This window comes from Apium graveolens, chromosome 9 (genome assembly GCF_009905375.1).
Source record: "Apium graveolens cultivar Ventura chromosome 9, ASM990537v1, whole genome shotgun sequence".
NCBI classification, from domain to species: domain Eukaryota; kingdom Viridiplantae; phylum Streptophyta; class Magnoliopsida; order Apiales; family Apiaceae; genus Apium; species Apium graveolens.
Genome location: NC_133655.1, coordinates 232,081,181 through 232,153,269, shown reverse-complemented (window position 1 = coordinate 232,153,269; position 72,089 = coordinate 232,081,181). Strand labels below are relative to the sequence as shown.

Sequence of the window (72,089 nt, the reverse complement as noted above, 5' to 3'; positions counted from 1 at the left end):
GTACCTAGAAAAATTCTAAGTCAGGTCTCTGTGGCGACACATTCTGTGGCGACACAGAGTACAGTACTTAGAAAAATTCTAAGTCAGATCTCTGTGGCGACACAGAGTACAGTACTTAGAAAAATTCTAAGTTAGATCTCTGTGGCGACACATTCTGTGGCGACACAGAGTATAGTACTTAGAAAAATTTCTAAGTCACAATCCTTTGCTACTGATTTATTTTGAACATCTTTTAAATATTGAGTTATTAAAAAGAATGTTAAAACAATAAATCACAATTATTTTTCACTACTTCTACAAATATTATCATTAAATTAATAACACTATATTTTTGTGAAAAATGATACTGCTGCAATATATTTAATTTTAATGTCAATGAACCCCTTTAAATATTAATTATCTAAAGTCTACTGAGATCAAATTAAATAGATTTATCAATATGAATGTGCTCAGCCATATATATTTTGTATGTAAGCACAAAAATGATTAAATTACGAGAAATAATTAATGGCATGTAAATTCAGATGTCCTTAATATATAGAATTTAAACAACAAGTAAATTTAACCAGGCCAAATTGCAGTTATTGACTTCTAAAATTAATTAGAGATATTTAACATCCCAAGTTCACTAACCAACTTAGAGAAAGTGTTTTCATCAAGTGGTTTGGTGATGTCTGCAATTTGATCCTCTGTGGGTACAAAGTGTAACTCCACAGTGCCATTTGTGACATGCTCTCTGATAAAGTGATACCTGATATCAATGTGCTTTGTCCTTGAGTGCTGAACCGGATTGTTTGAGATTGCTATTACACTTGTATTGTCACAGAATATTGGAATCTTTGATACCAATAGACCATAATCACGGAGTTGGTTCCTCATCCACAAGATTTAAGCACAACAGCTTCCAACAACTATGTATTCAGCTTCAGCAGTTGATGTGGATACTGAGTGCTGCTTCTTGCTATACCAGGATACCAATCTTCTTCCAAGAAACTGACAGCTTCCTGATGTACTTTTCCGGTCAATCTTACAGCCTGCACAATCTGAATCTGTATAGCCAACTAGGTCAAAACTTGTACCTTTAGGGTACCAAATTCCAAGATTTGGAGTTCCTTTAAGGTACCTAAATATTCTTTTAACAACTATTAAATGAGATTCTTTTGGTTCAGCTTGAAATCTAGCACATAAGCATGTTGCAAACATTATGTCTGTTCTACTTGCTGTGAGATAGAGTAATGAGCCTATTATACCTCTATAGCTTGTGATGTCAACTTTCTTACCAGTTTTGTCCTGATCAAGCTTGGAGGCTGTTGGCATGGGAGTCTTTGCTGGAGTTGAATCTTCCAGATTATACTTCTTAAGAAGTTCTCTGATGTACTTAGATTGACAAATAAATATCCCATCTTTCCTTTGACTCACTTGTAATCCAAGAAAGTAGTTCAACTCTCCCATCATACTCATCTCGTACTTACTCTGCATTAGCTTAGAGAATCCCTTGCAAAGATCATCATTAGTAGAACCAAATATAATATCATCAATATATACTTGAACTAATATCATATCAGATTTATGCACTTTGTGAAATAGAGTTTTATCTATGACACCTCTAGTGAAACCATTTTCAAGTAAAAACTCAGAGAAAGTGTCATACCATGTCTTCGGAGCTTGCTTAAGACCGTAGAGAGCTTTGAATAGAAAGTATACAAAATCAGCCAGATTTGGATCTTCAAAACCAGGTGGTTGTTCCACATACACCTCTTCTTCTAGCTCTCCATTCAGGAATGCACTCTTCACGTCCATTTAATAAACTTTGAATTCTGAATGTGCTGCGAATGCTAGAAACATCCTGATTGCCTCAAGTCTAGCTACTGGTGCATAGGTTTCATCATAATCAATACCCTTTTCTTGAGAATAACCTTTAGTTACCAGTCTGGCTTTGTTCCTCGTTACAATGCCATCTTTATCTAGCTTGTTCCTGAATACCCATTTAGTGCCTATCACTGACTTGTTCTTTGGTCGGGGTACCAGCTTTCACACTTTCTGCCTCTCAAACTGATTGAGTTCTTCTTGCATTGCAATAACCCAATCTAGATCTTCTAGTGCCTCATCCACTTTTTTTAGGTTCCATTTCTGAAAGAAATCCTGAGAAGTGGCATACATTCTGAGTGGCATGTCTAGTTCTTACTCCTTTGTCAGGATCACCAATGATCAATTCAAAGGGATGGTCTCTGTTCCAAACTCTTTGACGAGGCAGATAAGATCTTGATGTTTCCCCTTACTCAGCCTGATGTTGAGTGTGAACTGTAGATCCTCTTCCTGCTCCCTCTGAGTTGCTGTCACCATGACTGGATGATTCTGATCTGTTTGTAACGGTTCTTGATGGAGTTTATGTATGATTATTATGATCATTATTTCCACCATCACCATCACTTGATCCTGAATCAGCATTGCCCTGAACTGCAGACCCAGTTCCAGCAATCTCGGGTTCTATTATATCCAAAGGATCATCTGATAGATTCTCAAATTCCAGAGATTCAGAATCCTTATCTCTCTGCAGGCTTGCCAACTTGGTGTCGTCAAATGTTACATTAAGGCTTTCAATCACCTTCTGATCAGAAATCATATAAACCCTGTAAGCTTTAGATTCCAGAGAGTAGCCAAGAAATATACCTTCTTCTGCTTTAGCATCAAACTTTCCTAGATGTTCATTTCCTTCCTTTAGCACAAAACATTTGGCACCAAATACGTGAAAGTATTTCAGTGTAGGTTTCTTGTCAGCCATAATCTCATAAGGAGTCTTGTCATGATCTTTGTTGATCAGGGTACAATTTTGAGTGTAACACGTTGTGTTAACAACTTCAGCCCATAATTAGGTGGGAAGTTTTGATTCACTTAGCATAGTCCTTGCTGCTTTAACCAAGGTACGATTTTTCCTTTCTACTACCCCGTTTTGTTGAGGAGTTCTTGGGGCTGAATATTGTCTCGAAATACCTTTCTCCGTACAAAATTCATTTAGAAATGTATTCTTTAATTTTGTCCCATTATCTGATCTGATAATTCTAATAGGTAATTTCGCTTCCAACTCAATCTTCTTTATATGATCCACTATTAGCTGAGGTGCTTCATCCTTGGATTGTAAAAACAACACCCAAGTGTACTTGGAGAAATCATCGACCATTACTAAAGCATATCTTTTCCTTGATAGTGACAATACGTTCACTGGACCAAATAAGTCCATGTGAATCAACTGAAGAGGTTCAGTTATACTTGTCATTTCCTTGCTTCTGTGTGAGGCTTTCTTTGATTTCCCTTTTTCACATGCTTCACAGAGTCCTTCTTGACAGAATTCCATTTGTGGTAGTCCTCTCACTAGTTCTCTCTTGATTAGAGAGTTCATTATCTTGAAGTTTAAGTGCGAGAGCTTCTTGTGCCATAACCAACTTAAATCTGATGAAGCTTTGCTGTAGAAACATCTGCTTACTCCATCACAGGTAGACTTCAAGTCAGCTATGTACAGATTACCTTTCCTTACTCCCTGTAAAGCAAGCTTCTCATCTTTCCTGTGGGAGATCAAACATCTTTCTGTTCTGAAATCAACATTGTATCCCCTGTCACAGAATTGACTTATACTCAAGAGATTATGCTTTAATCCTTCCACAAGAGAGATCCTCAATAATGACATTTCCAATTTTTAAATTGCCATATCTCTTAGTAAATCCTTTGATGTCATCTCCAAAGGTAACTATAGGGCCAGCTTCCTCAACCACACCTGTGAGCAGGGACTTTTCTCCTGTTATGTGTCTAGAACACCCACTATCCAGAATCCACATGATCTTTTCTTTTCTTACCTTACCCTGCAAACACAGATTGATTAAGAAGACTTTGGTACCCAAGCTTTCTCGGGTCCTGAAGGTTTAGGGGTAGAAACAGAATCAATAATTGAACCTTTAACAGGCTTAACTTTCACTATGGCTGGCTCATTCTCAGTGTCAGTCTCAACAGAGTTGTCAGACTTAGAGATAAGAGTAACAGTCTTGTCTTGTGTGTGTTTATTACTCATGCTTATCTTAGTGTCGATACAAGTGCTAGCAGTTGCATGAAAAGCTTTAAAATAATCAGACATGGTAACAAATGCACATGGCATACATCCAACTATACCACAAGGTTCATGAAAACTAGGCATGTTAGGCATGGCAGGCATACTAGAAGTTGCAATAGATTCTACTTTACCTTTAGTGCATGCATGTGTAAGATGTGCAGCAGAATTGCAATTATTACAAAGCTTCCTAGATGCAGATGAGGAAGATGCAAAATCGGATTTCTTGTTAACACCTACCTTGCCATTCCTGTTCTTTTTAGTCATAACCTTAGCACTCTTACCAGTCTTAGGATTAAATATAGGTTCTGGTTTCTTAAGAGTTTCAGGTTCCTTTCTATCCACCTTAGTACCTAGGTCAGCTATGGATTTAGCTTTCGTAGCTGGAGCCTTAGGAGTCTTAGGGGATTCCTCTATCTTCTCTCTATCTTCAGCAATCAATTTCTCATTGATCAGCAAACTTACTTCATCCAACGGTTCTGAAACAGACTCAGTGAATAAGGGAGATACAGCATCCTTAATAACATATGGAACCTTTTCTGAGACAAACATGTTTATCTCTGATGTGCCACTATGTTTCTTACTGTTCAGCTTAGAATAGTCAAGTCCTATTGAAGTCTTAGATTTAAATTTTTGACTATCTATTATCTCCTTCCGAGTCAGAGCTGCATTCTTAAACGCCTATAATTTCTTTTCTAAGTCAGCAATTTGGGTTCTAAGAATGGCCTCTATGTCTGCATTGCACTTAACCTTATTCTCTATATATTCATTCTTTTGCTTAAGGTCTTCTAGTCCAACTACAAGCAATTCTAGTTCTTCATTCCTAGAGGTTAAACTCTCAGATTTAAGAACTAACTTATCATTTTCCATTTTATATGCAAGCATGCTAGTATGAATATTATACAATTCTAAAGTAAGTTCATGCACAGTAGATTTGTATTCAGATACAGACATTTCTATAGTGGTAAGTTCAGGAACCTGAGATGATCGTGGTGATTCCTCTGCAGAGTCTTCCATGAGAGCCAGATTTACATGCTCTTCCTCTTCATCCGAATCAGTATCATCCCAGCTTTTTCCTTCAGCAATGTAGGCTCTTCCTTTTTCCTTTACAACATAAGCATTCAGCTTCTGTTTCAGATTTTCATTCTTCCTTTTCAGATCTTCATAAGTTTCCTTCTTTTCATAGGAATCATTAGATTTTGCTGTCTTGGGCTTTCTGCAATCAGATGCAAAATGCCCTAACTCATTACAGCTGCATCTGGTTTTGCTCTTGTCAAACCAGCTTGACTTGTAGCCTCCTCTGGAGCTTGACCCTGATGAGTAGCTTCATTTCTGAAATCTTCCTGATGAACCCCTTGGTTTGTAGTTGGGCTTTCTTCTGAATCTAAAATGACTAAACTTTGCAGCCATGTAAGCCATATATTTGTCCTCCAACTGCTCAAGTTCCTCTTGAGTATTGAACTCACTTTCATCTTCTGGCTCACCATGAGTAATTTCAGGTACAACAATTTCTTTAATTATTGAGGAGGGTGTAACCTTGTTTTCTTGAGATTCTGGTTCATGAGCTACAAGTGCAGTGGTTTTTGCAAGTGTCGTACTCTTACTGTCAACAGAACCAGGTCCATAGATAATGGCTTTTTGCTCTTGCTCCAGCTCATGTGTTCTTAACTTACCATAGATCACATCCAGGGACATAGTGATAAAATCTGATCTTTCCCTGATTGAAGTGTTCTTTTGTTTCAGGTGAACTGGGAGCGTCAGCATAAACTTTCTGTTAGACTCTCGTATGGGGTAGACTTTCCCTTGCAGCTTTAATTCACTTAACAGTCTTGTATATCTCCCGAAGAGTGAAGACAGTGCTTCTCCGGGTTGAAGTTTGAATGTCTCATACTGAGTCGTCAGAATATCCATCATGTTTTCTTTGACTTCCTCTGTTCCTTCCATCAAAAGCTCAATGGTCTCCCACATATCTTTTGTACTATTACTTCCTAGAAGCTGATGGCTCATATCATTATCGTTCGATTCCACAATAATGAGTTGAAGACTTGTGTCCAGATTTATCAACTCCTTATCGGTTTCCGTGTATTTAGACGGATCCCTGGGAGAAGATGTGAAAGGAATTCTTATACAAGTTGCAGTTGTGGATTCAGCAATTACTTCCATCGGAACATAAGGTCCATTCAGTAGTATCCCAATGTAAAGTGGATTCGAAGCTTTCATAAACAACATCGTCTTTTTCTTCCATAGGTTGTAATTATCTCTGTCAAATGGAGGAACCTTTATGCTTCCAATTCTTTGTTTTTCATTTTCTTGGCGGAATTAAATTATTTAAAATTCAAAAAATTTTAAGAAATGAGAATTTTTAAAAATTAAAAAATTCAAGAATTTTTCAAGAACTTGTTTCTTTTTCCGGATCTTGATTTGTATGTCAATCAACAAGCTCTGATACCAATTGTTAGTCCCAAAGTATCGTAGAAGGGGGGGGGTTGAATACGATACCTACAATTTTTTTCGATTCATTTTAAGTTCTTCGTTAAAAGTACGAAATCAAAAACAATACAAAGCAATTCGAGGAATATATTGTTTTATTAATATAAATCTTGAGGTTGCTACAATCTAGTCAAAGTATTGATTAGCTACAATAAGTTCAGCAGCATAACATTCTGTTTACAAGGATAATAAATTCAAGCTTTAATGGAGCTCTCGTAAACTGTCTGTGTTTGCTGAAGAAGATAACTAACTGAATTGAATTACATTCACTTCAGTTTTGTAGTCTTTAAAAATTAAATGAACAGCTGGCCAATTCATGTCCACACAAATCATTTAACTTTGCTGCATTTAACTCAATAAACAACATCTTTGTGGCGACATCTCTATGGCGACAAGCCTTCTCTTCTGTATCAAACCATTCTTCAATGTATCAATCACTTTTCTTCTGTTAATTGAATCAAAATTCTTTCTTAAATGCTGATGTTTGGTGCATTGGTCCGGTTCACAAACAACTAGCCTTGAAAGGATCCTGACTCAATTTGTCTTATGATTCTGAGTTGATACATACTGATGTTTATCCACTGCTTCTTTCACTGAACCCTTGATTTGTAACACTTGAAGTCAATACATGCAGCTGATACTTAAAGCCTCTTGATGTCTTATTCTTCATGGCTGCTTGAACATAGTAATGAACTTCTTCCCATGATCTGTAGGAGAGCTTAATGAATCAATCACATCATTTGGTTCTTTGTGTTTATCCTATCTTCATCTGAAGGGTTCCTGTGCTTCACAGTTTAATAAAGTTTATTTGTTTCTGTTTTCATGTTGAGTTATAAATCCTCGATTACATGTTACATTACATTATGCTTTACAAACTGACCACCCTGAATTAATTTCAGAATTAAATTGTACATTTATTAAATAAATCAAAACTGATGATTTTGAATTTAAATAAAATTGTAATAGCGTATACATTATCTCTCACATTATATCAACTTTAATGTTTTAATTTTAATACATTATCAGTTACAAGTTACTTATCTAATGTCCAGGTTCATTGAATCTGACTCATCACACTTGTAAAGTGACTCAGCCCAATTCAGAACCGAACCCATCCCAACAGTGATAACTCAGCCCAAACTGATAAATAAATTCTAATTAAAAATTAAATCACAAATAAATAAAATCCTCGCCCAGGTCGCTGTTAGGGCGAAAACACGCGCTAAAATTACACGCAAGTATACGCTTTCGCAAGTAATATAGAATACTTTCTAGTTCGTTCCCACATAGACTCTTTTAGTTAACTTAAGATTATGAACGTATGAAACAATGGTATGGCTATCATTCAATGCTAAGACAATAACAAGTTGAGATATTTATAACTAAGTTTAAACTAACATGCAATTAACTAAGAGATTAAAAGGTTGATTTAACTATTTGAGAAAAAAATGAGATTCTAACTTCATTAAATACTTCATTCAAAGTCATTGTTCTTAACCTTAGCAAGCAATGGTGAAGACAACTAATCAGATAACATGAAACTAGTAAATGCCAACTTTCGTTGTACGGATACCCTACTACTAGACATCCATAAAAGAGATAGAAGCTGAATAGACACCAATTATGTTGAGACCCTATATGTCGAATTTGACAACATAAAGGTTTAATGAACAAGTTATCTATCGTAATTACATAGGGCAAGTAAGAAATTTAAAATTACCTACGAATCATGCATAATAAATACATGAACCTATGCTAGTATGGCAAGTTCTAAATCTCTATATTCAATGTCACTTAAATAAAGATTAACAAACTATCTTATAAGTTCGCGATGCTCATAAGACGAATACGCATAACCAATACTAGGATATCATACAATCACCACACACTTAGGTATCAAAAAAATTAACTATAAAAATTCATAAGTAAATCCGTTAGAACCCCATGATAACGATTAGTTCATAACTGAACTCATCATCACCATGGGTTCCAGTGAAAGCATGGTAAATAAACTAAGTCTTTATAAACTGAATAATAGTCAAAAGTACGTTGACAAGAGTATTAGGTTCAAACAACAAAGAAAATAAGCATCCAAGATTACAACTTAGGAAAATAATCACAAGTAAAAACTAGATGTTCTTCTCATTCGTTGTGTTGTGCTATTAGGTCTTCTTGCTGCTCTCTCCTTGCTCTCATATTTGAAAAACATCTTTTAAGAGTCTTTAAATACCAGCCCAATTAGAGCAGAAGTCTAGAAAATCAGTCTTCTATTAGAATCAGGATTCTAAAAAATCGACCTAGCGCAGCCGCCCTGAGATCCCGTGCGGCCGCCTTGGGTTTCTGTTAAACGAGCGTGACCGTCCTAAAGACTGGCGCGGCCGCCCCGAGCTTCTGGAAAAACTGGTTTTTTCTGTTTTTTGACTTTACTTGCTGGTTTCTTTCGCGCAATCGACCGAGACTCCATCCTAACACTCTTTTAACATAGGAACAATGCAATGAGCATTCCTTCTTCCAAATATACCCTGAAATGCAAAATACTACAAAAACACAATAAAACACAAATAAATTGAGTACAAAACACCAATTCGATCCTTTACGAAGCGTTCTAAGAGGATATAAATGCCACTTATCACACCCCCAAACTTGAATCGATATTTGTCCTCAAGCATAACAGACTCAAAAATAAGAAATAAAAATGCATGAATGCAACTAACATGAATGCAATGATCCCCTCTGAATAACTCTACCAATCAATAAGCAACATCTCAAAAAATGCAAATATTCGCACAAAGTTCAATCAAATCCCACAAATCAACTCACAAACAAAAAACGCGCGTGTGTGCAATTGCTTAACAGATATACTCTCAAAACTAGATCAATAATCATAACTCATCTCTCTTCAAGACAATCACAAGTTATAAACAGAATAAATGATAAACTCAAAATGACTGACAATACTTCATTTTATCATCTTTATACAAGGATTCATGCTTTTATTGATAACACATAACAAAACACAAACATGTTTATTTGATCGTGCAATGAGCGAGGTCCACAAAAGATTTGTGCAATAATACCCATGTAGCGAGCATTAGGTTAGCGGATCCCAGACTATAAAAGCCTTATGTCACTAGGCACAAAGTCTCCTAGAACTTAATAACTCAAGTATTAAAGAGCCCACTTGTGATCAATTATGCATAATACATATTTTTTTTTCTTTTTCTTTTCTCTTTTTTCTTTTTTCTTTTTTCTTTTTTCTTTTTTCCTTTTTTTATATTTTTTTTCCTTTTTTTCACAATTTCTGAACGAGTGTGTTTCTCTCCATCTTGCTCAACCCTAGACTACTCATATAAGTATGAGCCGACTACTAGCCATTTGACGCCTCGTTACAACTAGCATCGAAATCCAAGTTTTTCTCCAATTTTTAAAAATCCATATTATTTTGTCACTAAGAGAATAGCATAAATTCTAGACATAAACAAGTGATTAAGCCTCGACAAACAAACAATTCATGATCATGATATAGCACTCAAGCAACCTATAAGACTTAATGGAAATTTTCTTATTTCTAGCATGCTAATCAATTCGTTAGGACTTAACATTCCTCTATACGACACCACTACACTCGAATCAACATCACAAATTAATCGGAAAAATAAACTAAGGGATCATGATATAATACCAATGCAACTATATGCAACATACTAACATGATAACAAATGCGCAAACAAAAACAAAATAAATAACTACATGACAAATATGCAAACTATATGACCTAACTATCATGAATATGCATCTATATGGACTCACACACAAATATTCCTTAATGACCACCCCAAACTTAAAAATTTCACTGTCCTCGGTGAAGGTAATAGAAAGGAATCAAGGCATACCAACTCGAAAGAAGAATTATCATCACCCTCCACGGGCGGAGTATCAGAAGGCGGGTACACATAATTCTCTCCAAAAAATGGCCATTGAATGTCTACCCCTGTGCCTCTAAAAGCTGTACCCAATGCCTGTGTAAGATCCTGCGCAAACCTGCTATGCGACTCATACATCGCATCCATCCACCTCGTCAAATGCCTATACTACGTCGAGCCTAAACCGGCACTATCCTCTGCCTCCTACTGCTACTACAAAGAACTAGCCTCACCCATTTGATGTCTCCTCGTTGCTCTGTATGCCTAAGTTGAACCACCAACATACGTCTGATCGGCTGGCTGGCCACCCAACAAATGATCATAGGTGTACCCAAGTTCTTTCTCGTCAGCCTTCCCACCATACCACTCCTGCATGCTCAAGATCGTAGAACTGTCGATGGAGGCACTCGGTAATTGAAGTTGCTCGTGTGCGGGCCAATGAACTCCCACCACAACACAAAGCTTGGTCACAATCGAGGCATAAGGGATAGACCCCGTAGTGCTTCCACGCAAAAACCGCAAAATACCCCGATGAATAACAGAACAAAGATCCACATAATCTCCCTGCAAAATCCCCCATAACAACTTCGCACGATCCATAGTCATATCATGCATATGAGAAGAAGGCATGGTATTCGCACAAATTAAAGCATTCTGAGCACGAGCAAACCTGTTCATGCATGAAGCAGGGAAATTGAGATACTCGTTCGATCCCCTCTTCAACTTCCAATGTGTATTCGGGATACACAGAGTAGCCACAATCAAATCCAAATCAAAGTCCCCCCCCCCCCGTCTTATTAACCCACTCCTCCTGAGTAGGCTGTCTCTAAGGTTGGTTGATAACCCTGCGAATAGCCTCCGGGCTGTAGTCCACCGTCAACTCGCGCACCACCGAATACCCATTCTTATCAGCTTTTGCGTTTGCATAGAACTCGCGAACGGCTCATAGGCACAGCCGCGGGTGCCTCATAAAATGAAACCCATCCCATCTCCAAGATCATCTCGAGAAGCTTACCATCCTTACCCGAAGGTAGGAAACCCCTCTCCTTCCTATCTGCTTAGTCAACAACCTTGCGTACTCCGCTTCAGCCTCCGGAATAATAAATCGAGGCCTCGTACCCCCAACACTCGAAGAATCGGTATTGGCGGGGTTAGTGCTGTTGCTTACTTGAGTTTGGGCTCTCTTTGGTGCCATTGGAATTGATAAAGTGAGATAAGAGAGGTGTGTAAAGAGATTTTAGGTTTGAGAGAATAAAAGTAAGGTGGAGATGGATGTATGTAAGTGTATGTATATATAGAGAATTATAATTAGGGTTAAAATAGAAGTGGGATATGATTGTGGGTTAGTAGGGATAATGGGTAGAGTTTAGAATTGATTAGGAGTAGGAATTAGGGTAGTGGAAAGAGCAAAATTTGGCTGGGGTATTGTACTTGTTTCGAGTTTTCGGATTTTTATTTTATTTTTTACTTAGGGGTTTAGCGCGGCCGCCCCGCTTGGGAGCGCGGGCGTGCCATGTTTCTGTTGATTCAACTTCTGTTGTTTTAGCGCGGCCGCCCCGCTTCCCAGCACGGGCACACCGTGCTCTTGTAAAAAATCCCCTGACGTAGAATTTTGAGATCAAGTTGATAATAAAACGGCTCTAACCACCTCACGGTTTTCCATATCTCCATAGTAATGCTTCAAACGCTGTCCATTCACCTTAATGCTTGGCCTGGATCATTCTCAAAAATCTCCACCGCTTCATGTGAAAACACAGTTTTGACAACAAACGGCCCTGACCATCTCGACTTCAATTTTCCAAGAAAAAGATGGAGATGAGAGTTGAACAAAAGAACTTGTTACCCTGGCACAAATGATTTGAGAACTACACCCCTATCGTGCCACCTCTTGACTTTTTTCTTGTACATTTTATTGTTCTCATACGCTTGAAGTCGAAACTTATCAAGTTCATTGAATTGAAGCATCCTTTTCTTACCAGCTGCATCCATATCAAGGTTCAATTTCTTCAAAGCCCAATATGCCTTGTGCTCTAGCTCCACAGGAAAATGACATCTTTTACCATAAACCAATTGAAACGGTGACATGCCTAGCGGAGTCTTGAATGATGTTCGATAAGCCCAAACAGCTTCATCTAGCTTCAAAAACCAATCCTTTCTCGATGGGCATACAACTTTCTCCAGAATTTGCTTGATCTCTATGTTATATACCTCAGTTTGACCATTAGTCTGAGGATGATAGGTTGTAGCAATGCGATGATTCATATTATATCTCTGCATCATAGCAGTAAACTTACGATTGCAGAAATGCGATCCCCCGTCACTGATTATGACTCTTGGAGTTCCAAATCTTGTGAATATCTGCTTGTGATGAAAATTAAGCACTACCTTCGCATCATTCGTTGGCAAAGCCTTAACTTCGACCCATTTTGACACATAATCGACCGCCAATAAGATATATTGATTATTACAAGATGAGACAAATGGCCCAATGAAGTCAATTCCCCAAACATCGAAGACCTCAACCTCGAGAAGCACATTAAGAGGCATCTCATCCTTCTTTGACATATTACCGACACGCTGGCATCGATCACACTTTAAAATGAACTGATACGCATTCTTAAACAGTGTAGGCCAGAAGAATCATGCTTGAAGGATACGAGTTGTTGTCTTTTCTCCACCATAGTGGCCTCCAAAAATAATTGAATGACAGTCTCACAAGATGCCCCCCGTCTCGCTGTACAAAATACATCTCTTGATGATTTGATCCGCTCCTTATCGAAACAAAAATGACTCATCCCACATGTACCACTTCACCTCGTGAAGAAACTTCTTCCTTTGAGAAGCTCTGGAGGCATAATGTTGCTCACAAGATAGTTCACAATGTCTGCGAATCACGGTTCTTCTTCTTGCACCCCAAACAACTTCTCATCGGGAAAAGACTCATTTATTAATGTCTTGTCATGTGAAGCTGTACTTGGATCTTCTAAACGAGAGAGATGATCAACAACTTGATTCTCAGTACCTTTTCTATCCATAATCTCTAACTCAAACTCTTGTAGTAAAAGAACCCATATAATCAATCTTGGTTTCGAGTCCTTCTTCGAGACGAGATAGCGAATCACAGCGTGATCAATGAAAACTGTCACCCTCGTCCCAATCAAATAAGATCGAAACTTCTCAAAATCGTAGACAATGGCTAAAAGTTCCTTTTCAGTATTAGTGTAGTTCAGTTGATCACCATTGAGGGTCTTACTAGCATAGTAGACCACATGAAATATATTGTTCTTCCTTTGCCCAAGAATTGCTCCAACTGCGTAGTCACTCACATCGCACATCATTTCAAAAGGCTCATTCCAATCAGGTGTAGTTATGGCAAGTGCCGTGATCAAGCTCTTCTTTAAGCTCTTAAAAGCAGCTCGACACTCATCATCAAACTTGAAAGGGACATCTTTCTCTAATAGATTGCATAATGGTTTAGATATTTTAGAGAAATCCTTGATGAACCGCCGATAAAAACCAGCATGACTAAGAAAACTATGGATTCCTTAATAAAAATTGATGGAGGAAGGTTTTCAATGACCCATACCTTGGCTTTGTCCACCTCAAGACCCTTGCTAGAGACCTTGTGCCCAAGAATGATGCCCTGTTGCACCATAAAGTGACATTTCTCCCAGTTGAGAACCAAATTATTCTCAACACACCTTTTAAGAATTGCACCAAGATTTTACAAGCACTGGTCGAAAGAATTCCCGAACATAGAGAAATCATCCATGAACACCTCCACATTCTGACCAATCATGTCAGAGAAGATGGCCATCATGCATCTCTGAAATGTGGCAGGTGCACCACATAACCCAAAAGAAACTCTTCTGAAGGCAAAAATACCAAACGAACAAGTGAATGTAGTTTTTTTCTGATATTCTGAAGCAATGCAAATCTGATTATAGCCCGAATAGCCATCCAGAAGACAGTAGTACTCATACCTAGCCAACCTGTCAAGCATCGGATCAATAAAAGGAAGAGGGAAGTGATCTTTCCTCGTGTCCTTGTTCAGCTTCCTGTAATCCATACAAACTCTCCACCCCGTGATTGTTCGCTTAGGAATGAGCTCATTCTTTTTGTTAGTAACCACGGTGATGCCTCCTTTCTTCGTCACACACTGAACTGGGCTTAACCAAGAACTGTCAAAAATAGGATAGATGATCCATGCATCTAGCCATTTGAGAATTTCCTTCTTTACAACCTCCTTCATGATCGGATTTAGCCTTCTCTGTTGCTCAACAGTTGGCTTGCTTTCTTCCTCAAGTAGAATTTTATGCATGTAATAAGAAGGACTGATTCCCTTGATATCTGCTATAGTCCGTCCAATTGCCCACTTGAACTCTCTCGGAATTTTCAAAAACTTTTCCACATCACTACCTGAAAGTTCATATGCAATAATAATAGGATAAGTAGATGCATCACCTAAAAACGCATACCTCAAGTGTTCAGGCAAAGGTTTAAGCTCGAGTGTAGGAGCTTCCTCAATAGATGGCTTGAGACGCCCCTCAGCATTTTTGAGTTCTGACAATCCAAGAGATTCAAAAGGCATATCCAGCCTTCAATTCCAAGGAAAAGCATTCAAATACTGCAACTGCTCATCACATTCGCCGTCTTCACTATCTGAATCCTCCATCAAGGCTTTCTCTAAGATATCAGACCTTAGCATTTGATCAAGTTCTGAAGTAACCATAGAATCGACCAATTCCACTTTTAAGCACTCCTCTTTATCAGTAGGGAATTTCATGGCATTGAAAACATTAAAGGTCACATCTTGATCCAGTACTCGCATAGTGAGCTCACTCTTCTGCACATCAATCAAGGTTCGGCCAGTAGTCAAGAAAGGTCTTCCCAAGATTATGAGAATCTTTTTATCCTCCTCAAAATCAAGAAATACAAAGTCATCATGAAAGATGAGTTTGTCCATCATGACCAAGACATACTCCACAATGCCTCGTGGATATGTAATAGAATGATCGGCCAACTGCAAGGACATATATGTAGGCTTTGGATCTGGTAAACCCAACTTATTGAAGATAGACAAAGGCATAGATTGATGCTAGCTCCCAAATCACATAAACACTTATCGAACGACAAGTTTCCGATGGTGCAAGGAATAGTGAAGCTTCCAGGATCTTTAAGCTTCAGAGGCAACTTCTATTGCAGCACAACATTGCATTCCTCTGTAAGAGCAATGGTCTCTAAGTCATCGAGCTTCACTTTCCGAGAGAGAATACCTTTCATAAACTTCGAATAGTTAGGCATTTGTTCTAAAGCCTCAGCGAAAGGTATGTTGATATGAAGTTTCTTGAACATCTCCAGAAACTTAGCAAATTACTTATCCAAGTTTTGCTTCTGCAGCCTCTTAGGAAAAGGAGGTGGAAGATAGACCTATTTTTCCCCTGTATTACCCTCAGGAGGAGTGTGTTCCACAGTTTTCTTCCTTAATTCCACTTCTACTTCCTTCTGTACATCTTTTTCAGCCACAACTTCAGATTCTGGAACTTGAGATTTGTCAGGGTTCGCAACCTTCCCAGACCTCAATGTAATTGCCTTGAACTGCTCTTTTGTTTCCCTCTTTCCTGGAACTTCTGTGTCACAAGGGAGTGTACCAGGTTGACGATTCAGCAAAGCATTGGCAATCTGCCCAATTTGATTCTCCAAGGTCTTGATAGAAACCGCTTTGCTCTTGCACATGAGCCTCAACTCCTCCAATTCAGATTTTTCATTAGATTGACTTGCACTTCCTTGCGGTAGTTGTTAAAGTTGGAGTTGTTGTCTTGGTGCATATTATAGTTGTTGAAAACCAGGATGGTTGAATTGCTTTGCTGCATACTACTAATAAGGCTGTTGCACCGCATTCTGATTGCTCTAGCTGAAGTTAGTATGATTGCGGTTGTTGGGATGATAAGTGGCTGGAACTGGTTACTACGACCTCTAAAAGTTGCCCACAAATTGAGCAAATTCACTAGAAATAGCACACTGCTCAGTTTCATGCGCACCTGCACAAAGCTCACAAACACTTGTGATCTGATTAACTCCATAATTAGCCAAAGAATCCACCTTCATCGTTAAAGCCTTAATCTGAGCAGCTATAGCAGTAGCTGCATCCACCTTCAGATTTATGCTACCTTTCCTTGAGGTAGTCTCTGAGTTGGGTTCTGGTATTCATTAGCAGTCATCAGTTCAATCAACTCATAAGCTTCATCGTAGCTCTTAGCCCATAAGGCTCCACCTGATGCTGTATCGAGCATGGGTCTAGACTGTGCTCTCAAACCATTATAAAAGCAGTTGATAATCATCCAGTCAGGCATCCCATGATGAGGACACTTCCTAAGCATCTCCTTATAATGCTCCCAAGCTTCACATAAACACTCTCTCGATTGCTGCGCAAATTGAGTAAGAGTGTTCCTGGTTGCAGCTGTCTTCGCCATAGGGAAGAATTTAGTAAGAAACTTCTGAGCAAAATCTTCCCAAATGGTGATAGAACCTGCTGGTAGAGAATGTAACCAGCACTTAGCTTTATCCCTCAGAGAGAATGGTAAAACCCTCAACTTAACAGCATCTTCAGAAACATTGTTGAATTTGAATCATGCTCGCCTTGATTATAAAAATATTAGTCGCGATGGCTGGTCTGAAAATGCTAGATTGAATGTCATTGATATTCGGTTGAGAGTAATCCATCAAAGCCTTCTGATTCGCTGCTTGATCTCCCATTGCAATAATTTCTTCTTCAATTTTCGCAACTACTGCAAAAACTACTTCAACTTCTTCCTCCACTTTATCCAGTGTTCTCTTGTGAGATCGAAACGTGTTAGCATAAACGTTCTCTAGAGTACTTGAAAGATAAAAAAGCAAACAAGTAAGTAAAATATCTAAGTCAGTCAACTTTAACAACCATTGATGTCAAGCACATAAACTAAAAATTAACACCGAGTCCCCGGCAGCGGCGCCAAAAATTTGTTAGGGCGAAAACACGCGCTAAAATTACATGCAAGTATACACGTTCGCAAGTAATATAGAATAATTTCTAGTTCGTTCCCACATAGACTCTTTTAGTTAACTTAAGTTTCTGCACTTATGCAACAATGGTATGGCTATCGCTCAATGCTAAGACAATAACAAGTTGAGATATTTATAACTAAGATTAAACTAACATGCAATTAACTAAGAGATTAAAAGGTTCATTTAAATATATGAGAAAAATATGGGATTCTAACTTCATTTAATACTTCATTCAAATTCATTGTTCTTAACCTTGGCATGCAATGGTGATGACAACTAATCAGATAACACGAAACTAGTAAACGCCAACTTTCGTTGTACGAATACCCTACTACTAAACATCCACAAAAGAGATAGAAGTTGAATAGACACCAATTATGTTGAGACCCTATATGTCTATAGAATTTGACAACATAAAGGTTTAATGAACAAGTTATCTATCGTGATTACATTAGGCAAGTAAGATAGTTAAAATTACCTATGAATCATGCATAATAAATACATAAACCTATGCTAGCATGGCAAGTTCTAAATCTCTATATTCATTGTCGCTTCAATATAGATTAACAAACTATCTTATAAGTTCGCGACGCTCATAAGAAGAATACGCACAACCAATACTAGGATATCATACAATCACCACGCACTTAGGTATTAAAATATTAACTACAGAAATCCATAAGTAAATCCGTTAGAACCCCACGATAACGATTAGTTCATAACCGAACTCATCGTCACCATGGGTTCCAATGATAGCATGGTAAATAAACTAAGTCTTTATAAACTGAATAATAGTCAAAAGTACGTTAACAAGAGTATTAGGTTCAAACAACAAAGAAAACAAGCATCCTAGATTACAACTTAAGCAAAGAATCACAAATAAAAACTAGATCTTATTCTCATTCGTTGTTTTGTGCTATTAGGTCTTCTTGCTGCTCTTTGCATGCTCTCATATTTTAAAAATGTCTTTTAAGAGTTTTTAAATACCAGCCCAATTAGAGCAGAAGTCCAGAAAATCAGTCTTCTATTAGAATCATGATTCTGAAAAGTCGACTTAGCGCGGCCGCTCAGAGATCCTGTGCGGCCGCCCTGGGTTTCTGTTAAACGAGCGCGACCACCCTGAAGACTGGCGCGGCCGCTCTGAGCTTATGGAAAAATTGGTTTTTTTTTTCTGTTTCTTGACTTCACTTGCTGGTTTCTTTCACGCAATCGACCGAGGCTCCATCCTAACACACTTTTAATATAGGAACAATGCAATAACCATTCCTTCTTCCAAATATACCCTGACATTCAAAACACTACGAAAATACATCAAAAACACAAACAACTTGAGTACAAAACACCAATTTGAGCCTTTATGAAGCGTTCTAAGTGGATATAAATGCCACTTATCGGTCGCCTCACATACGCAAGACACCGAGACATTCTCCCAAATTGCCCTTCGTCCCAGTCCAGTCCAGTGCGTGGCGGGGCGGGGCAGCGGCGCACGTGCGCGCGTGGAAACACACAAGAACACAATGCACCATCAGACACCTTAGTACTTAGTAGTTGTACACTACCCATATGTGTGATACAATATAAAGCCTGCACCCCCTTTATTTATTTTCAATGTGGGATAAAACCCATTCTCATTTTTTCAATATTTTTCAAGCTAACTTTAACTCTAATGCACTATGGATTACATAAAGAAAATTTTTTAAAACTATACATGAAAGTTAATTTCACATATCATGGAAAAACTTCCCATCATTAGATTTTAGGATTATCATCACGAACATAATAAAAATTATGATCTAAAATCCATTTTTCTAACACTCCCTCACAAATCCATACAGAATTGCGATTAGGTTTTTCATCATGAATTGTTTTTTCAGAGTCGGTACCCTTCCGGTTTTGAACCCTCCTAAGTCCTCTACTTCAATGGCTACCAAATTCATATGGAATATTTCACCTTGAATCTTAATTTGTTTAGTATAACCATGTTCCATAGATGACGACAAGTCAATGGCTATGGTGCCTATCTACGGCTTTGAGACATTAATCGTCTTGTCTCGATCCTGTTCGCCGAATGCTTCAAGGATTAATTCTATCCTCTAATTACGACCACACAATTACATTCGCTTAGTTGGGCATCTCCGGAGATATACTGCTTCTATCTCATCAAATGACTTGATCCCATTTAGAGTTTTAACACTCTTGCTTTTCTAGCAGTGTCAGTACCTTCTAGGTTTATAGGGGATAGACTCGGATACAATAGTATCATCTAAGTAGCAAAGGTACTACCAATTCATCCTTACATCTTGTTATAGCCATATTGAATACACTTTGAGGTATCTCCTCTCATGTATATTGGGTTCCCACTGTTGATGAATTATGATGGGTTGACAGTCCCATCCCCAACCTTGACTTGAGGACCACTGCAGGTTCCAGTCCTTTAGTCAAATGATCAGCTATATTATTTTGAGTTCCTATGAACTCTATAGCTATAATCCTATCAGTCACTAAACCTCTTATAGACTTGAGTCTAACTTGGATGTGTCTCTTAGTTTTAGTATTATGCTTTTTACTGCTAATCTTGTCAATAGTTGTTCGACTATAACAATGAATAGCAATAGCAGGAAACGGTCTGCTTACTACAGGTATCGCAGACATAAGTCTGTGTAACCATTCAGCCTCCATCCCCGTGGCAACAAGTGCACTCAACTCAGCCTCAAATGAAGAACAAGTCACTATAGTATGCTTGCTTGACTTCCAGGATATTGCTCCACCTGCCAATGTGAACACATATCCAGTCACTCCATTGGAACCAGACTTCTTAGCTATCCAACTTGCATCACTATACCCTTCAAGCACACCAGGAAATCTCCTGTAGTGTAAACTAAGGTACATTGTGCCTTTTAGATATCTAAGTACTCTATCAAGAGCATCCTAATAAGTTCTGTTTGGACATCTTGTATATCTAGCCTACTTAGATATATAATATGAAATATCTGGTCTAGTACAGTTAGCAAGATACTGCAAGCTCCCAATAATTTTAGAATACGTTAACTGAGACACATGCACTCCTGAAGTATTCTTGACAAGGGCAACTTTAGGATCATAGGGTGTACTAGTGATTCTACACTGTGAATAACCATATTTCTCAAGTATAGATTTTTCTATATAATGAGATTGAGTCAAGGTTATTCCCTCAGCCGACCGAATCAGTTTGATTCCAAGAATCACACTAGCCTCACCCATATCCTTCATTTTAAAATGCCTTTTCAAGAATTCTTTTATCTCGTTAATACTCTCTATATTGGTTCCAAACAATAAGATGTCATCCACACTTGTCACTTTTATTAATCATATAACTGAATGGCAATACAGTTTCATCAAACTTTTTATGCTAATCCATGAGAGCTTGTTTCAAGCCATAGATGGACTTGATCAACTTACATACTTTCTTTTATTTCCATATACAACAAATCCCTCAGACTGGTTCATATAAATCTCTTCTTCAAGTTCACCATGAAGAAAAACGGTCTTTACATCCATCTGATGGTTGATAAGACCATGGACGGAAACCAATGCTATAAGCATTTGGATTGTTACCATCCTTGCAACCGGAGAGTATGTATCAAAGTAATCAATTCCTTCCTTCTGCTTAAAACCCTTAGTTACCAGTCTAGAACACCCAGGAGGGAGATCAACCAACTCCCATGTTCCATTAGAAACAATAGAGTCAATTTCACTCTTCACAGTGTCTTTCCAATGCCTAGACTCCGAAGAATCCATAGCTTGTCGGAAAGTTAAAGGTTCGTCCTCCATATTGTCAGTGATAATCACCTCCAAAATCCTTAACTAACTTCGCACGCTTACTTCTCCTTGGTTCCTCTACTTCCTTAGGAATATAGCTACTACTAGGTTTTGCCCCCATATTTGTCATCTTTTCCACATAATCAGGAATAGAACTCGATGTGTGACTAGGATCTTCCTCAGAAGTCATTTCAGGTATTCCAGTCTTTATAGGGTAGACATCATCAAAGAATGTAGCATCTCGAAATTCAACTATTGTGTTTGCCACTATACCATCTATGCCAGATTTTAATACCAAAAATATCATAGATGTAGTGGTTTCAAGATAGCCCAGAAAGATATAGTCAACCGTTTTTGGACCTAGTTTCTTTCTCTTGTATTCAGGAACAAGCACCTTAGCAAGGCACCCCCACACACGAAGATACGTAAGACTAGTCATCTTGCCTTTCCATAACTCCAAGGGTGTCTTATCCATGTGTTTCAGAGGGACTCTATTTAAAATATGGTACATCGTATTTAGAGCCTCTCCCCACATGTATTTAGGCAACCCAGAGTTAATAAGCATACTATTAATTATATCTTTAGATGTTCTGTTCTTTCGCTCAGCAACCCTATTAGACTCAGGTGTGTATGGTGGAGTAACTTCATGAACTATACCATTGTTTGCACAAAATTCATTAAAAGTGTTACTCGTATACTCACCACCTCTATCAGATCTCAATCGTTTAAGTACCTTACTAGTTTATTTTTCTACTTCAGTTTTATATATAATGAATTTACTAAGTGCTTCATCGTTATGTACAAGTAAATAAACATTACAATATTTACTACTATCATCTATAAAAGTAATGAAGTATCTAAATTGGTCCTTGGTCAACACACCACGAAATTCACAAATATCAGTGTGTACTAAATCTAACAAGTCTGAATCCCTAACAATATTGTGAAAAGTTTCCTTATTTGTTTAGCAGACACACATACTTGACATTTAGAATACTTTTCAATGGTATGTTTTGGAATCAACTCTAAGTTCATCATATTCTTAAGAACACCAATGTTTAAGTAACCTAGTCTAGCATGCCAAATATATTCGAGGATTCAATACAGTTAACAGAAGGAATAATATTGTTATTCAAAGTCCCCAAAATGGGTTCAACATTAATAACAAATAAATCATTTGACAAGTAACCCTTGCCAAAAAATGTACCAGTATGAATAAGAACTACTTTATTACACTTGGAAGAAATTTCAAAATCACTAGAAACTAAACAGCTTCCACTTATTATATTTTTACGCATGTCGGGAACATGATGCACTCTAGTCAGAGATAGTATACGTCCTGAATGGAACTTCAGATCCACATTTCCTACTCCAAGTACTTGAGCAACACTAGCATTCCCCATCTTCACAGTCAAGCTATGACTCCGTTGGTAAGATATAAATAAACTAATATCATCACAAATATGCACATTAGCTCCAGTATCTATCAACCATTCATTTGACATATAGGTAGAAAATATTATTGGGTTGTAGGATACATACCGGTCAATGTCAGTTTCAGAAGCCGTAGCCTCACCACCATGTTCACTACGGGCCCACTTGCGGTTCCAAGCACAACATTCGTTTGCGCTACCAACTCGGTTTTCTTCGCTTTTTTTGTAGGGCAGTCCTTACTCCAGTGCCCAATCTGCCCACAAGACTAACACAGTTTATTTGCCTTTGGTTTCTTGGCCTCGTCCTTGTCACTTTTAGGTTTATTACTTTTACTTTTTTTAGCAACAACCTTCCTTTTCTGTCCTACAGTTGCTACGTTTACCTTCGAGGTACCGTGCTCAACTGGCATCACATGTCCCTGTTTGGTCTTGTGTTATTCTTGGACCGAGATGTCCAGCATAAGGTTGGTCCAGGTGATATCTCATTTCTGTCTTTTCAGGGAGAGATGCTCTATCATCTCAAACTCATGCACTTACTTAATCATGGACTTATTGTCCACCATCTTGAATTCAAGGAACTTAGCCACATAATACTTTTCCAGACCTTGTGAGTCGGTATTATGTGTCTGGTCCAGCTTCTCCCATAAGAGTTTTGTGGAGTAGACATCAGAAGTATAAACATCAAACAAAGTGTTTGTTAGAGCAGCCAAAATGGCCGCCCTAGCAACCCCATCCTTCTCAACCCACTTCACAAAAGCCATAACTGTGTTAGTCTTTTCTTATCCACAACCGGTTTATCATACTCCACAACTAGCCACAAACTCCTTATAGTCAACCACAATTTCATCCTTTTCTGCCAGCGAGAAAAGTCGATGTCACCATTGAATTTCTCTGGCAAGCTAGTTAATTCAACGGCTTGGGGAAAACTATAAGTGGTCCAATCAATGACCCCAGCAGATGCACCAGAACTACCACCACCTATGGGAACCTCAATTTCGCTAACCATTATGCTAAATAATATATAACTAATTATCTCTTCAAGAATGTTGGAAATATTAACTATTACAGCAACATAGTGGCAGTTATATAACATATTTAACAAGTTGTTAGATATATTTGATAATGTCATGGCTAATATAATTTATGTTTAGTTTTCAGATCTTACTTAAACAGGATAAATCAGTACTTACTGGAAATCAGGACTTAAGGATATCAGTACTTATATTATCAGGAGATAATCATCAGAAGATGGATATCAGAACTTAAGTGCTGAAGGATGTTCAGATAAGGATAGTAGATGTTTAAAGGAAAGAAGATCGAGATAAACATAAGAAGAGATATGCATGAAGAATGAATTCTATGAAGAATAGAATACTTGGAAGAAAAGATATCTGATTGATATATTTTAGGAAGCAGAATTAAATTCCATATAAATTAGCGATTATCTTGTAACTGTGTAGTATATAAACACAGACATAGGGTTTACACTATAAGTGTTATCATAATCGATAAGATTATTCATTGTAACCCTAGCAGCTCTCGTGATATTTGTTCATCACTGAGAGGTAACAGTTCCATACTGTAACAGAGTTTATTGTTACAATAAAGTTTGTTTTCTATTACTTGAGATATTAAAGTTCGATTTGATTGTACTTTACACTGTATTCACCCCCTCTATAGTGTGTGTGACCTAACAAGTGGTATCAGAGTCGATCTGTTAATGCACATATAGTTTAAGATCCAAACACAATCATGTCTGACACAGAAACTCCAACTAAGCCTACCAAAACTGAAGAACCACCAAAGACACAAATTCAAAGTCGGTATGAGACCATCAGAGTTCCCATACTGAGACCATCTGAATATCCCATATGGAAGGTAAGGATGACCATGTTCCTGGAAGCAACAGATCCAGAATATCTTGATAGAATCAAGGAAGGGCCTCACAAACCAACCAAGCTCACTGTTGCAGTTGCAGGTGAAGCAGCAAAGACCGTACCAAAGGAGAAGAGTGATTATACTGCTGAAGATATCGCATCAATTTCTAAGGATGCTAAGGTACGACACTTACTGCATAGTGCCATTGATAATGTAATGTCAATTAGGGTAATTAACTGCAAGACTGCTAAGGAGATATGGGATGCTCTGGAAACAAGGTGTCAGGTAACTGATACAATTAAGAAGAACAGAAAGACAATACTCACTCAAGAGTATGAACACTTTGACTCAAAGGCAAATGAGTCATTGACTGATTTATATGATAGATTTGTCAAACTCTTGAATGATTTGTCATTGGTTGATAAGGAGTATGATCTTGAAGATTCAAACCTTAAATTCCTGTTAGCTCTTCCTGAATGCTGGGATTTGAAGGCAACAACAATAAGAGACAACTACAATCTTGATAAAACAACTCTTGATGAAATTTATGGAATGCTCAAGACTCATGAACTTGAGATGGAACAAAGAAGCAAGAGGAAAGGAGGAAAGTCAAGGACAGTTGCTCTTAAGGCTGAAGAAGAATCCCCCAAGGCAGCTACCTCAAGGAAAGACAAGGGTAAAGTTCTTTTCACAAAGTCTGATACTGAGTTATCAAGTTCTGAAAGTGATGATGACTCAGATTCTAAAGCTTGCCTGAGACTGATGCTGATGAGGAGATGATGAAGCTGTGTGCTCTTATGGTGAAAGGGATCACAAAGATTGCATACAGGAAGTTCAGGAAGGGAAAGAAGTTTTCCAGGAAAGGCACAAGTTCTGATAAGAAGAATTTCAGAAGATCTGAGGGCAGAGGACGAAAGTCTGATAGAGGAGATTGTACCAATGTCAAATGCTATAACTGTGGTGAGAAAGGCCACATATCTCCTGATTGCAAGAAAGTGAAGGGTGACAAAGGCAAGGCTCTTGTCTCAAAGAAGAAAAGTTGGACAGACACCTCAGACTCTGAAAGTGAGGAGAACTATGTTTTGATGGCAAATGCTGATAAAGAAAGTGCTGAGAGCAGTTCTGAAGCTGCTGAAATAAAGGTACCTCAGACTACTTATGCTTTTCATACTGATGATATTAATGAGTTGAGAAGATATCTTAAAACCATGTTTGTTAGTTATAGAGATCAAACTTTAACATGTGAAAGATTAACTTCTGAAAATCTTGTTTTTAAGAAAAGAAATGATTTCTTAGAAAAAGAGTTAGTTATGTTCCATCAAACTCAGAAGGATAGAGATGATGCTTTTTATGTTAGGGATGAAGTGCTAAAAATGAATGAATCTCTAAAAACTGAGTTAGAAAAGGAAAGAGAGATTATCAGGACTTGGACTAACTCTGGCAGAACAACTCAAAATTTGCTAAGTAGTGAAAATTGGAAAGAGGGCTTAGGTTATGGAGAGGATAAGAATGATAAAGGAACTGTAGAAATTCAGCCTGTTGTTAAGCAAAAGCCAAAGTTAAAACCTGTTAAGTTTGTAACTATAAAGTCTGATAATGAGAAATCAGAAGTTAAAGAGGAACTAACTTCTGACAAACTAAAACAGGAAAAGACAGCTGAAGTGAACATAGGCTTAATGACTAAGAAGCAGCTTAAGCATAAGCTGAAAGATGTTAAGAATGCAAACAAGGTAAAATCACCTAGGAAAAATAGGAATGGAAAGGAAGGTGTGAATAAAAAACAATGATTATAAGCCTGTTCCTGATGCTCCTAGGAAAACGTGTCATAACTGTGGAAGTTCTAACCATCTGGCTTCTTTTTGCAGGAAGAATAAGAACATAAACTCCTTACCTTCAAAATCAGGAGTTAAGAGTCGGTCTGTTAGATATAAACCACAAAATCCTTGTTTTCATTGTGGTAGTTTATAGCATTCCATTTATACTTGTAAGGAATATCATAGTTTGTACTATGATTATTATCAAATAAAACCTTCTTTGAAGAAAGTTTCCATTGTTCCTTCTAGTGTAAATTCTGATTCAAAGTCTGATAGTGTAAGTTCTGATAAGAAAAATGTTAACATAAACTCTGATGCTAAATCCGCTGCAAATGTTAACAAACTTGATAAGGCCAAAGGATCCAAGCAAGTCTGGGTCCTTAAAACTAATCATTAGTATGATTGCAGGGCAACAGGAAAAATATTCTAGTTCTGGACAGTGGATGTTCAGGACATATGACTGGAAATAAGGCCCTGCTATCAGACTTTGTGGAGAAAGCTGGCCCAAGTATTTCTTATGGAGATGGCAACATTGGAAAAACATTGGGATATGGCAATATCAATCTTGGGAATGTCATCATTAAAGAAGTAGCTCTGGTCTCAGGACTTAAACACAATCTGCTGAGTATAAATCAAATCTGTGACAGAGGTTATCATGTTGATTTCTTTGAAGAACACTGTGAAGTTGTGTAGGGCTGTCAAAAAAATTTGAAAAATCCGATATTCGTCCGAAAAATCCGCATTCGTATCCGAAATAAAGCGAATATTATCCGTATCCGACACAAAGCGGATATTATCTGTATTTGAATCCGACGATTGCGGATACGGATACGGATATAGGCATATTCGTATCCGATAATATACACACACATACACACACATATATATTAAATATTATGTTTATACAAATTTTATAGACATATAGAAAAAATCATTTGAGTTCAACAATTTAAAGAATTCATTTATATTGAAAAGAAAAATAAAATTAATTTTTGAAAATTTAAAATATAATTAAATCATTTTATCACTTATTTTAATTTTTAAAAATGAATTTTTATTTTTAACTATATTTTTTTCAATTTTTTTTCAATTTTTTTAATTTTTAATATAAAATAAAAAAATCTGATTGAAAATCAGATTCGGATCCGGATATTATCCGTATCCGGATAGTATCCGTCGGATCCGGATTCGGATATTATTCTTTAAATATTTCCGGATTCGGATACGGATACGGATTTTTGGATTCGGATCCGGATCCGGATATAGGCAGATCCGTATCCGAATTATCCGTTTGACAGCCCTAAAGTTGTGAGTAAATCTAAAGGCAAAGTTGTTCTGAAAGGATACAGGCGTGGTAACATTTATGAAGCTAAGCTTTCAACAAGTACTGATGGTTCTGCAATCTGTCTGATGAGTAGAGCATCAATTGAAGAAAGCTAGAATTGGCACAAGAAACTCTCTCATTTAAATTTCAACAATATAAATGAGCTAGTCAAGAAAGATCTTGTGAGAGGACTGCCAAAGTCAGTATTTGCTCCTGATGGCCTTTGTGATTCTTGTCAGAAGGCCAACAAAGAAAATCTTCATTCAAGAGCAAGACTGAATCATCAATTCTTGAGCCTTATCATCTACTACATGTTGATCTATTTGGTCTAGTGAATGTCATGTCTATTGCAAAGAGGAAATATGCGTTGGTCATAGTGGATGAGTTCACCATATACACATGGGTGTATTTCTTGCACACAAAAAGTGAAACTACATCTATCTTGATTGATCATGTCAAACATCTGGATAAATTGGTCAAAGATTCTGTGAAAACCATAAGAAGTGATAATGGCACTGAGTTCAAGAATTTGATAATGGAAGAGTTCTACAAAAACTATGGAATTAAGCAGGAATTTTCTGCTCCTGGAACTCCACAGCAAAATGGAGTTGTTGAAAGGAAGAATAGAACTCTCATTGAAGCTGCACGTACAATGCTTGAAGAAGCAAAGCTTCCAACCTATTTCTGGGCTGAAGCTGTGCAGACTGCTTGTTTTACTCAAAATGCAACACTCATTAACAAGCAAGAAAAAACACCATATGAGATGGTGAAGAAAAATAAGCCAAATTTGAAGTACTTTCATGTATTTGGATGCAAGTGTTTTGTTCTCAAGACTCATCCTGAACAGCTATCCAAGTTTGATCTAAAAGCTGATGAAGGAATCTTTGTTGGATATCCACTTTCCACAAAAGCCTTCGGAGTCTATAATTTGAGAACAAGAGTGGTCGTGGAATCTATCAATGTCTCTTTTGATAACAAAAAGATTACTGGTCTTGAAGATTTTATTGATCATGATCAGCTGAGATTTGAAAATGAAGACTCAAATTCTGATACTGAAAATCCTGACAGTCTAAGTCCTGCACTGTAAACTCTGATGGATTAAACACTGATGTTATTGAAACTGTGGTGACTACGCCAAAGGAAGATGCACCTATGCAGGGGGCATACTCAAGAACATATCACATCTCAAGAAGCATCAGAACATACATCTGGCTCTTCAAGTTCTGATCCGTCAAGTTCTGATAAGCCAAGTTCTGATAGTTCTGAAAATCTAAATTCTGAAGAATCCAACTCAGAGAGCATAGTTTCAGGGGGAGCATCAGAAAATGAAAATGAAGACAGCATGGATCATGGGGGAGCATCCAGTTCTAGAGAAAACCTTCCATCTGCAAGGAAGTGGACTAAATCACATACACCTGATTTGATAATTGGAAATCCTGATGCAGGTGTCAGAACTAGAACATGTACTTCAAACGAATGTCTTTACAATTCTTTTCTCTCTCAGACTGAGCCAAAGAAAGTGGAAGAAGCTCTTCAAGATGCTGATTGGGTGCAAGCAATGCAGGAAGAGTTAAATGAATTTGAAAGAAACAAAGTCTGGACCCTAGTGCCAAGATCAAAGAATAGATCTGTTGTTGGTACAAAGTGGGTATTCAGAAATAAAACTGACTGTGATGGCATAATTACAAGGAATAAGGCAAGGCTGGTTGCAAAAGGATATTCTCAATAGGAGAGAATTGATTATGATGAAACATTTGCACCAGTTTCTAGGTTAGAAGCCATAAGGATATTTTTGGCTTATGCTGCTCACAAAAAGTTTACTGTCTTTCAAATGGATGTGAAAAGTGCTTTTCTCAATGGAGAATTGGAAGAGGAAGTATATGTTAACAACCTCCAGGCTTTGTAGATTCCAAACATCCAGATTATGTCTACAGGCTTGATAAAGCACTTTATGGACTTAAGAAAGCTCTCAGAGCATGGTATGAGACTTTAGCTCAGTTTATTCTGGAAAGTGTATTTAACAAAGGAACTATAGACAAAACACTGTTCTACCTCAACCATGGAAAGGACTTACTTCTGGTCCAAATTTATGTTGATGATATCATTTTTGGGTCTACAAATGACAGACTTTGCAAGAAGTTTGCCAAACTGATGCAATCAAGGTATCAGATGAGTATGATGGGGGAACTTAGCTATTTTCTGGGCCTTCAAGTCAAGCAGAATGAAGAAGGCACTTTTATTTGTCAAACTAAGTACACAAGAAACTTGCTGAAGAAATTTGGAATGCAAGATTGTTCAAGTGCATCCACTCCCATGGCCACTGCAACAAAACTGGATAAGGATACTGGTAAATCAGTAGATATTACTGATTACAGAGGTATGATTGGCTCTCTACTCTATCTAACTGCTAGTAGACCTGATATCATGTATGTTACCTGTCTTTGTGCAAGATTTCAAGCAGATCCAAGAGAACCTCACTTAACAGCTGTGAAAAGAATTTTCAAGTATCTTAAGGGAACAGCTGATCTGGGATTGTGGTATCCCAGAGAATCAGATTTTAAACTAATAGGTTACTCAAATGCAGATTTTGCAGGTTACAAAATTGACAGGAAAAACACAAGTGGAAGCTGCCAATTTCTTGGAGGCAGATTGGTTTCTTGGTTTAGCAAGAAACAAAAGTCAATTTCCACATCAACTGCAGAAGCAGAATATATTGCTGCAGGAAGTTGTTGTGCACAGATTCTTTGGATGAAGAATCAGTTACTGGATTATGGGTTAACATATTTCAAAATCCCTATTTACTGTGATCATCAAAGTGCTATTGCTATGACAGGTAATCCAGTTCAACACTCTATGATAAAGCACATCAGCATCAGGTACCACTTCATCAGGGAACATGTAGATGAAGGTACAGTGGAATTACACTTTGTTCCAACAGATCAACAACTAGCAGATATCTTCACAAAACCATTGTGTGAAGCTACTTTTACAAGATTGGTAAATGAACTTGGAATGGTTTCAGGTTCTTTCTCTAAATCTGCTTAGTTTTGTTCTGTTGCATCAAACTTTATGATTAGTATTTACAGAATTTAATCTCTTTGTGTATTCTGTGCTTAATTGAAAAATATGTTTAAGTACTGACTGTTGTCTGATCAATGTTTCTAAACTCTGATAGTGATATGTCTGTTTAGGTAACTATTCAATCCTATGAGGATAACTGTGCTAGATGCTGACCTAGTAGTCTTCAATAAACAAAGGATCCCATGTAAGAAATAATTATTTCTGTGGAAATCTATTGACACAAGCAAATTCTAATATGGAGCTTAGTTGAATTTACTTTGTCTATCTTATTACTAAGTCACAAACTAGAATAATTCTACTCATCTGTTAAGTTCTGATGCTAGTAAATCTGTTGAATGTACTAAGTGTTGATAAACCTCACTTATCAAAAGAAAAAGAAAGAGAAACAAGGATTAAAAATCAGGTACTCCTTTGAGATCTAGAGTAAAAATGTGGAAGGGAAGACCCAAGTGCATTGCTGGTATTAAGTAATATGCATCAGAAAAGCAAATAAAATATTTTCTTGGTGACTTTTCACACTCTATGATTACTGGAGAAATACTCTGATAATAGCATAAATTCTGATAAGCAGTCGTGACTCACTTACACTGAGAAGCCACTGTAAAATAGAATTTAAAAAGATGCACAAAATTAGCACAAAATAGTTGAGGTGGACTCAAGCATGAATTCATTCAATAGTAGGTTTCAGAATAATGACAGGTTTTTAGTAAAGTTTTAGTTATGCTTTATTTCTAAGATGTACTGAAGTGAATCAGACTTTACTCTTTGTCTGATATTTAGCTTAATGCACACACTAACCACTCCATATGAATGATGAAAATCACTGTGGGGATCTATGTTGTTTTAGATGAACAGTCATTGTGTCACATTGCACAAATTCTGAGGACAAGTTTTGATGATTAAGTTCTGAAGAATATAAATCAGAATTTGTGTGAGGACTTACTAAAATAGGCATTCCTTTTCCGAGTTAAGAAATTATGTTCTGATGACTGTTAAGTTCTGATATAAGTCTAAGTTCTGATATTATAGTCTGATTCTTTACTTGACTTATTTATGGATAAAATTTGACAACAGTCTCAGTTTAAACCAGAATATGTTGAAGTGGAAGATTAATAGTCACTATAGTTAGGGATAGCGGTACTCGTACATGAACAGTCAACTTTTACTTGCTTCTTGTGCGCATTAAACCATGTTTTCTCTTTCCAATGAATGTTTTTCTTTTTCCAAGTCTGGGGAGACGAGGTAGAATTAATTCTACCTGTAAGCATTCAATTTCTTTGCGTCTCCTGGCATTCTCTTGCCTATATAAGCAACCACTTCACATCAGCCTTCCCATCAAATCTTTTATCACAAACTCACCTTCATAATCTTTATATCAAAAACACCATGGTCAATTACAACATGTTTTTGAACTACGAAACATTCAACATGGAGCTGAGTTGTGCTGATTGGCAGCAGGAATGGCACGTTACTGCCATTCCTGATGAGATATGGGACTCCGTTCCCCAGGAGGTACTCACCCACCTCTTGTTCTTCTACATGGACTACCATCGCCATCTGGAGCGATTGGAGGAGAAAAGGCTGGAAGCTCTCCGCTAGCAAGAGCGAATCATTCGACTCGCTATTCAGTTTGTCGAGAGTAGGAAGAAGAAATGATTTATTTTCTTCTTCCTATTTTTCTTCATCATCAGCCTTGCCCTGCTTCTTGAGCTAGGACAAAGGTTGTTGACGTTAGGTTTAGCAGCTTAGGGCAATCTTGTAAAAAGTTCTAATGTAATTTAAATTTCATGAATGTATTCTATTGATATATTAATGAAATTTGTTTTTGTTTCAAGATCTTGTCTCTGAGATATTTTGTAATGCATTGATAAATCCTGATACATATTCATATTCTGATGACCATATAAATTCTGTTTTAACTTAAGTTCTGATTGTATTTTATCAGTACTTGCTCGTCCGATTTATTATGGTCCTTTTCACTCGATTTTTTTTTCAGAATATTGATGTTGCAGTGAAAAATAATTAAATAAGTGGGAACAGTTTCAATTTTGAATTAAAACTGTTTCACCTTGATTAATGGAATAACTTGGTAAGTGGAACGGTTTTTCCTTGAAAAACTGTAAGTGGGTAAGTAATGATTGTTGTTTTCTCGTGCCCATTAACTATTCGTTTTTACTGCATGTCTGACAGGTGTCCAACGGTTACATTTTTTTTTCAAAAGTATAAGTAAGACAGAGGGAGGACTTTTTAATCTTTTATTTCCTTTTATACTTTTTCTCTCTATTTGCTTTTACTCTCTTTCTTCTTCTAACGTTGGTTTTTCATATAGATATTCTATCAAACACCTAACAGGCACTTATGAATCTCGATTAATTTCATGGCACCTAAGGATTTAATCATTGATGGAGCTAAATTTGTTCCAAACAACTATGCTGCAATTCTTGATAATGCTGAAGCTTCGTCTGAATTGTATTTTGTGCAAGATCTTCTTGCACACAGTGAAATCGGGTATGCATTGACCCAACCTTCAGTATTCTCAAGCCAACAAGTTCTGACACTTTGGAGGACTGGAAACTTTGATAATGGTGGTCCAAATGGTACTCCTAGTATTGTTTTCGAAGTGGGTGATTCTTCATATGCAGTCACTCCTGGTACAATACGCAAGGCTCTACATCTCCCGGAAGGATGTACTTTTTCAATTCCAGAGGTTTCAGCTCTTCAGGAGTTAATGGTCAGTTTGGGGTATGAACAGAGTTTGGCAAAGCTTGGGCAGTTGAAACGGGCTCATATCAGAAGGGAATGGAGCTTCTTCTTCGACTGCATCACTAAAGCTTTTGGGAACAAGTGTTCGAATTTTGATGTCATCCCCATAATGAGTCAACACATCGGGTATGCCATTATAAACCAAACTCATTTTGATTTTGCAACTGCTATAATAGGTTTTATTGGGGATAGGATGACAGCGGATAGGAATGTTGTCTACTTTGCTAGATTCTGTCAACTTATATATACTTTTTGTACTGATGAACCTCGACTAACCAGTACCTTAACTCCACATTTCAAAGTTGCAAAACGTTACTTTAATGACCTGGTAAATGCTGACACTAAGAAACAAGTGATTAGACCTTTACAGATTCCTCAGTCTGTAAAACAGATCTTAGTAAATGCTGATCCTGATTCCTATAGATCTGTTTATCCTGATGTCCAACCAACAACCACCTCCCAAACACCACAACAACCATCAAAACATACCACTCATACTACTCAACCAACCCTCAGGCAATATATCAAATCCTATCTCTCCACTTCACAGATAGTTCAACCCTCATCCTCAGCACCTACTGTGAAGCCTTCATCTTCCAAGCCTAAGAGGACAAAGACTGTTCCTCACACACCTCAAAAGAGAAGGATGATTGCTTTGAGAGACGAGTCTGACAGTGAGGAACAGGTTTCTACATCAGAACCTGTTATTAAAGAAGCTGAGACAGTGACTTCTCAGAAGGATTCTGAAATTGGGGGATCAAGGCTTCTCAAGAGGCTTAGAAGAATGACTGTTCCTGAAACTCCCAAGGAATCCATATCTACAAAGAGATACAAGAAACAGAGGGCAAAAAGGCCAGTTTTAGATGATGAAGAAGCAGCAGCTAAGGAAGGAGATCAGGAATCTCTGATCTCACAAGAAAAGGAATCTGCTAAAGTCACCACTTCTCCATCAACTCCATCTCAGGAAGCTGTTCCTGAAAAGGCCAACACACCATCTGTGTCTCCTGTTCCAAAGTCTGTATCTCCTGTTAATACAGGCACAAGTGCTGATATTGATATCTAGGCCTTGGTTATGCCTGAAGTAATTCTTTTAGAAGCTCCAACATCAACTAATCCATCAACAACACCTGTTACTGATGCTGCTCAAAATCCAAACTTCTCTTCTACACCTTCTCTGCATCTAGATGCTGATGATCAGAATATAGGTGAGCATCAAGATATGGCTGTTGATCAGAACTTAGAAACAGATCAGCAATTAGAGGATGTTGAAGCCTCCATTGCTACTCACACTGTTGTTTTATCAGAAGATACTGATTCTGTAAGTTCTGATGCTGCAAATGCTGGAGATACTGGTGATGCTGCTCCAAATACAGATGCTGATGAAGCAGGTCCTTCAGGACATGCTCCTCAATAAACTATTCTTAAATCTGAACTTGTTAAGAAGTTTGTTACCAGAGAAGCACCAGTGCCTTGGAGTGAAACTCCTGCAGGACAGGAGTGGACTAAAGAATGGAACTCAGTTTCCTGTGTTCCAAATGCAAAGCATCTTGCTGAACACTTGACAAAAGCTGATGAAATGTTAAATTCTGATGATTTCAAAACCCAGCTTAGAGTCACTGCATTGAGTACTAAACATCTACAAGGTCTCCATCCAACTACTCATGCAGAGCTACACAAGATTCAGGAAGAATTCATCAAACAGGATCAAATTCAGAAAATTGACAAGAAAAAGTTCTTCCAACCTACCTTTGACAGGATTGCTTGTATTGAGAAGACTCAAGAGAAACAACAAGCTCAGATTGATGATATTCTAAAAAATCAAGCTTCTCAACAATCTCAACTTACTGAAATCCAAGCCTCAGTGGAATTGCTTGTCTCTCTTCTACTACCTGCTGATGCCAAAAAGGGGGAGAAAGTAATTAAGTCCAAATGCAAGACTGGCAAGACACTGAAAGGGAAGGATGATGAAAAGGATGATCAAGGAAACTCTGGAATGGGTAGAGGTCATAGTCAAGGTAGAGGTTTCTCATCAATAAAAGCTGAAATCACAAGTCACAGGACAAGTTCTGATACTGGGAAAAGAATTAGTTCTGCTACTGGTAAAAGGATAAGTTCTGATGAACTTTTAGATCTTGATGAAGAAATGTCAAGACAGTTATTTCTTCAGGAAAATCCAGGAATGGACTTGGAGAGTTTAATGGAAGAAGAAGCCAAACTTAAATCAGAAAAAGTCATATCTAAATCTGAAGCTTCTGGTAAAAAGACACTTCCAAAAATCAAAGGCATTGTGATAAAAGAAAGGACGAATACTGAAGCAACATTGGTTAAATCACAACCGCAGATAGATCCAATATCCAAGGGTAAAGAAAAGGTTGGTGAACCTATCAAGGTTTATGTGCCTCTTGAGAATGAAGAAATCACTGATGAAAAGGATGATCTTGCTCTGACTTCAAGAAAAGTTCTTAAAACAACCTCTGACATGGATCAAGTTGTTCAGAGTCAAGAGACAAAAAGTTCTGATATTTCGAAGAAGCAAGTAACCTCTGACATAGCTCAAGTTAACTTGATATCAGAAGTTAGACCAACGACACTCCTACCAGGATTCACTAAAGCAAAACAGACTCAACCTTTGAAGACTGATGCAAGTGGTTTTGAAGCAAGAGTAGTTACTGGAAAGGAAGCAAGAGATAAAACTGGATTGGGAAGTGCTGATGAAAGAAGAATACAGAACACTACCAATGATCCAACTTCCTTGAGTGAACCAGGTATTGGAGCAACTCCTGAGAGATTGAATCAACTGGAATCTGTACAAATGGTTTACCATACCTACTTGAAAGAACACATCTTGTTGTACTTCATGACAGATGGTAGGGTTTATCATATAAGGCAAAATGCCATTCCATTGAAGTATTTTGAAGAATTGGAGCATGTACTATTCTTACTTCAGGTGGATGACAGATTGACAGGAAGTGCTGCAAACTATTTGAATGATTAGATTCAGAGACAGAAAAGGCTTTATTCTGTTAAGTTTGACAGCACATATGTTCCAAAGTACAGAGATCACAAGGGTGATATAGTTGAAATGAAGCCCAACACTGCTAAAAGTATAACTACCTTTCTGGGTTACAGGGCTGTGGAATTCAATCTTGAGTCTGATAAAGCTTATTTGATCAGACTGGATCAGGATATAAGAAAAGCAAGAATTAATGATCTCAGGGCTGCAATCTTTCAAATTGGTGAAGATAATGCAGAGCTTAAAGATGCTAAAAGGAGGATGATTGATGAACTTCGATATGCTGAGAGATGTTTGTTGAAGAACTATCTCAGAACAACTCCTGACATCAGAGATATCAGAAGATGAAGCCAAGTCAAGATCTACAACTGATTAAATTCTGATATTTGTACAGACTGAAGCTGTTATCAGAAGTTAAATATTGGTAAAGTTTTAAGGACTGTAAGTTGTAGTTATCTAGTCTAATTCTCATGCATTTGTACTTAATATTTTTGACATCATCAAATATCTATTAAACTTGTATATTATGCTAATTTACAAGTTGGGGGAGATTGTTAGATATATTTGATAATGTCATGGCTAATATGATTTATATTTAGTTTTCAGATCTTACTTAAACATGATAAATCAGTACTTACTGGAAGTCAGGACTTAAGGATATCAGTACTTATATTATCAGGAGATAATCATCAGAAGATGGATATCAGAACTTAAGTGCTGAAGGATGTTCAAATAAGGATAGTAGTTGTTTAAAGGAAAGAAGATCGAGATAAACATAAGAAGAGATATACATGAAGAAGGAATTCTATGAAGAATAGAATACTTGGAAGAAAAGATATCTGATTGATATATTTTAGGAAGCAGAATTAAATTCCATATCAATTAGCGATTATCTTGTAACTGTGTAGTATATAAACACAGACATAGGGTTTACACTATAAGTGTTATCATATTCGATAAAATTATTCATTGCAACCCTAGCAGCTCTCGTGATATTTGTTCATCACTGAGAGGTAACAGTTCCATACTGTAACAGAGTTTATTGTTACAATAAAGTTTGTTTTCTGTTACTTGAGATATTAAAGTTCGATTTGATTGTAGTTTACACTGTATTCACCCCCTCTACAGTGTGTGTGACCTAACACAAGTCAAGGCCAAGATAACAATTAACGAAACAAAATATGTAGGTAAACAACATGCATATCAGTAACTGTAAGAACAAAGAAAGAGCATAATGCGTACCAGCAACCATAGCTTTAACACAGTGAAAAGAAACAGAAAAGCAGTGGTAGTCAATAGGTACAATGAAACAAGAAAACTAATCAGCTGAGTCGCCAGACCTTGCTCGAAGCCCTGACTACTCTTGAAAAGATAATTGCCCCCACTTGCTGCGTTGGGATGCTTGCAACGCCCCCTTCAGGATAAAACAACTTCAAACTTGGTGTTCACAGCAACAACAAACTCTACTTCAACTAGCACCTCAGTCGCCAGAAAAATCAGCAGCTCAGAATAGTGTTTCGGAGAGAAGGAAAAGCATAGAGGAGAAGAGAATGTAGGTGTGGTGTATGAAACTCACTGATGATTTTGAATTTAAATAAAATTGTAACAACTTATACATTATCTCTCACAATATATCAGCTTTAATGTTTTAATTTGAATATATTATCAATTACAAGTTACTTATCTAATATCCTTAAAAATTAAATTACAAATAAATAAAATTCTCGCCCAGGTCGCTGCGGGGCGGCGGCGCGTGCGCGCGTGTGAAGCACACACGCGCACAATGCACCATCACACACACCTTAGTAGTTGTACACTACTCATGTGTTTGATACAATATAATGCTTACACCCCTCTATTTATTTTCAATGTGGGACAAAACATATTCTCATTTTTTCAAGCTCTTTCAAGCTAATTTCAACTCTAATTCTGTGGATTTGATTAAGAATTTTTTTTAAAACCAAACGTGAAAGTTTAAGGAACACGTTTCAATCATTAGATTTTGAGATTATCATCGAGAACATAATAAAAATTATGATTTAAAATCCATTTTTCTAATATTAATTACTTGAGAAATGAAAGAGCAGCTTTAAATTAATATAATGTAAATATAAATCAAACAGAACAGGTATCAATGAGACAAAAGGTGAGGGAGAAAGGATGAAAATGTTTTGCTTAATGTGAGTTTTACACTTTCACATCAACTAGATCTCAAGATATATTGAATATCCCCTGCTACTTGATATTTTACATGTTTTGGTCCCCAATCTCAAAGCCTTTCCACATACCTCCAAATTATTCGAATATTATGCACACATTTATGTGTCATTTACACTGATGTTAACAATTATTGTAATAACATGTCAATTGAGAAAAAAAAATTATAAGCCACAATATACATTTATCTAATACTTGGGTAAAGTTATTATACATTATTTTTGCCATCATATTATACATTTAGTATGACCATTTTTAATAATTAACGTCAGCTACCAAGTGTAGCATAATGAATTAACTATTTTGATTAGTGAATTGAGTGAACTGTTTTGATTAGTAGATTGAATTTAATTATTTTAAACAACATTATCCAGTAAATAAATATTTTAAATTTAATATTTTGTATATGTGAGTTGAAAAAACTCTTCCAAGTAATTTTCTTAAAATTGGCATTGTGATAATAAACCGCTATTTCAAAAAGATAATTATCAAATACCAATATCATCAAATGTTTCATTTGATAAATCTCTGATTTAATTCAAAAAAGCTAATTAATTTTTTGCCAAAAAAAAAACTAACTGACAAATAGGCCTAGATTTTTTGTAAAAACTAACATGCATGAAATGACAAACAAAAATATATTGAATATATAATATATAATATATGTAAATTTTGTTTGTAATTTAATTTGTCACAAAGAAATTCCTGGCACCAAAGTGGAGAGAAGGGACAGATGGACTTGCGGCTATCAGACTCTTTTATCTATTTATTTATTATTAGACCTTTTTATAATTAGCTAAACTTATCACCCTGTATACAAATAATTCTTCTATACATACAAGATACAACAACTTCTCAGAGTAGCAACTAGCAACTACTCAAGTAACACATTTTGTATTATCAATTTCTCTCCTGGGAGAGAAAAAGTTGAACCCCAAGGAGACATAAAAAAACCCAAGAATTACAGATCAAGTTTTCATCTTTCCCCACATTTTCAAACTACTTAGTAAGTTCTTTAACACTCTTTCCTCTTCATTCTACTTCAAGATTGCACCTTTTTTACTTATAATCTTGATCTATATTAAAGCTTGTTTTTATCTACAGTTTAGTTACTTTACTTTCTTTTTCTTGACCTCTATTTATATATTTGTGTGTATTGTTTCTTTATTGTGACCACTATAATTTGTGGGGGCTAATATTTGTACTAATCATTGTGCTTGTTTCTGCTTTCTTGGGCAACAAAGCTAGGGTTCTTGAATTAGCGTATATTTGCTGTATTAATCAAACCCCATTTGCTTCTAGTCAAAAGGCTTTGTTTTTATTTGTTTTTATGTTTTTTTTTGTTATTTGGTTTTGTTAGGGTTGTGAATGGTGGTGATTAGTGTGGAATGTGATGAGAAATGAGAGGTAAAGTTTGGGTTTTTATGAGATGGGGTGTGTGTTTGGGAGAGATTTGTCGAATTCGAGACCAAGTAGTTCTGGGGTTGTAGCTGAAAGGGATAGGGATAGAGGGGGAGAGAGTGATTTGTCAAGAAAGAGAGAGAAAGTTGTGGTAGAGAAGGGTGAGAAAAAGGAAGGTTTAGGTAAGATTCAGAATGGGGGAGATCAGAAAGATGGGAGAAGCGGTGAGAGGAGACGGAAACCGAATCCGAGGTTGAGTAATCCTTTGAAGAATGTACATGGTGAGCAAGTGGCTGCTGGATGGCCGTCGTGGCTTTCGGCAGTTGCAGGTGAGGCAATCAATGGTTGGACGCCTCGTCGGGCGGATACTTTCGAGAAAATTGATAAGGTAAGTGGTGGTGATTTGCTTGTGTAGCTTTTTAGTTTTTGAGTGATTTTATTATTTATTTTGTTTTTCCTGTTGTGATTAGATTGGGCAAGGAACATATAGTAATGTGTACAAAGCTAGGGATACGGTAACAGGAAAAATTGTTGCATTGAAGAAGGTCCGATTTGATAATTTGGAGCCTGAGAGCGTGAAATTTATGGCTAGAGAGATTTTGATTTTGCGTCGTCTAGATCATCCGAATGTTATAAAACTGGAAGGCCTGGTGACGTCAAGAATGTCATGTAGTCTGTACCTTGTGTTTGAATATATGGAGCATGATTTGGCTGGACTAGCTGCTAGCCCAACAATCAAGTTTACGGAGCCACAGGTTGGATTTTATTTTTTGCTAGTGCTTTAAAGTTGTAATAGAAATGGTTGGTTTTTATTTTCAGTCTGGTAGTTTTGTTGATCGGGATTGTTCATCTTATGCTATATCTGAATTGATGTGGTAGGTCAAGTGTTACATGCATCAACTATTGTCAGGTCTCGAGCACTGTCACAACCGTCATGTGTTGCATCGAGATATTAAGGGTTCAAATCTTCTTCTTGACAATTCTGGGACACTTAAGATTGCTGATTTTGGTTTGGCTTCCTTCTTTGACCCTAAACACAAGCAACCAATGACTAGTCGGGTTGTTACATTATGGTATCGACCCCCGGAACTTCTTCTTGGGGCCACTGATTATGGTGTAGGCGTGGATCTATGGAGTGCTGGTTGCATTTTGGCTGAATTGTTGGCAGGGAAACCTATAATGCCTGGCCGCACAGAGGTACTCCAAAGCTTAAGTCTCAATTCTCGGCTCGCTACTGCTGGCGATTCATAATGCTTGCACTTAACTTGATCATAGTTTATCATACAGAAGTCTAGGTACTTTTCTGTTTTGATAGTGCTATCAACCCAGAATTCTAGCATAATAATAATAAAGTGATGTAGAAGAGAAGTTTTGTTGGTGTTTAGTAGATGGCTTTGGAAAACTCCAAAAATAACCTTTTTCAGCATATACAAAAAAGGACTAGGGCTAATGACTGGGAATAGTACCTTAAATAACACGTAATATCTTGGTAGACACTGTAGTAGCTTTCAATACCGATAAATTGATACCTTGTGTTTAGATACTGATTTTTTGAAATCTCTAGCATTATTCTTGAAACAATTGTCTTCAAAGAATGTGATTATGCTGTTTTTTGTCATAAATAGTCTGCGAGTAGCCAGCTATGTTCTTGTATGGCTTATATCAATTTCAACAACGGGCGTTGATACCCTCTACAAAATAGCTTGTAGAATTAGACCATAAAATTCTTTAAAGTTAATATCTTTCTTTTTGGTTGTTGAGCATGTCTGGTTCATACTTTTAATAGTTTATCCAATGTTTTGCTGTACTTTATTTGGAGTCATTCATCATTCATGTATGATTTTGTGTGCATTATATTCTATCATTTGTTACAATGTTTTTGTCTATATAAGCAAAAGTGAGTTAATAATGATATACACAGTATTATAGTTAATTTATTAAATTTAAAATACAATAGCAATTGATCATAATGATATTTGTTTTTTTCTGTAAAGGTGGAGCAGCTACACAAGATTTTCAAGTTATGTGGTTCCCCTTCTGAAGAATATTGGAAAAAATCGAAGTTGCCGCATGCAACCATATTTAGGCCCCAACAGTCATACAAACGATCCATAGCTGATACGTTCAAAGATTTTCCAGCTTCATCGTTGCCATTAATTGAGACTCTGCTTGCAATCGACCCAGCTGAGCGCCAAACTGCGACATCTGCGTTGAGGAGTGAGGTTAGCCTTTGTATTCCAACACAAGATTGATCTTTTACAGTTTATACCTATACTTGCCGTGTCTAAAGCACAAGTACTAATAAGAAACTGGTTTCATGTTTCTGCAACCAAAACTATATCTAGTTTCAGCAGGCCTCCTGTTAAACCCATTATATATTACCAGATTATGTTCTTATGCTTTAAACCAAGTATTTGGTCTGGCTGTGGTGTGTATGAATTGTGAACTTTATGTGTTATCTTATGATTCAGTTTTAGATATCTGTCATCTTGCGTGGTGTTCACTAGGAAATATTTCTTAAATGGAGTTGACTTAATTGGACTTTATAGCAAGTTATTAAAGTTTATCAGCACTTGCTAGGTATGCTTTGATCTTAGATCATCAGTCCTGGAAATGCTGCAATATCCTCCTTGCCTTCGTATTAAACGATCTTCAACAAGTATTTTCCATTAGCCGGATCAACATAATAGCGTACTTTTTTGAAACTTCTTCAGAAATACTAGAACTTTTATCTCTAAGATAAACATATAAGTTAAATAAATTCAGTAAAATGTAATATTATTGTATATAATCTTAGTTGCACCTTATATACCAAGTAACCAGTAACTCGCCAAGAATGTGATGAGAGTGCATCCTGAGTGAAGCCACCTCGAGTACTCGATCCAGTTTGCCAAGATAATAGCTACATATGATGACTTGTATACACCAATGCCTAAAAGCTGAATCTGAGAATAAAAAATTCCCATTCGAGAGCCGAAGATTTATTTCATAAATCAATGCAAGAGTATTTAACAAGAATTTTTTACAATTTATGAGCACAAACTCAGCAACTCGCTAGGAATATAAAGAGTGTGAATCTTCAGTAAAGGCGTCGCCTAGCAAGTTGATTAAAGTTTGTCATTAAATTTTCAGTTTGTCAAGTTGATATCAATTTGTAATTGACATGTACAAGCCAATGCCTAAAAGTTATATCAACCTATGAAGAGTAATGCTGTATATAAATGCATCATGCTTGTCAACTTGTTTAAGATCTTTGTCAGAGAGTGTTGTATTTTTCTTTTTCCACCGTAATTATCTTCTTGTTTTTCAGTTTTTTGCTACCAAGCCTTATGCTTGTGACCCTTCAAGCCTTCCAAAATATCCCCCCAGCAAAGAGATGGATGCAAAATTACGGGATGAAGAAGCTAGAAGGTGTGTCTCATTTAAGATGTACCTATTTTTATATTTGTATTCCTCATATTTAAGAATTTTTTGGATTTTAATCCTTGTTGATTGTGCATTTGACATGTTTGGAGAGATTAAATTTTGTATATCACATTATATATTCTTAGTCATGTATGAATCTTTGTAAACCTCCAAACCTAATCTTTTATTACAGTATATTTTACTCTTATGTGAGAATTTGACCCTCTGCATGCACTTTTAAGTTGTGTACACATTTTTTATGTTTTTGGACTTGAATAAAAACTCATTAAAAAGTTTAAAAATGATAAATACAAAAATATATCATGCATAAATATGTTATCTATAGACATTGAGGTGTGTGCAAAAAGTTAAAGGCTCGCATTATTTGGTAGTCGGGGCATAGAGAGTTCTATACAATTAGATATTGAAGATTAAGTTGTACATGTCTTGTTTGTTAATCCACTATACCACTAGTATCGTGATTGCATAATTTTAGACTCAGGGCTACTGGAAAATCCAATGCTGATGGTGTAAAGAAAAGTCGTACTCGTGATCGAGCTGCCAGAGCAATCCCTGCTCCAGAAGCTAATGCAGAGCTACAAGCAAATCTTGATGTATGTCCAGATAAGCTTTTTCTCCAGTAACTTTTCTCCAGTAACTTTATCTCTCTTTGGACTAGTCGATCTGAAAATTTTGATTCTTGTGAAATTCTACTTTAGTTTTAGTTTGGTATATTAGTTTCTTCTAAATATGCAGCAGGACTTTGTTGATGGATAGAACGTTATTTGGTTTCTTTTATTGTTATCTTTGTTAACATGTCAAGAAAATAAGTCAGGGATCTAGATGTGCAATCACTATTCGTATGACCTTCATGCATGTTACTCAGGTAGTAGTTTCAATTGCCATTCTTTTGGTTTTTACTATATGGTTTGAAGCTGGGAACTTCTAATATTTTGTGCACAAACAACTTCTCATTATTGAAAAATCTTATTGAAAACAGACACTTCGCTTATGTTATAATTCTGCAAATACCTGGTTATATGTTTTATGATATAAAGATCATATTTCAATATTTCATTGTAAGCATTCATGCATGAATAAAAAAATTTAAAGGTAAAGCAACAAAATACCCAAGAGTTTGTTCTGTTTTTTTAGGTAAAAAATAGAGATCCAAAATGACGTGGGTAAATACACATATACACATTCTACTTGCTATCCTAGTTTTAATAACTAGTAAATATCGTAGTGAAGTCATCGAAGTCATCTCACGGTTTTAGACATTTCTTTAGATGCAGTATGTTGATCAATTCCTAAAAACACAATAAGCTCCCCCTCTTTCCTACTTATATCTTGAAAATTTGATGCATTTTTCAGTCACGGTGTTTATTTTAATTATATGTATATATATATATGTGTGTGTGTACTTAATACTAAAATCATTTGATTTTGGCTACCTGGTAGTATTAAGTATTAACTCGAATGTCATCTTCCCTGATACAGAGGCGACGCTTAATCACACATGCAAATGCAAAGAGCAAGAGCGAGAAATTTCCTCCTCCTCACCAGGATGCAACACTTGGTTATCCATTGGGTTCCTCACACAACATAGATCCAGCCTTTGATCCTCCTGATGTTCCATTTAGTACCATGAATTTCTCATATGCAAAAGCACCCATGCAAACTTGGTCCGGCCCATTGCAGGATCCTGCTGCTGTTGGAGCCCCAAGGAGATCTAAGCCATCAAAGAAGGATTCTCAGAGAACTAGACATTCTTCTCGGACCAGACAATAGAGAAAGATGCACTCCGTCCGCTCCACAAAAGTCTCATTTGACTTTTAAAAGTCAATTGACGGCAATACAAACTCTAGAAAACAAGTTTTGTGATTAGTTGGAATTTTATGGAAAACTCGGTGATTAAAATACTTAACTCAAATCAAAATAAATGAGAATCATGCCACTTTTGAAAGTAGAGTTACTGTCATTTGCATTTCAAAAGTCAAAATGAGACTATTTTCTGGAGCGGATGGAGTAAAAATTATAAAGTACATTTATATCATTTTTCTATACCTCTACTGGAGTTGGGTACACTATGGTCTATAAAAACCGAAGAAATGCTTGGATATTTGGGCCAGGAAATCTTGAAGTCGCAGAGGTAATTTATTGAGTTATTGTGTAGTTCATTCTTTTTTCTTCTCATATAGTATATTTTTTTTTGGATCAAGAGAAGTTTGTTAAGAGTTGTATATGGTAATCGCCTTTCTCCCTTGTGTACTCATGCTAGTGTCTTGATCAGTGAATTTTCTCGTTACTGATAAAAAAAAATGTTGTGAAGCCTATAGTACCAATTTTAGGACTTACATGAACGGAAGAAATAAAGTTTGATTCAGTATCATTATTGTTCGAAGGATTTAGGTGCTTATCAGGAGTGTCCATTTGGTCTGTTTGGGTTGACAAATTTATACCGGGCTTGGTCTTGTGACTAAATGATGATAACAAGTTCATTGTAGAATCAAGGTTTTATTTGGATAAGAAAGAGCAACTAATCTTGGTCTTGGCTTATGGATGCTCTTGAAGCGGTTATGCCTAATTATATGGTGTAGAATTCGTTGTATAATGTATAACAGGGGCATATAATTCTTAAAATAAAAAAAAAACATTTTTACCATTTAAAAGAAAAAAAAAATCTACTTCAGAACAATGCTAAGTATTCATGGTAAAGAAAATCGATCTCACAATGTACAAATTTCGTCATGGTCGAAATAAAGAAGTTACTACAGTATATATTGGAATTGAGTTCATGCATTGACAGAAACACTAGTACCCTTCCCTCCTATCATTTGATATTCCTATTGAATCAACTAACTGTCCTGGTGAGTGAGTATACATGGAAAGAAAATGTGAAGCAGGTGAGTAAATTTTATATAAATGCAAAATAGTAGATTAAAAATAATGACAGTCTCTTGATCCGGAGGTATCTCTCTCTCGCCGAATTCGAAAACAAGGCAAGATGGGGGAGGTACTACAAGGGTGTTTGATTATTATATAAAAAAGAAGGTACTAATGAAAAAGAGCTCGTACTGTAAGCGAACTAATAACTAAATACTCCACCGTCAGGTGAAGTTTCGGACATAAAAATATATTTTTGTGCAACACTTGTAATACACTGTCACGAGTTTAAATAATAAAATATGGAACTTTTTAGTCGGGGCATTTTAATTTTTAAAATAAATTTGTACTTTCCATTTTGGTGCATGACTCTGTGATTTATTTATGCGAAAGAATTCTGGGGGATACATATACATGTTTGAGTCGAGATATATTTAGTTGACTACAATGTGACGATTGTACAAACTGAAAGCACTACACTTGGGTGACACGTACGCATATATGCCGACTCTTTCACATTTATTGCAAAACAACAACTTTTATTTTACACAAAAAGGGAAACTTACTTGTATCTTCACAAATAGCGCAAGTATCTAAATTATATCACCAAACAAGTAGCACTTATCCATTCTCTATCTGGTAAATTTGTTTTAAGAGCCTTGGCAAGCATTCTAAGTTTCTCACCAGGGATTTTGAATAAGCAAGCAGCAGACATGAGACCACCATATGATCCTTGGGAAGGAGGAAGCAGGCCTGGTTTGTTAGACACCTTCTGTCGTGGTTTTTGTAGCTCCATTTGTTCCTGGTTTGTTTCCCTCTTCTTCCTTTGTTGTTTTTATCTCATCATACAAGTTTATGCCATCTCCAACGGGTTAGATTTACGCAGATCTTACTTTGCTCTTTGAAAAAATAGATGCACTATTTTCGTCAAAACATTACTAGAAACTACTCGTGCTTCTTCCACCTAAAAGTGAACAGGCGTGCTCTGAACCTGTGCTACTCATAATTACTATAATACATAAGTTTGATTTTTAAATTAATTTATTTTGTTTATTTGCAGTCTCTACTTCTTCTCTTGTTGCTGGCTGTTACAGGACTGTCTTCCTGGCCTTGGCCGTCCTGGTTACTATGACAATCCTCCCGGGTCATATGCCCCTTCATCCGGGCTACCTTTCGGCCATTCCCATGATCATCATCACAGGCTCACGGATCCTCTTGTAGGTCGCGGTCCAGCTCCTCCTCGTTTTGGGCCTCCCCCACCCTATGTTCCTGGCCCGTTGGCTGGTCCTCCCGGCGAAGATCCGATGATGTTTGATCCACCTGGTCCACCTCTACCCCCTGGTCCACCTCGTTATTGATCTTGGCTCTAATGTTTCTATCTTGTAATCATGGTCATCAGACCTAATAATTCACCAATGGACTGCTTAGTCTGCTTTCACATAAACATGTTCCTATGATGTTTGATCCAAACTCCAGTAATATTGTTCTTTACTAATTTGCAAACTCGCGATGTACACAACAATATGCTGAATGGAAAACCTTTTAATATCCCTCTATTAATGGCACACATAGTTTAAATAAATAGATTGCATTTCACTAGAGACCAATGACTATTTTAAATAAAAGGCCCACAGGAGGCAAAATATATACAGGCTCAAGGTGGCTACTGGTAATTAAAAAATTTACATTTCATTCGTCACCTAAATTCTGAAATTTGAGCAATTAAAGTAGTACCCGAGGAAGAACCATATAGACCAGCAAGCTTGGAAGTTGGAACTCAATTCTTTTGCGTAGCACGTACAAGTAGAAACCACTGCTCAATATGTTCTTTTTGACAAGCTGGGCACCTACATTGCCAGAGTGAGACCCTTTATTGGCTAATCGGATATAAGCAATGGCACAGGAAATGATATCTAACAGTTTACTTGTACAATGCAATTAGGTTTTCACATTTTAACTCTGAACACCGAATATATTAACTTCTGCAAATATGTTATCAGTTAGATTGACTAAATTGATATCTTCTGCAAGAATTTTGCCACTTAATATATGTGACGTGCAAATTCTATGTACAGAAAATGAAAAACTCAAAAAGCTGAAGAGAAAGCTCATCCAGCTGATATTAGTTCAACTATCTATGATTTCAAGCCTGAGGAGCTAAAATGATATTAGTAAACTCTCGATTTCAATAGTGTATCAAACTTTAACTTGATTAAAAGTCCGATATATCCATGCAGTAAATTACAACAAAATGAGAAGACATTCCACTTTAAATCTGTCAAAAAAAAAACTCCATATTTTACTCTACTTATTATCACTAAAATATGTGATTGTTCCCCACAAAATATTTCACAACCAAGTCAAATTCTCAGACCTCTTCATTTAGTAAATACAGAACTGAAGACAGGACTACCTAGCTGATAGATAATACATTTGTAGATATATGTTTGTATCAATAGGACCTGAGAGTTGAAGGTACTACATAGGTATACACATTTTCCATCACATCATGAGGCCGAACTGAGATCATAAACGTAGATAGTACTGCAATGGCAGATACAGATATGGTTGAAGGCCACAATTTTTATAATTTTTAATAGTTAATATTTTTTTAGGTACACAATATGAGGAGGGGGAGGTTGAGCCAAACTTTAGACCAGTTCTAGCTCTAGGATCACCTTTCCTCCGCTAAGAGGCTCCATTATCCTAAAGTTTTGTTTTGCAATTTTTCTGTGTACCCATGGGCACACATTAGAAAGTTAGGTGGCAAAATTTGATTGGCCTCACTCTCATTAATAATAATGGGTGCATGTATGCACAAAAGTCTCCGCCAGTTAAAATCAGCCAACTTATAAAAAGAACTGTTGTTAGAGTGTGCCCATTGGCACATACTAGAAAGACCTTTTTACAGTTTTAGAATACTTCACTTGTGTTATTTGTTTGGTCGTAACGTTTTCACCAGTCTATATATCATAGTCTAACAACAGATCCATAAATTGTTCCATTGAGGATGCAAATACTTCAATTTATGTATATTTTCAAAGAAGAAAATACTAAATAATAAGTTTCTTACGCCATTCTAACCTGTAAGTTAATGCCCTTCACTAGCAATCTTTGAGTCACAGATACTAAGGTGGATGTAAAACGCCTGGAATGCGGATATGATATAGATGCATTTACTGAGAAGTATTATAGAAGGAAGAAATCAGCATAATAATCAGAAAAGAATCAGTCTCATAAATGGAAAACAGCAGTAGTATTCAAAAGAATTTGGCAGCAGTAACATCCAGACTTTTGTTTGTTTCCTGTTTCGTTTTATTCCAATTTCCCAATTATCAGCATGCGTTTTAGGATCTGTCTCTCGATATATGTAGCCTATATAAAGGCCTTTACAAAGGAATAAAGAATTCAATTTAATTTTTTCAAAATTTGGCTAAAAAGGGACTGTCGAGGACGAGTCCTGTTGAGAGCAATCACTATAGCTTCAAAGGCCAATTCTCGTTTCCAAGCCTGTGACTAGATCCTATGCTAAGGCAAATAACTAGATATTGAATAGCCGTTACCTTAGCAAACACATCCTTGTCCACTTTCCAGAATTGTAAGATGACCTCATGTTCAGTTATAGTCTCTCCACTGTTAGCGAATAGCTGAAATTGTTCATAAGCAATTGTTACACGTCCATTATAATTTAAACACCAACACTGTAGCTACACATCTAGTAGGAGCTGTCTATCTGACCTCATAAGGTCCATAAAGATCTCTTTTGTGCGATTTGACTTCAATATGTTAAAAAAATAATGCTGGAGGGAGTCGATGCTACTATGCCGAAACATGATTTGTCTTGGAGCCACACCTCCTGGTTTAATAGCAGAGTAAGATATAGACCGCCATTGAGGTGAGAAGGACAATACGCCTGTGATGAGAAGGAAATGCATCATTAAACATGATGTGAGAACCACAAAATTTAGAAAGCAAAAGAGAAAATCTACTGCTGATGATAACTTCTAAGAATTTTTTATCGATTTTGAGTTTTTATAATTGAACACGATATTTTTAATATTATACAAGGAAAGTTGCTTTTCTCCAAACTCTATTTAATATGGAAAAACACAAGCTTTTCAGTACAGAAGGTAACATGCATATTAAAATATGTCATATTGAAACAAGCCTCGGATATGGAAATTAAATATGTACCTACAAAAGAATATGGATTGATATGGAATGCTGGAGAATGAACTAGTTCTATGTAATTCAGAAGTTTAAAAGTATGCATTTCTTTGGAAGTTTAAATGTTTGTATTTTTTAGTTATGGAAAATAGGATGAAGTGCATATACTGTGAACGTACATTTGTATCAGACTATCAGCACAGAGTCACGGAAGTAAGTAGAATATGTAAAACTTATTCTTTTTCCAGATTGCAGAAATCCGTAAAAGGAATAAAGAGTTTGGTTGACTTGATCAACCAAGCGAGAACAACTTATCCAGAAATATGGTCGCTGAACTTCCAACTATAGTCTTCATCCAAACTCGGATGATATGACTGGATGTGAGGATAACAAAGTTCTAATTATAGTAGTAGAAAATTCACTGCATATAATCATTGTACTCCTTTTGCTTCAACCATCACTCCAACATTCATCACTAGATGCCTTGTATAGATCATTGATGGCAGAACGAATACGCTGATCTCTCTGAGAGTAATAAATTTTGGTCGCCATAGGAGCTGGAACACCTGTTTTGTTGCATTATTGTAGTGACTATCGGTAACATTTTAAATTCAAAATCATGCAATATTTTTAATCAGATCAAATTTAATATGATCACAGATAATACCTCTGGTTGGACTGTTGCTGTTATGGACTTGCCTTGGGATTTGACATCCAACAACATGCTCAGATGTCTTTCCGCTTCCCATTTTTGATCCGGTCCGAAACTCGCCTGGCCACAGGAATAAAAAATAATTTAGACATGAGAAATGTTGTTCACCCTGATAAAGTCAAGTCTGTGCACTAAATATTAGTCTGCTGCAATTTAGAGACATCACTTTACGAGAGATGAAAACCTTAAGAATAAGACACCATGGTTAAGGCTTTGATATTTTTCAGCATTAACTACTATGAAGGCCCACTCTTCTTTTGTGTTCTTCACCATGCAATATGCACTTGAGATACATAGGAAATAAACCATGTATTTTATCGTTTTTCCATAATGCTATTCACGTTAAAGCATGTGATATGTGTGTATAAGTATCTACCAGCTTAAATCGTGAACTCCCATTGGGTTAATAAGTTAATTTAATAACTGTTCTTTCATTTTTTTTATATTCTTTTTGTTGTAAGTATTTTAATTATAATAGGTTTTTAAAATAATTATACCCGCTAAAACAGGTTTTTGAAATAAGTAAGCCCTAGATATTTCTAAACAAAAATAGTAAATGTATCTAATTAATATGTATAAGTAGACCCTAAAAATATGTATAAATTAGCAGGGTTCTAAAAATTGGCTGATTAACCGATTAATCAGTAGACGGACGGGCCCCATCTCTAAGCAATTTTTCGGGAGAGACAGGATTAAGCGGTCGAATCGGTCAAAGGTTCAAAATTAAAAAAAAAACAAATATATTAGAATTCAAAAAAATAGTGAATTATCATATATTGACTTATAGTTGACCATTGTTAACTCGGATCATGAATACAGAAGTATATATTAGCATATCAAGAACTTTATATGTAGAAATATTATGTACTGATTTCTAACTACTAAGCATGTATGAATTTCTAGGCAGTAATTAGGTTGACTATTGTTGAATCTGATCATGAGGGCTACTAAGTATATTTTAGCATATCAGGAACTTTATATACAGTACTAATTTCTAATTACTAAGCAGTAACCAGTAAGTAGTGATTATTATGCATAAACCACTTAAATATCAAGTATAAACTAATGATATGTGATTTATTTTTTCGTAAATCTTGCCATTTAAATCCTAATATTGGACAAATGATATGTGATTTTTTTGTGTAAATATTATGACATGCAGCTCCATGAAGTTTAATGACTTGTGCATTTTGCCACCTCTTAACTTCTGATAGGTGTCGAACTATATTTCTACTTGTAACGCAATTTATATAAAATGTAGAAACACACACACACACAGGTTGAGATCAACAAAACACGGCAGAATTAACTATGCCGTTGTTTACACACAATTTGATGCCTTGAAGCCTGCATTGATCTACAAGGATATCTTATGCTATATGCACATACTAGAAAGCTATGTAGACATTAATGCCAGCACCACCAGCTAATCACTAATAAAATGTACACTACAGTCAAGAAACCTAATTCTTACAATTTATCACATAGCTTCCAGAGAATGATATTCTAAGCCACGAGCCAAGGGTTGTTAAGTGCAGTGTTGGGAGTTCAGAAAATTGAAGGCCAACTTTAGTAGGGCTCTACATGGTGCACTTGGAGCAGACACATAATATAGTCCTGTTTCTTTTAGCTCCTTCAGAAATAGTACATATTTTTAGGAGAAAAAAAAACATGTTCAGGTACTTCCGATAATAACTACTTCCTTTTGGAAATACGTACCCCAAACCGCTGTTTGGCTTAACTTACGTTAAGAAAATAAGTGCATATTTCTCCAGAAATACAATTTATGTTACTGTGCATATGAGTGTTAATCAGACCATATCATATTCTGTGCAAGTAGAAATGATGCCCGTCAAGGATAAGCATGGGGAAAATAATTTCAGAAAGAAAGCAACTCAACTCATCCACAATGTAATAAAAAACAAAGAATGGGATCAAGGAAATGTCAAGTTCAGAATTAGATTTATATTTCAAACTCAAATCTAACATTATAAGATTAACCATGTTCTTAAAGGATTGTGTAAACTTGGCTCCCTGAATCTATTTGACAATTTTGTTAACAATATGTTAGGAATAATTATTAAATCAGTACAAATCTGAATAATTAGTGTGTGCATCAGTTATGGATTTTAAAGGGAGGATTTGGTGGGAATAATAATATTTTAGCTTTAATTTAGGGATTGTGAGTTGAGATTGGGGTTATAAATAGGGAAGTCATTTATATGTTAGGGAAGGAAGAAATAAGATTGACTTATGAGTGTTTGTGGAGAGTGGGTGGTCTCTCGAATACCACCTAGTTGTGTGTGTTTATCAATAAAAGAATTCGTTTCTTTATATATATATATATATACAAATATAAGGACTGGACAGGTCCTAACAGTGGTATCAGAGCACCTTTGTTCTTGGGGCAACGTTGTTCTCGGGGCAACGATAGGTACAAAACAAGTTGTATCAAAACGACGACTTAGAAAAAAAAAAAAACTGAAATAATGCAAGCAGAATATCAGAAGTTCAACATTGAAAAGCTTCAAAATGACATTTCGTTCCTCAAAGAAGGTATGGTTGCCATACTTGCAAAAATGGACAGCTATAGTCGCGAGACTAGTGGACCATCACCGTCTGTTGTTGAGAATCGGCAAGGCTTGAAACGGGTCACGAATTCGGTCCACGAAATTGAGGAGAAGCTGAAGGGAGTACAAGCGACTGAAAGAGATCTTAAATCAGATTCTGAAATGATTGGTTTTGGAAAACTTCAAGAACAAGAGACTTGTTTGTCTAATGTCTCATCGCATCCAAGTGCATCCATGGACTCTTTATCGCGAAGAATTGAAACAGTCATGTTCGAAGGCGTAAAACTTGAAGGTCGGTCGTGCGTAAAACTTGAAGGTCGGTCGTTGGAGGCTGAACGTTATGTTAAAATTACTAACCTCTCATCACCAACTAAGAAGGTCTGGTCAGTTGTAGTATACTTGAGACACGATCCTTTGTTCTTGTACAATTGTGGGGAATGTCAAGCACCTTCTTGTACTTGGGAGGAATTTAGAAAATTATTGGCGGAGAGCCAGGGGTTCTCGACTAGAAAGAAAAGGAAAAAGAAAGAATGAAACTATTTTCTCATTTGAACCTTGAGGACAAGGTTCAAGTTTGGGCGGCCGGTAATGTTAGGAATAATTATTAAATCAGTACAAATCTGAATAATTAGTGTGTGCATCAGTTATGGATTTTAAAGGGAGGATTTGGTGGGAATAATAATATTTTAGCTTTAATTTAGGGATTGTGAGTTGAGATTGGGGTTATAAATAGGGAAGTCATTTATATGTTAGGGAAGGAAGAAATAAGATTGACTTATGAGTGTTTGTGGAGAGTGGGTGGTCTCTCGAATACCACCTAGTTGTGTGTGTGTTTATCAATAAAAGAATTCGTTTCTTTATATATATATATACAAATATAAGGACTGGACAGGTCCTAACACAATACAATAAGTGAAGGCGGGGTTAAAAGCTATTACAAAAAAAAGGTTGCTTTCCGCCCATCAAAAAATAACGAATATTCATTACTATATTCCTCCATATTTGGGATTTCGTCTGTAAAATTTAAGAGGTATAGTGTCACTTTTTTTTCTCTTTCCGTCAAAATATGTTTAGGACAGCATATACAGAGAAACATGGAAAACTTAAGTAGTTAACTTCTGCAACTTAAATGATTGGTTAAAAATTTTGAAAAAATATGAAGATCAGCCTTCAAGATGCATTATGTTAATTATGAAACATGTGACCTGCAATTACACTGAATTTGTTTCCATGCTCTCTATAAAAATCTAAAACTGCCCTTCCCTTTCTAGCCAGACATAAAATCTATTCCTCATTTTTATCCACTCAGCAACCAATTATACAGACAAGCACAAAGAAACTAACACAGCTTAGCGACGGAGAGAGAGTGAGGAAGGGGAGAGAGAGTGAGGAAGGGGAGAGAGGAGGGAGGGGGAGCACTAAAACATATTAGTAGTAAATAATTTAACAAAATAACAGATAGAAAAAGAGGCTATCATTAGAAAAGTACATAAAATTCTGAACTATTATCCACCAAGCTGCTATAAGAAGGATCCTGAATCATGTTAAGAAATAAACAGAACTTTGGAGATTGGAGTCGGGCCTTACAGGTAAGTGCCTCCTGAGTATTTAAAAACAAATTTTTGTTTACACCTTTTGCAGTTCCTAATTGATCCAATATTAGTTGACTGTCAGCAGCTAACCTACAACATACATGAAATTTGCATTACATTTAGAAAAGACGCGATTGATGACAAAAACTTTTTGCACAAAAGTGACAACTACTGAACTACAACTTTCCACCAGGTTCCAGTAAATTTTCTGTTTCCAATCACTAAGAGTATTTCGAGTCATGTAACATTTAGAATCAAGCAACAGCAAGATAGCAATAGAACTACAGATGAGCAGGTCCAGAGAAATTTTATAGAGAGTGGAAAAAGCAGAGCATTTACAGTTCACCTGAAGTCACATGAATAACTCCTAGTTATGAACAAAATTGACTACTAACTTATGCATATCACACGTGCTATGTCAACGCACTGTGTTGCTAGCTGCATCAACGATAATGAAGCACAGTATTGATTTATTATGTGAGAACTTGTGGGTGGGAGTGGGGCGTAGCAGAACTTGGATAGCCATAGGAAAATAAATGTAGCATTAGTTAAAAAACTCAAAAACTTAACATCTATTAATAGAAGCTGAACAGTGAAGACGTACAACTTGGAATGTTTTAGCGGGGGTTCCTCTGCACCTGCCGCTCCATCCACAAATCCGGAATTGATTTCTGGAGTATCCATCATAAGCGGCCCATCTGCACATAGGGCAATTCCTGAGCCGGAAATCAAAATACTGAGCTGTGTAATATGGATTGTGTAGAGATAATAACTTATGTCTTTCATAGTAGTTTGTACAAAAGTAAAAGAATCCTTAAAATAGAACAAATAATAGGGGCCAGCATAGAATAACAATCAATCTAGTACTTGAAAAAGTCCATTCAATGTGCCCGAGTGGTCATCAATCCCTCATGTCTACTAAGATGGTAAAGAATTGATATTCCAATGTCCCAAGTGGTACTATATATGCTTTTCATTGTAGGAAAAAAGGGCTTTCCCTGAAAGGATTGTCACTTACATCCTATCAAGTAATAAAGAAGAGGAAAATACACTTCCATCTCCTTGTTTGACTGAAGGACTGTCAGCTTGGTAGATATTACTATGTGCAGTTTCTAAATGAGACAATATATTCATAAGCATGCTAAATGCATCAAAGAGCTATAAAAAACAGTACCACTATGGAGAGTATATTATGCCTGGCTTTGATGTGTATCCAAGCCTTAAGCATGTAATATAATATAAATATTTAGGTTGTCTACATAGTACATAAAGACCTAATTATCAATAAATGGATATTTGTTCTTTAAGTCATACAGATGAAAATTAACATAGGCCAACGATATAAATTTGACACCAAACTTCTATTTTTTTTCCATTAACTCTATGCCATCCAATTGCCAGGGGCTTTCGTAAGGCTCGTAGCCCAGGAAAAGCCTAAAATTTTAATAATGAATAGCCATTCCACACCCATAATGAAACAGTATATTCCACGGAACCATTCATTTTAACCATATATACATTTCGCAACTAAATAGTTTGGTATGATAAGCTTCATCCTGAAAAACGTGTGAAGAGAAATAGAAACAAACCTTTTCGTCCATTGCGGGAGGAAGAAGTCAATTGCATTTGCTTGTTTAAACGGGAGCCTGAGGGACCACTTCCATGGCTACCATTAGTTTTTGAAGGTTTCATTTCTTGAGCCAAAGTTGGTTGGACTAAGGTAAATTAAGGTCTACAAATCATTATCCTTTTTTAAAAATTAAAATAATATGTTTCATTCATTTCTTAGCAGTAGCATGCAGGACCAAGGTTTACTGCAGGACCAAGGTTTACAAATTTCATCAATCTGAGCAATGATTACCAACTTTGTATTTCCAGCTCAGAAAGACACTGTATCATCAACACTGCAGTACAGATCCTTGTCAGATCTTTAAAAAAGATTAAAAAGGATACCACCAGGCACTTTTGATGACTTCTTTCTCTCCTTCGCTGGAGGTTTTTTTCGTTTGGTACCATGATTAAGCTTCGGCGCAATTACTTCAACAGAACTCAATGATCTACAGAGCTCTGAAAGATGATATGCAAATACATATTTAACATAAACCTTCCAGTGCGACTGCCAATTATAATCATAAATTGATAATGAAAGAGAATTGGTTCAGAACCCTAATTAAATTTTATCCATACACATAAAAGTAGGACACAGGGTCTTCATTAAAGTTTAGGTCAGTATCAGGCATAAAAACTGGTTGTTTCATCAGGCAGAACATTAATGTACTCCATTGGGAAACTACTTTAAACTACATAAACAATAGAAATAAAAATAAAAATTTGTTTTCTAATTTGAGCAAACATCTGCGGAAGGCATTAAAGGTGAAATTTCACTAATATTGCATAAGAGAACACAATAATGAAAAGAATAGCCCTTGCTCATTCTGATTCTATTCGATTCACTCATTTAATTTCTCGTAAGTAACCTCATTACAACCTTCTGGCTCATTGACATTGATTATAAACTCTATGCTATAAAATTAACTATAAATAGCAGCTAATCGTACATATTACATCTTGAATTTCCTTGGTTCCTCTTATGTGTAATCCAGCTTTTGATAACTTTATGATCCAGATATTTTCTGTTTTGTTTACACCTAATGTTTTTCTTTTTCTTTTTCTTTTTCTGTAAAACTGAAAGGGGAGAGGCATATCATATAATAAATCACAAATGCTTTTCAACAGCCAAGTATTATAAGGAAAAAAAAGTGCACCTGCATGAACTGCGAACTGACTGTCCCTCACCGGCTTCTTACACTTATTGCAACATACCTTCACATCAATATAAAAAGAACATATAATACAAAGAAATCAAAACACGTACTTCGGAAGTAACTACAAACTGGTGATAACTATCACATCATAAAATGAGCAATCCACTTCCTTGTTTTATTTAGACAATAATACGGGATTAGGCAATACAGCAAACAGGACACCTGATGAAGCAGTTGCGATGAGATAGATACTAAAACTAGACAATTTTCATCCATATCCAACATATGTAATAATTATTCAAATTACAACCAACAAAAGCTCCAACTTTACCAGATTTAAAGGATCTGTAGTAGGCTTCAGACCAAACACATGCATATCTGCAACAAAGAATTCATTAAAGTCATTGGAAACTGAGACTCACAACACCGTGCTACATAAAAATATAGGCAGAAAACTGCACATTGCTTTTCTATTTTGGTAATTAGTAACTGACATTTTTACACATATTACAGAGGATCACAAAAAGTAGTCTGCATATACCACGCCAGAAAATTACAAAATATACTAACGAGTTATTCATGTTGCAAGGCCTAAGGATTTTGGAAGCAACTACTTGACCTTGTCACGACTCACGAGATACTGACATCATTGAAATTTTATACAAGTTTCATCTGCACTATCACTTCAGGTACTTACATTTTGTTAAGTTACCAGCTCTCCCACAACCTCAAAGTGTTAGGAGGAGACCTCGAGGTATTAAGAGGATGGCTTAATTGGATCATATAATATCTTAGCACTCTCCCTCACTCGAATCCCTTTTTGGTTTGAAGAGTGGAACACTAGGATTTCATCTTTGGGACCATACTGAACCTTAGTGTTAATAATAAATATTCGAGAAATATTGATGGTGCAAAGGTTAAAAGTCCAAATGTAATCTGATACCATGTTTAGATAGGAGCTCTCCCGAAATATTGGAGGGATATTTTACAAGATCATATTTTATCTTAACACTAAATTTTCTAAATACTAGCACAGGTGTTTTTTTAAGCAACATTCTCAATACTAATCAAGGAAGATCACCAGAACCCACTTCTGGAGTACTGAAGTGCCAAGGAGAAGATATCCAAGAGCGCCTTTAACATTCTTTTAATGCAGCAAAAACCTTGATTTACCAGAAAGCCACAACACCAGCAACAAAGACTCAACCTCAGATGATAAATATGCCTATTTATACATTTATTACTACATTTGTACAAATAAACAAATAACATGTGCCTTTTTATCTAAAATTTAAACGGCACGCATTTTACATGTTTTCCCAAAAAATAGACACAAGTCAATCAAAAAGTTGTGTCCTTGAATTTGAAGATTAAATTGGGGTTTGATATTACATGTGCAAAAAGATCAAAACACTAGTTCTGGACTGAATGTCAAACCACATGCAAAACTTACTAACTTACAACTTAAATCTTGACAAAAATGTTGCCTTGCCTACTAAAACAGATATACATACAAAAATGAGCAAAGCAGCAAAAACAGTTTTTTGGGCGTATAGGAATTACATGGAGCAGCAATATAAGGCTGAATCCAAGTCGAGGCATAGTGGGTTGAATATTTCCAAATGTTGATTATTACAAATTCACAGCCTTAATTTACTCTAAAGTCCAAACTAGAATGATATATAACCGGCAAGAAAAGGGATATTGAATCTGGTGCCTTCTGTATCATATTTTAAAAACCCTTCATTACTAAGATAGTTACTAATTAGTCCAAGCTAACTTAACCTAAGTTCATACATATGTACAAGTATCTCAATATAGGATGCAAGACATACCATCTTCATCTAGCAAATTTGCTTCATCTGCCTCCCAGAATTCTCTCTGTATATATTGATCAGCCAATTTGTTACAGCCTACATCTTCTGCGAGATAAATGTGAAAAGAAGGGGTTACAGCTTAAACATATATCAGCCAATATATGGTGAAGGCATACAGCAACAAGCTAAGAGGTTAAAGGTACCTTGATACAATTGCGATCATCTATGCTTTTATATAACGAGTTTAACGAGTTTTGCATGTAAATGGTGAAACATTAAATGTATATGTATGTATCTTTACATATATGCATCTGAGAGGAATTAACCACAAATTTAGTCAAACCACTTGCTCAATACTAATGGGAGTGACAAAGGGGACTGCACAAAGACAACAATACAAGTGCAATCGGACAACAATACAAGTATATAAAATAGAGGACACAAAACAGAAATTTGGAATGCCCACAAAGCAGATACAAACAGATGAAGCTAAGGGTAAGAAAGACAGGAAACTCAAACTCCAGGAAAATTTATAGAAGGTTGATTCTTTACCAATAAATACCAATATCGCTATGCTACTGGAGATCAAGAGTCTAGTAAATATTTCCCAAAGGTTATTGCTGAATATTAAAAAGGTCCATACACAAGGACATATCACTTAAATGTCACGTGCAGGAACCAGATACTAGTTGCATAGATGATGGAACGAAGTCGGTGAGCATGTTTTAACTCTGATCCTACCTCATTCATAGCTTAGTTGTATCATGTGTAGCTGCCATTTATAATATGCTTTAATTAGTTGGTATTTTGTATTTAATATTTAGCTCATCAACATTGCACCCTTTACCTAAAGGTTAAGGCAAAGGTTCTTTGTTTAGGGATTGACAGGTAAAATAAATGAGTTTCCCTAAGCATCGAGCATTCTAACGCAACTTTTGTTTGCTATTTCATAAAAACTTACATGTCTTGCACGAAATAAGTTCGCACCATATAAGCACCTTATATGTGGACTATGATAAACAACATAAGTTTCTTTATTTTGTAAATCTTATAATTTTTCTGGTGGTGAGAGAGACCAAAAAGCTAATCCTGTTAAATTTCGAGATTAGACAGTAACCACCTCCCCTCAAGATCTCCGCCTCTTAGCGCACCCAGAAAAATAAGGCTGGATACTACAGAAATACAGTTTAGATTTTAAATATGGCTGAATACTATATAAATATAATTTGAATTTTTTGTTTAATTATTTGATGATATTATTATATTCATTTGGGATGGTACATAAGCATCAGAGGGTCACTCTAGGAAAGGTGATACAACTTTAAAGCATTCAACAGCTGAAACTATTAAAGTTCCCGTACCAGTAATTGTGTGTGAAACGCTTTCCTGCGCCAAAATCCTTGCTATGGCCGCCATTTTACCACTTCCAATTGAGTGAACCATTGTGTTTGAAGAAGCTTGTACACATGGACCAGTCTAAAAAAATATGCACGAATAATACTTACCTGCATTCAGCACCTTAGAGGTGAAAGAGTGAGCTACACGTAAAACACTATAAGGTGTCAAACAATTACTTGCATTCATACAATTGGCTTGTTGATAATGATAGTACAAAACAATCAAATGACTTGGAAAAATTGGAAGTATGATCATGAGCTCATAACCTTGAAAATGAGGAGAAAATCACAAAATTAAACATCTAACACAAGTTTTTATCACAATACTTACTATTAGTAAGTAGTAACACTTTCTGTCCTCAATTAATTAATCTTATGTGCCCTTAGAAAAAATCATGCATATTGTAAGAAATGTATCAAGTATTATAAAATTCAATGTTCAGAATTACTAAAAATATACAACTATAAAATTTTATCTTAATTTAAAGTTGATTAGGCCCAAAAAAATTAAAACCAAGTCTTAGCCTAATAGGGTACCCTGCTCCTCGTCAAGGGTCCAAGTTCTGGTAGAGGCTGTTAAGCAACATCAAGGGTCCAAGTTCTAGTAGAGGCTCTTCGAGAACCAGTTAATCTAAAACCTTAATGCGGTAGATGAAGGTTTTGTACTCTTCAACATTCCCTAATCGTACAATTGAACAAACATACCCAGGCATATACCAATACCAAAACAAACAAACACATTAAATTAAATAAATGGAGATTGAAGGACTCAAACCCAAGTCGGACTCCTTAAATCAAGCGCCAATACCATGTTAAGTAACAAGGTCATCTAAAAACTTAAAGTGGCATGATGTTATACTATTCAACAGAGTCAAAAAAATTACAATTGTCCTGCACAAATTGTCATTATATAAAAGTCCGAAACAAACATTCACAAGTAGAGGTCGATAAACACCAGCAGCTAAATTTTAGCCTTAATAATTCAGCAATGTGCATCAAATATGTGAAAATTTAAGTTTATATATCTACAATAAATCACATCAGTAATCTACACATTCAATAACCATACCAAATAAAGATTTATTAAATTTGCCACAATTTAACAAGCATGACATATAATAAATAATAAAAAGACATTAAATAAGATTGAAATACAAAACATATACATACATGCAATTCAAATTATACATACGACGGTCCCAATGTAGACACGCATTACCAACCAAATCATAGTTAAATTCACATAGCAGTTACAACATAAACATACATATATAAAAAGATACATACATGTGTATTGAATGAATTGTTACCTAAAATATAACGAAGGCTGTGAAATTAGGAATACGAAGGGCGAGTAAATCTAACAAGGGAGCTTTGATTTTGTGATGCGGAGATTAGAAGCCCTAGAGAGAGAGAAAAAAATAAATGTACGGAATTGGATTGTTTCTCGCTCTAGAAATTGGAAAATTATATGAAAGGCTTGATTGCGAATATATAAATGGTGTTTCGCCGCGCGGAACTCCGATTTTGCACTTGCTTTTTCATTCAAAATAAAGGTTTTTTTGGTAGGTTCGAACTTCGAACGCTTAATTGCAAATTTTTTCTCCGAAATATCAAAGAAAAAGCGCTATATTCGTAAACATAAATACTTTCCTGTTCCTTTTTATCTGTCACATTTTTTATCAAAAATATCAATTTCTTTACTAAAAATTAAATATTACTTTTATATTAGCCTAAAACTCGTGAAGAGCTCAAGTAATTAAGAGTTTATCCTCTGTCGTATCCTCTGTCATTCCAGATACTGGGTTCGATCCTTGATCACCTCGAAATTTCTAAGAACAAATACGCCTTTGTAAGGTTATAAGTCATATTTGTCAAAAAAAAAACTCGTGCGATACACGACTGTTAAAAATAATTATTGTTATATTATTTTTTATCTATAGGAATTTTGGACGTCAGGAGTTATTTCGTTTAATTTTATAAATTTCGGTATTTTGATGTTATCTAAAATAAAAAGAGAGTTTCAAATTAGTATCATTGCACATAATGTTGCATTGCACGTTATGTGCACAATGTGCACAATGTGATTTGTCAATTTATGTGTCTGAATGTCAATCTATTTTAATATTTTAATAACAAAAAATAATGAAGTAAGGCTGGTTAATTAATTTCAACAAGTATATTTTAGAAAATGATTTGTCTAGCGTGTACCCATGAGCACATGCTAAGAAAGTGTGATTGATGAGTTGTAAAAAACTAATTGGTGGATATTTTTGTGCATGTAGGGGGTTCATCTTTATTAATCAGTTTTCCACCAATATCTTGTGGACACCTCGTCAAACACTAACTTTTAGCATGTGCTCATGGGCACACACCAGAAAAATCCTTTAGAAAAAGCGTTGTTTCAGTCGGAGAAAATAAAAAAGACAACTTATTTTACTTGAAAGGTAATTGCTTATATACTAATTAAGTAAGGTTAATTAAGTAAAATATTGAAACTTTTTAAGTAAGGGTAATTATGTAATTGAACGAAGTACCGTACCAACCAAAATTTAAATGTTTCATCTATTATATAACAGTATAGATAATTTAAAAAACTGAAAATTATATATTAAAATAGATCAAATGTAATTTTCAATTATGTAGTTTTTTTATTTTGTTCAACTATAATATATTAACAAATTTCGATCAAACTTCAACTAATCTGTCTACACAAAAGTCAAATATGACAATTAAAATGGACAGAAGAAATAACATTTATCAAAAGAATGCATCGGAATGTAAAGATAAATTACATTTATCAAAAAAATTGCAGCTGAATACAAGCATAAATAACATTTATCGGATAGTTGTGTGGAAATGTAAAGATAAATAATAATTACCAAAAATTTACACTTACCGGAATATTGTGCCGCCTCTAGTCACTTGAAAATCAATAAGTATATTCCACAATTTTTGTCTTTAAACATGAAGTGAATTTGAAATTTCTTCTAAGGGAAATATGATACACGCTTATGTTTTTCACTTTTGAGATCTGTTTATAATTATGTTTTGGTATACAGAGATAGATTATTCGTCATTGATAATTTTATTTCTGAGACTCGAAATTAATCTTTGAATTTGATATAAGTGAATCGGAAAAATCCTTCACAATTCCAATTTCAAGTCGAAAACAATATTTGTAATCATTTCGGTCGCTATTGAGAATTTGTCATCTATAAATTGAGCACTAAATATTTCCTTTACTTTTTATAGAAGATTAAATATCTATAATTTAAAAATGAGCGGGACTCGGTCCATTTCACATGTCTAAACATGCCTCGGGCTCAAATTATTATAATATATTTATATAATAAATCTTGATTCCAAAACTAGTTTTTTTACACCCGATATCCTAAAACTTCAGTCTAAATTAAATACTATGTCATTATATTTTCCTACTAAAAGTACTGAACACACACACGCACTGTACTCTATCACAAAATATGTATGCATGCGCACAAGCTTTAATCCAATGTTTAGCTTTACACATATAATGATGATGAATAAACAAATAACATTTTAGTGTATTTAAAGTAAGAACACAGTTGTTACATATATTTAATAACTTTGGTTAATTCAAATTTAGAATTATAGACTTCTTATGTTCTATCAAACAGAGTGTGTGTTCTTTCTTATAGGGCATGTCAAATATTAAATATCTCACATTTGATTATTTTATAGGGCATGTCAATTGTCATAGAGTATGTCAAGTTTTGATATTCACAGTTATACAATTCACTTAACATGTATATAAGTTCATTTATATTTGATAATTTGATATGAGTCCAAATTTCAATGACTATTTTTGTACCCTCCTTTTTTTAGTTGTCTTTGTTATATATTTGTCGCTACACAACTAACTAACTTCAAAAACTAGCTGCAAGTTTATGTCACGTCCCAGCTCTTGTGTTTAAAGAAATGACAAGTGTGTTGTAAATCTCACTAACAAATATAGCAACATAGAAGCAAGTGTATAAAGAATTTAGCAAGTTTAGGCCAAGACCTTAACTGAGACACAGGCACTCCTGAAGTATTCTTGACAAGGGAAACTTTCGAATCATAAGGTGTACTAGCGATTCTACACTGTGAATAACCATATTTCTCAAGTATAGATTTCTCTATATAATGAGATTGAGTCAAGGTTATTCCTTCAGTGGACTGAATCAGTTTGATTCCAAGAATCACACTTGCCTCACCCATATCCTTCATTTCAAAATGCCTTTTCAAGAATTCTTTAGTCTCGTTAATAATCTCAATATTGGTTCCAAACAATAAAATGTCATCCACATATAGGCACAAAATAACACATTCATTACCTTTAACTTTAGTGTAGACACACTTATCACTTTCATTAATCTTATAACTGAAAGGCAATATAGTTTCATCAAACTTTTTATGCCAATCTCTGGGAGCTTGTTTCAAGCCATAGATGGACTTGATCAACTAAATACTTTCCTTTCATTGCCTGATGCAACAAATCCATCAGGCTGATCCATATAAATCTCTTCTTCAAGTTCACCATGAAGAAAAGTCGTCTTTACATCCATCTGATGGATGATAAGACCATGGACTGAAGCCAATGCTATAAGCATTCGGATTGTTACCATTCTTGCAACCGGAGAGTATGTATCAAAATAATCAATTCCTTCCTTTTGCTTAAAACCCTTAGCTACCAATCTAGCTTTGTACTTATCTATTGAGCCGTCAGGGTTCAACTTCCTTTTAAAGACCCATTTACACCCAATAGTAGAACACCCAGGAGGGAGATCAACCAACTCCCATGTTCCATTAGAAACAATAGAGTCAATTTCACTCTTGACAGCGCCCTTCCAGTGCCTTGACTCAGAAGAATCCATAGCTTACCGGAAAGTTAAAGGTTCGTCCTCGATATTGTAAGTGATGAAATCACCTCCAAAATCCTTGACTACCTTTGCACGCTTACTTCTCCTTAGTTCCTCTAGTTCCTTAGGACTAGAGCTACTACTAGGTTCCGCCCCCATATTTGTCATTTTTTCCACATGATCAGGAATAAAACTTGATGTGTGAGTAGGATCTTCCTCAGAAGTCGTTTCAGGTATTCCAGTCTTCATAGGGTAGACATCCTCAAAAAATGTCGCATCTCGAAATTCAACTATCGTGTTTGCCACTATACCATCTATGTCAGATTTTAACACTAAAAATCTCATAGCTGTAGTGGTTTCAAGATAGCCCAGAAAGATACAGTCAACAGTCTTTGGACCTAGTTTCTTTCTCTTGTGTTCAGGAACAAGCACCTTAGCAAGGCACCCCCACACACGAAGATACTTAAGACTAGTCATCCTGCCTTTCCATAACTCCAAGGGTGTTTTATCCATGTGTTTCAGAGGGACTCTATTCAAAATATGGCAAGCCGTATTTAGAGCCTCTCCCCACATGTATTTAGGCAACCCGGAGTTAATAAGCATACTATTAATCATATCTTTAAATATTCTGTTCTTTCGCTCAGCAACCCCATTAGACTCAGGTGTGTATGGTGGAGTAACTTCATGAACTATACCATTATTTGCACAAAATTCATTAAAAGCATTACTCGTATACTCACCACCTCTATCAGATCTCAATCTTTTAAGTAGCTTACTAGTTTGTTTTTCTACTTCAGTTTTATATATAATGAATTTACTAAGTGCTTCATCCTTATGTCTAAGTAAATAAACATAACAGTATCTACTACTATCATCTATAAAAGTAATGAAGTATCTAAACTGGTCCTTGGTCAACACACCACCAAATTCACAAATATCAGTGTGTACTAAATCTAACAAGTCTGAATCCCTAACAACGTTATGAAAAGGTTTCCTTATCTGTTTAGCAGACACACATACTTGACATTTAGAATTCTTTTCTATGGTATATTTTGGAATCAACTCTAAGTTCATCATGTTCTTCAGAGCACCAAAGTTTAAATGACCTAGTCAAGCATGCCATATATTTGAGGATTCAATACAGTTAACAGTAGGAATAACATTATTATTCAAATTTCCCAAAACGGGATCCGCATTAATAACAAATAAACCATTTGACAAGTAACCATTGCCAAAGAATGTACCAGTGTGAATAAGAACTACTTTATTACACTTGAACGAAATTTCAAAACCACTAGAAACTAAACAGCTTCCACTTATTATATTTCTACGCATGTTGGGAACATGATGCACTCTCGTCAGAGATAGAATACGTCCTAAAGGGAACTTCAGATCCACGTTTCCAACTCCATGTACTTGAGCAACACTAGCATTCCCATCTTCACATTCAGGCTATGACTCTGTTGATAAGATACAAATAAACTAATATCAGCACAAATATGTACATTAGCTCCAGTATCTATCAACCATTCATTTGACAGATAGGTAGAAAATATTACAGGGTTGTAGGATACATACCGGTCAACGTCGGTTTCAGAAGCCGTAGCCTTACCAACAACCATGTTCACTACAGGCCCACTTGCGGTTCCAAGCACAACATTTGCTTGCGCTACCTCGGTTTTCTTCGCTTTCTTCGTAGGGCAGTCCTTACTCCAGTGCCCAACCTGCCCACAAGACCATCATGGTTTGTTTGCCTTGGGTTTCTTGGCCTTGTCCTTGTCACTCTTAGGTTTATTACTATTAGCTTTCTTAGCAAAAGCCTTCCTCTTTTGTCCTACAGTTGCTATGTTTACCTTCGAGGTACCGTGTTCAGTTGGCATCACATGTCCCTGTTTGGACTTGTGTTGTTCTTGCACCGAGATGTCCAACATAAGGTTGGTCCAGGTGATCTCTCCTTTCTGTCTTTTCAGGGAGAGAGAGAACTCTTTCCAAGACTTCGGGAGTTTTTCAATCACACTCATCACCTTGAACTTCTCCGGGAGATTCATTCCAGACTCCTTCAAAGCATGCACTATCATCTCGAACTCATGCACCTGCTCAGTCATGGACTTATTGTCCACCAGCTTGAACTCGAGGAACCTTGCCACAGAATACTTTTCTAGACCTTGTGAGTCAGTATTATGTGTCTGGTCCAGCTTCTCCCATAAGAGTTTTGCAGAGTAGGCATCAGAAGAATAGGCATCAAACAAAGTGTTTGTTAGTGCCGCCAGAATGGCCGCCCTAGCCATTCCATCCTTCTCAGCCCACTTCGCAAAAGCCTTAACTGTGTCAGCCTTCTCTTGATCCACTACTGGTTTCTCATATTCCACAACCGGCCACAGACCCTTTATAGTCAACCACAACTTCATCCTTTTCTGCCAGCGAGAAAATCCAATGCCACCGTTGAATTTCTCCGATAAACCGGTTAGTTCAATAGCCTGTGGGAAACTATAGGTGGTCTAATCAATGGCCCCAGCAGTTGCACCCGAACTGCTACCACCACCAACGATAACCTCACTTTCGTTAACCATTATGCTAAATTCTATATAACTAATATTCTCTTCAAGAATGTTGTAAATCTCACTAACAAATATAGCAACATAGAAGCAAGTGTATAAAGAATTTAGCAAGTTTAGGCCAAGACCACAGTTAACAAAACAAAACATGCAGGTAAACAAAATCAGTAACTGAAATAACGAAGAGAGAAAGAAAGATGTACCCGAAACCATAGCTTTTAACAGTGACTGAAATAAAGGTTCACAGATACAAAATGCCAAGAAAAATGATCACAGCTGAGTCACCAGGCCTTGCTCGAAGTCCTGGCTGCTCTTGAAGAGAATATTGCCCCTACCTGCTGCGTTTGGGATGCACACAATATCTCCACCAGGATAAAACAGCTCGGAGTTTATGTTAACAGCAGCAACAAAAGCTCCACTTCGACCAGCACCTCAGTCGCCGGAAAATATCAGCACTTCAGGACTTGTGGGAGAGAAATGCAGAGAGGTTGAAGAGAAGAGAAGAGAATGTAGTGTGTATATCTTATTCATTCAGTTTAGCCTCTATTTATAGGAGAGGAAAAATGAAACTGTCAACACACTTAATGTTTGAATTAAACTGCTTCATTAATGAAAAAATTAAAACTGATCAGATTTTGAATTTAAATTATTTGTAACAGCTTTTCACATTAACACCCACATTATTATCAGAACTTAAGTTAAGTTCTGATTTGATTCATCAGTACTTAAGTTTTGATTCTGATATCAGAACTTGTTAAGTTCTGATTTTATTCATCAGTTCTTAAGTTCTGATATCAGAACTTGTTACAGATCAGATTATTTGCAGGTTCAATAAGCCCACTAACAAAGTGGCTTAGCCTATTTCAGTACCCAGCCCAATAATCCAGTCACCAATAAATAAATTCGAATTAAAATAATTCTCAAATAAACAAAATCCTCGCCCAGGTCGCCTCGCGTACGCGAGACGCCGAGACATTCGCCCAAATCGCCCTTCGACCCGACCCGGTACGGTGCGGGGCGCGCGTGTGTGTGCGCGCGCGCGCGTGAAGCACACAACAACACAATGGACCATCACACACCTTAGTAGTTGTATACTACTCATGTGGGTAATACCATATAAAGCACACAACCCCCTTTATTTATTTCAATGTGGGACAAACATTCTCAAATTTTCCAAGCTTTTCCAAGCTACTTTCAACTCTCATTTCATATGGATTTCATTAAGAAAATTCTTAAAACCATACATGAAAACTTAAGTTCAAATATCATTGAACAATTTCCAATCATTAGATTTTAGGATTAATATCAAGAACATAATTAAATTAAGATCTAAAATCCTAATTTTCTAACAAAGTGTGTGATAGTGGTTGATGGACTGTCAAGTTAAGTATGAATTATTACTTTTTAGTGATCAATGATTATATGCTATGAAATTTTTAGCTTCTCTCTGCATTGTAAGATGACTTGTTGTCTACTTACCTATTATTTTTTATTTTCCAGTAGTTGAACATTGTAATATTTCGTATAATTTGCTATTTGTAACTATGCAGAGAATGAATTTGTTAACAACTTGATGTTATTTGATGAATAAATCTCATTAAATGGCAGACTTTGAACTCTCCAACAAATATAATATTTTTGAGTTAGAGACTGAATGTTGATACGAGACTAACTGTCTTTCCTACCAATTCAACTTCTTTTTTTGATGTTGCATTGTACTTGAACTCGGGCTAGTGAAAATATTCTTATTGAAAGATCAAGCCCGCAAACAATAAAAAAAATCATTTGTGGAATTAACTTCTAAAGGCTCGGAGATATTTGGCGACTAGTTAAACAAAATTGTTTAGCTGAAATCTAAAAGAACTAAATCCCTACAATTCTCAGCACCAGAGAACGAATATAAGACTTGATGCTTTATTCCAAGTGATAAAAACATGATTTGGTGTTGCTTTTGCTTGCCGAAATTGCTTTTTGAGTTAGTCTAATAATTTTAGTTTATCTTCTGTTAGGATACCAAATGTTGTGTTTAGTTTAATTTTAGATGTTTAAGCCTCTATTTAGAATAAATTACATGCTTCTCAATTTCTTGGAAAAAATTTTGTTGGTTTTAGAAAATAACAAAATTAATTACACTAAAATTCTTCAGAACTGATCAGATTTGACTTTATCAATGAATTAGCGATTTTGTGCCATGTTTGATTTGTGATATTGGATTATTGTGTTTTGAGATTATTTATAATATATTTATATATGATTTTGAATATTTTAGATATTTGGGTAGTATTGTACTTATTGCTTATAGAGCCTTATCATATATTTGTGTAGTAATGTGTTTATCGCCTTGTTAGCCCCTTCACAATTTATGACTTTGGGTAGTATTGGTTTTGTGTGATGCAATCCATGTCACTTTTGAAGACTATATATTTATAGATTACCGAAAATGTTGGATATCTTATTAGTGTAAGGTCATCTTCCATGTCCGTCAATAATTTATTTTTAGTATTATTTGTAAGTGTAAGACAGTGATTATAGTTTATCCGTTATGTTTTCGATTATATTATTTATGATCATTTTTTGTAAGTGGTAAGAATATATATTCGGGGACAATAATTTATTTTTATTAAAATACGTGTTTTGTGTTCATATTGTGAATTTAAGTATCATGGTATTTTATTTTCCTTGAATTTTGGCATCAATCATTATTTTGGTATTTAGTTTATGTTCATATTGAGATCTTGTTTAATTTTTATTCATTATGTATGTTGTTATATATATATATTTGAGTTTTTTGTTCACTTTCGTCCTGTTTTTCTCTTCATTATTTTCTGACAGGTTATTATTGATAGGTGGGCTAGCTAATGGGAACTGGGAAGAGTGCAAGTTAAAGAATTGGTCTTTTATTTGATTTATGTTGGAGTTTTGTTGATTTGGTTGAATAATTAGTTGTACTAGCAGTGGAGCACGTGCAAGGCACATGCCTCCTTTTAGATACAATTAAATTAAAATATTGCACCATGATATAAATCAATAGAATATTTATATATCCATTAACTTACTCAACTATG

At 35.9% G+C, this 72,089-nt stretch overlaps 2 protein-coding genes, 1 long non-coding RNA gene and 1 other non-coding gene across 9 annotated transcripts; 3 read left to right on the top strand and 1 right to left on the bottom strand.

Moving 5' to 3' along the window:
- Positions 1–16,860: 16,860 nt before the first annotated feature.
- Positions 16,861–16,965, top strand: LOC141688705 (small nucleolar RNA R71). Its single transcript, XR_012562138.1, has one exon. It is a non-coding gene; the product is annotated as a small nucleolar RNA R71 (small nucleolar RNA).
- Positions 16,966–39,710: 22,745 nt separating this feature from the next.
- Positions 39,711–45,923, top strand: LOC141684488 (putative serine/threonine-protein kinase At1g54610). 2 transcript variants are annotated; one of them, XM_074489492.1, is made up of 8 exons: positions 39,711–39,880; positions 40,235–40,663; positions 40,746–41,030; positions 41,155–41,472; positions 42,270–42,497; positions 43,586–43,686; positions 44,183–44,294; positions 45,181–45,923. In XM_074489492.1, exons 2-8 carry the CDS (start codon positions 40,304–40,306, stop codon positions 45,469–45,471), a joined length of 1,695 nt encoding a protein of 564 aa, XP_074345593.1. In that variant the 5' UTR covers positions 39,711–39,880; positions 40,235–40,303; the 3' UTR covers positions 45,472–45,923. The 2 variants fall into 2 exon arrangements, with proteins under 2 accessions (XP_074345593.1, XP_074345592.1); XM_074489491.1 differs by having other exon boundaries at positions 39,712–39,880; positions 44,177–44,294.
- Positions 45,924–46,307: 384 nt separating this feature from the next.
- LOC141684490 (uncharacterized) lies at positions 46,308–48,116 on the top strand. The gene is made up of 2 exons (XR_012560645.1): positions 46,308–47,371; positions 47,627–48,116. It is a non-coding gene; the product is annotated as an uncharacterized LOC141684490 (long non-coding RNA).
- A 49-nt stretch (positions 48,117–48,165) lies between these two features.
- LOC141684489 (uncharacterized) lies at positions 48,166–63,182 on the bottom strand. 5 transcript variants are annotated; one of them, XM_074489495.1, is made up of 15 exons: positions 62,897–63,182; positions 61,551–61,727; positions 60,208–60,294; positions 58,704–58,750; positions 58,373–58,430; positions 57,561–57,674; positions 57,197–57,322; positions 56,212–56,323; positions 55,603–55,697; positions 51,401–51,505; positions 50,913–51,299; positions 50,305–50,479; positions 50,130–50,213; positions 49,651–49,745; positions 48,166–48,413 (listed from the first exon to the last, which is right to left on the bottom strand). In XM_074489495.1, exons 2-11 carry the CDS (start codon positions 61,630–61,632, stop codon positions 51,184–51,186), a joined length of 942 nt encoding a protein of 313 aa, XP_074345596.1. In that variant the 5' UTR covers positions 61,633–61,727; positions 62,897–63,182; the 3' UTR covers positions 48,166–48,413; positions 49,651–49,745; positions 50,130–50,213; positions 50,305–50,479; positions 50,913–51,183. The 5 variants fall into 5 exon arrangements, with proteins under 5 accessions (XP_074345596.1, XP_074345595.1, XP_074345594.1 ...); XM_074489494.1 differs by having other exon boundaries at positions 61,551–61,707; XM_074489493.1 differs by having other exon boundaries at positions 61,551–61,694.
- Positions 63,183–72,089: the final 8,907 nt, after the last annotated feature.

Bases quoted from the DNA above. Each gene is read 5' to 3' on its own strand.
- LOC141684488 (XM_074489491.1), top strand. From the start codon at position 40,304: ATGGGGTGTGTGTTTGGGAGAGATTTGTCGAATTCGAGACCAAGTAGT. The intron at 40,664-40,745 runs GTAAGTGGTGGT...TGTTGTGATTAG, and splicing joins CTTTCGAGAAAATTGATAAG to ATTGGGCAAGGAACATATAG. The intron at 43,687-44,176 runs GTGTGTCTCATT...GCATAATTTTAG, and splicing joins CGGGATGAAGAAGCTAGAAG to ACTCAGGGCTACTGGAAAAT.
- LOC141684489 (XM_074489495.1), bottom strand. From the start codon at position 61,632: ATGGTTCACTCAATTGGAAGTGGTAAAATGGCGGCCATAGCAAGGATT. The intron at 57,675-58,372 runs GTGCACTTTTTT...ATCATCTTTCAG, and splicing joins TCAGTTCGCAGTTCATGCAG to AGCTCTGTAGATCATTGAGT. The intron at 51,300-51,400 runs GTATTATCTGTG...GCAACAAAACAG, and splicing joins CAGCAACAGTCCAACCAGAG to GTGTTCCAGCTCCTATGGCG.